General features: G+C 34.8%; 1 protein-coding gene across 3 annotated transcripts; it reads left to right on the forward strand.

The window, feature by feature from the left end:
• The first annotated feature begins 16,639 nt into the window (after nucleotides 1-16,639).
• LOC148941181 (mediator of RNA polymerase II transcription subunit 4-like) lies at nucleotides 16,640-47,601 on the forward strand. Of its 3 annotated transcripts, none has more exons than XM_089104658.1 (6): nucleotides 16,640-16,762; nucleotides 27,126-27,234; nucleotides 33,338-33,457; nucleotides 40,035-40,206; nucleotides 42,362-42,460; nucleotides 46,354-47,601. In XM_089104658.1, exons 1-6 carry the CDS (start codon nucleotides 16,707-16,709, stop codon nucleotides 46,479-46,481), a joined length of 684 nt encoding a protein of 227 aa, XP_088960784.1. In that variant the 5' UTR covers nucleotides 16,640-16,706; the 3' UTR covers nucleotides 46,482-47,601. The 3 variants fall into 3 exon arrangements, with proteins under 3 accessions (XP_088960784.1, XP_088960785.1, XP_088960786.1); XM_089104659.1 differs by having other exon boundaries at nucleotides 16,720-16,801; XM_089104660.1 differs by having other exon boundaries at nucleotides 16,756-16,774.
• The last annotated feature ends 10,960 nt before the right edge of the window (nucleotides 47,602-58,561 follow it).

Here is a 58,561-nt window from a genome sequence, read left to right on the forward strand (position 1 = left end):
TCAAATTAAAAAAAAAACAGTGAACACATGTGAACTATAAATACCAGTAGCAATTTCTTATTAAATTGTTATTGAATCTCAATGATTCAATAATAATATTTAAAAACAAATATTTTTTGCGATTTCTAGATAGGTAAAATAATTAGACAAAATTCAAAAAACAAGTAGCCTATGTGGCAACATAAAACTTAAAACAAACGTGAACTAAATTAAACAAGTAAATTTAAACTTAAATTTAAAAGGAAATTTTGACGATAATTGACACTTTATTGGTTTTTAATGCTGATTCTGAGGTTTTCGGTGTTTACCCCCCCCCCCCCGAAAAAACTGGAAAATACCTCCCTCACAACACACACAAAAATACCTTCCGCAGAAAATACCCCCACGGAAAGTACCTCAGTGGAAAATACCTTCCGCGGAAAGTACCCCCGCATAAATTATCCCCGCAAAATACCCCCTCGGAACATGCATTTTTTTTCATTGTTGGTTTACGCTATGCTTTCCTTACTTTTGGTTACCTCATAATCACCATATAGTCATCGAGTAGGTCCCATCTCTCCCACCAATCCTGCGGCCATCTATGTTCCTTAATATAGTACTAAGATATGATGAGATTTATTCTTCATTAAATATGCATACAATACTACATGTTACTAATCCCCCAAAGGCTCATTGGCCTGTAAAGAAGGGGGAAGAAAAATGAGTTACTTTCTCAGAGATGAGGAGCAAAAGAAAATTTAAAATGATCACTTACTCACAGACAAAAGAGCAAAAGGAGAAGAAAAGAAAATATGAATCAAATAAAATCAATAGAAACAAATATAAATAAACTAAATTAATTAACTAGATTAAATAGACTCCAAAAAATAAAAACACAAATTAAATAACTTTTAAGAAGCCACATGATTTTTAACAGTTTTTTTTAAACGAACAGAATGAGTGCCCCCCTTGAGTTCATTCAGGAAACTTATTCCAAACAATATGACACGCCATTAGAGGATTAAATTTTGACCTTATAGAAGGAGTAAATGGAAATTGAACATGATTTATCATATTGCGAAGATTATAACTATTTTGATCAGAGGTAAAAGATAGCTGAGCGCTTAGAGACCAGGGGAAGTCAGCATAAAGCTGAGAAAAAGTAGAACATGCACATGAAAGAATGTATGGTGACTCAAAATCATGTAATGGGATAACTAATAAACAATTAGTTTCATGATGAGGTTTCTAGCTTAATTGTAAACCTTAGAAAATGGTTTTAACAGTGAAAGAAAGGTTGACATCCACAATATTGGACAGTAAGAAATGTAAGATTGGATCAAGTAATGAAAAAGGGATTTCCAAAATTGATCCAGGAAAATTATGTTTAGGTTTGTTGAAAATACCGAGACTCCTGCATATATCCATTTTAGTAAAATCAATATGACGTTTGAAAGATAAGTTTTCATCAACACGAATGCCCAAAAACAAACATATAGGTCTTTAGATCTATGAATTATTCCATTTGGCTGGTGAATTTCTGAAAACTGATGATAAACCTAAGAAACACACAAAAAGAATAGACTTAGCCACATTTAGGGTAAGATAAGTAGCATCAAGCCACAAAATTAGCCTTTCAAACAAATTTTCCAAATTTATTCGAAGCTCTGATTCGCAATTCCCCAAAGTGCCAAGTAGGCTGTCATCAACAAAACAAACAAGGACATCAGAAGAAGGTAAACTATAGTTGCCACAATGGGCAAGGGAAGGCTTAGAATGACAAAGTCTACAGCAATTAATAAGTTTCTGCTTTTTTACAACATAATAAAGATCATTTACATAAATCAAAAATAGCACAGGCACTAAAACTGATCCCTGGGGAACGCCCAAATTCACTTGTAAGGTTGATCGGAAAAAAAGATCAAGAGAAATTAACCTATCCTTCAAATAAGACTGAAACCAAGAAAATACATTTCCTCTTATGCCAAAATGAGACATCTTCGATAGAAGAGTTTCATAGGTTAAGGAATCGAAAGCCTTACCAATATCCAGGAATATAGCAGTCGGAATTAATCGCGAATCTAACGCAGAATGAATAAAATTCAAAAGGGTTATACAGGCATGTTCAGTGGAGTGCTACATTTGGAAACCAAATCAAAAATCATGAAGAAAATTTTTAGATTTTAGGAAAGTAAGGAGACGAGAAAGCAGAGTATTTTCAAAGATTTTACTAAATACTGATAAAATTGAAATTGGTCGATTAAAATTGAAATTTGCCGGATCATTTCTTGGTCTACCCTTATACAAAACAATAATTCGAGTACACTTGGGAGCATCCAGAAAAATTCCACAATCAAATGAAAGATTAACAAGTTTTGTTAGAGGCAAACTCTTGAAAGAAAAATAGACTTAACTACCTTAGTAGGGATAGAATCTGTTCCAGATTAGGACGAGTTTCTCAAGCCATTAACAATTTTAGTAATTTCATTTATTGTTACTGGCTCTGTAAACATAGACTTAACACAAGACGTCCCAAGGTAAGATCTAAGGTCCTGCTAGGCTGAGACAAAGTAACTGTAGAAGCACTATTCTTGCCAATATTAGCAAATAATGAAGTGAATGCCTCTTGGACATTAAGCTCACCTTCCACAGCTTTATCACCAATGACCAGACTCATAGGTAAAGAGCTAGATTGAGAACCAGGTTTAAATACAGAATTTATTACCTTCCATGTTTTACAAATATCTTTGCCACACGGAACAAAATTATTCAAACAATAGAGAGATTTGGCTTTCCTACACAAGGAATTATATATATTCTGGTAGATCTTGAATTGACAAAGACGAATAGCACTTGCTGAAGGTGTAGCGCATTTATAATCTTTCAAGAGATTATTGTTCCTTCTCCAGTTTTGAGAAGTCCGGATGTCATCCATGGGCTTAGAGGAACAATCCTTTTAGACCTATGATTAGAAGGCTGTACTTTACAAATGCTAGGAATAGCCTCTTTTATGGTTCCAAAAAAGGACTCAAATAAACAAGAAAAATCCTTATCAATATCAAGCAAGCTCCAGGAATTTTCTGCTAATTTAGACCCAAGAAAAGATAACTCTTTCTCACCAAACCTAATAGAATAGGAATCAAACACTTGAGCCCAGTTACTCTTCCCCTATTACAAGCTGAACCAATAATATATTGGAAAATTATCGGATATATCAATAAATAAAATTAAATTTTCCTTCAAACTAAGCGTTGAGAAGATATTGTCAATCAAAGAACCTGTAACATTAATTACTCGTGTGGGGATGGATGTAGATGGTAGAGTTCCTGCGGCAAGCATGGTTGAAAAAAAATCAACTGAAGCCAAAGAGTCTGAAGCCACCAAATTCATATTAAAGTCACCCGTTATGATTAACTGACATGGACGTTTCAGTATTATGTCAAGTATTTCCTCGAGATTCCGCAAAAAATAACGGAACCACACCAATAGGGTAAAGGCACCAATGATTCGACAGTTTTTGTAAAAAAAAAAACAGTTTTTCTACTCCAGAAGTCCAAATCTAAAGACTATCGATTTGAAAAGGTTTTCAGTATGTAGGGAAGACATCTAGGAATCTAATAATTTGATGAGAAGTTTGAAGTTTTATCTGAAAAGGGTACAAAACTCCGATCTTCCGAAATTAGAGCATTTTCACCTACAAATTCGACACAACAAAAAAGTTACCTGTTTTCGACGCAAATCAAAAATCAATTCGACATGTGTCAAAATACTCCGGGAATACGTGCTGCGGAACCTGGTGTATTCTACACGTGTCGAAATACTTGGGGAATACCGATGGGCGGAACCTGGTATATTCGACAGGTATATTCTTGTTTCTTTATTTTTCTTCAACTTCATTTAATGTATAGAAGTATAAAACACTATTCAAAAACAAGAATTAATAAAACTAAAAAAAATTGTTTCAATTGTGTAGTATTTAATATAACAAAATTGCTTAATCATCAGGAGTGTGATATTGTGACCTAGATCATTTAAATTTTTTTTTTCTAAGTGTTGCATATGTGCCACAGGAATGGCATCTCGGAATGTTATCTGGAATGGCCAACTTCCTGTCAGTTTTAACAGCCCAGCAAAGATTTGTTCACTGTTGACAGTGTAAATATCATCAACATTTGGCCATTTCAAAGTGTGATCTGCGATTCTAATCCACTTGAAAAATTGTAGTTTGGACTGTCCTTTGTCCCGAAATTCCAGAAACCTAACGACAAAATATGGCATCTCGCTTTTTTTTGTCGCTAAAGGAAACGGCATAGTATTTCTCAAGCTGCGGTTCAGCTTCCGACCCAAATTTGAGATTTGTTTTTTTTTAGTTTCATTGATAAGTGCTAAGGAAGGGGAAAAATGACTTCTAAGTGAACCTCTGCAATTTTTGTCAGTAGCGGGTACCCATAAATTCGACAGCTATTTTTTCGTATGTGGACCCTGGGATCTCGACACCAATTATTTCTCATTTGTATTACATGTTCAGTGAAGTTTCGACAGTCATCTATATTTCTACAGGGCCTGTTGCCGTCTGTCGAAAATTTTGACAAGGTTACTATAAGATATTCGCAAAAGAAATAAATCAATTTATGAAAGCCATTATCTACGTTTGAATTTTACTAAAGGAACTTAGTGCACCTGGTATCCTACTACTTTTCACAAGAATTTTCGATGCTTGCAACCTAGTTTCGACAATGTAATATTTGCTGCCATTTCAAGAAAAAGCTAATGTTACTAGAATTCAGATAAAATCAGATGTATCTTGATGCATTGGTGCTAATCTCAGTTTTTTTTTTGCAATAAATAACCAAGTAACAGCAATTTGAACATTGCATTCCTGAAAAATTTTCAGTAGCTCCTTCCTTGTCGAAAACAGGAAAATAATTGAATTAAATGTTCTTTTCTTATCTGGGACTGTCGGATATTGTGTCAACAATTCCTATCATTGGAATACAAAAACGGCTTCAAGAGATGGTGTTCCGCATCAAGATTAAGCAGAGTTATCCCGTTTTAAAGGAAAATTTCGACAGGGGTTCCAAAATTGCACTGGCGGATCATCGGTACCTTTACCCTAGGAGAACGATAAATATTGCCTATGGTTAGATCAATAGGCTACCATTAGATCTAATTTCTATAAATTGTGACTCGAAAATACCTTCAAAATTCCTTGGTAAGTCATCACGCAAGCAATGATGCAAATTGCAATATATATATATATATATATATATATATATATATATATATATATATATATATATATATATATAAATAAATATATATATATATATATATATATATATATATATATATATATATATATATATATATATATATATATATATATATATATATATATATATATATATATATATATATATATATATATATATATATATATATATATATATATATATATATATATATATATATATATATAATATATATATATATATATATATATATATATATATATATATATATATATATAAATATACATGGCAAGGCCTCCTTTAGCTGTGGTAAAGTGGGTTTAAGGTTGTAGGGTGAGGTTATGGTTGTTGCCTTATTTCCCTCTTTATAGGGGGGATACTTGTGGTCCTAATGTAAATAAAATTTGGTAGCGTGTCTCGGGCTCTGACCTGATTAATGAGGCGTACTAGCTGGGAATATTCGAGGGTCAAAATTTGGATTGTAGAGAGGTTGGCCATAACGCAATACTTTTATTCAGCTAACATACATCAGTGCAAGTCTGATAACACATAAGCCGCTGGGACTTGTTGTCCCAGGAATTCAAACAAGTATAAGAAATCTACAATAACGTATAACACAATAAGATACTTGAACACTTACAACAATCCAACAATATTCCAAGGTGTTTCTAAAATCAACGGACTAGAGGTCAGTCCGGCATGCAATTAGTATATCGCACCCCGTTCCCATAAAATGTATCTTTTATACATTCCATCAATCACAGCTTATCGGGCCCAATGACGCATATAGCAAGGAAGTGGTTATTTTTCAATTTCCCATTCAATATGCACATACCAGGATGTGTTCCTTATCGTAATGAAAAGAGGTATTTCTAAACTTTGTATTTGGTACCTTTACCCTAGGTACCAAATTGCAATATATATACATGTCAAGGCCTCCTTTAGCTGTGGTAAAGTGGTTTTAGGGAAGGCAAATAAATAAACACAGGTCAATTTAGGGTTCTTCAGAAAAGAAGATAACCAACTAGATTTTTTTAATTTTTAAATTTCATTTTTAAACGATCTTAATAAATCAAGCTTCTTAAAAAGATCCAAAAAATCATTTTAATCGCTCCCTTTCTGTCTAATATTTTAGATTGGCTTGTTCTCAGTCTCGCCTCCTCCAGCTTCAAATTTGCCATCGCTCCTACATTAAGATTTGAGCAATTCCGAGTGACAGAGTTTTTGTTTTGTTTTTATTTTATCGAAAAAAAAATATTTCAATCGTTGTCTTCAGTTCCTATATGAAACAGCAGTCATTTACATAAAATGCCTTTTCCGTTTGTAATTTGAATTGTAAATAGCGACGAAGACCACACTGCCTTTCCATCATAAACAATAAGTAGAACAACAGGGAAATTTTTATACAAGACAGTGGAACGCAACTTTTAAATGAGTATTTCGACCCGATGTCAACCAGTCCTGGATGAACTTTTTTGAAGTAATGCTATTAGGGCTGTTTTGAAAACTTAAAAAAAAAATTCAGTTTTAATGAGGGAATTTTAATGTGAGTTTCTTTTATATTTTTTTTTTCTTCGTGTATTTTACTTAGGGCGGCCCTTGGATATAGGGTCGAAATATTCATTTAAAAGTTGCATTTCACTGTCTTGCATAAAAAATTTCCTGTTGTTCCATTTATTGTTTATAATTTGAATTGTAACTCCAAACCAAAAGAAATCAAGAAATAAAAGAAGAGTTCATACAAATCCACCACAAGCAGGCTAGCCTGAAGCTGTTTTGATGGGTCTCATAATTCCAGGAACGTACAAAGAAATTCTAGGGGAGGGGGTCAAACAATAAAAAAAACTCATTTTTAAATTGAACTAAAAAGTAAAGATTTTTTTTTTCTCAAGAATATATTAATACAAGTTAATGAGAGGGGCCTAAAAAACATTGGGTTTACATAGCATAAACACCAAATTTATCTAGGTTTTGAATGCATAAGCGAAATAAGTCGATTACTTGAGGAAAACAAGTAAAAATTATCAAATTAGGTAAAAACGAATCGTTTTTTTTGTCCCTAATTTTCACTTATATTTATAGATTCTGGAAAAAAAATATTTTCAACTTTTATTTTCCAATTAAAAAAATATTATGTCTCATCCAAGATCACAGCCTAAGTTAACACAGCCTCAGGAAGTATTCATACAGTTGTATTATACTGATAGATATGGGAAGTAACTGAAAATTCGGAAGTGGTTGGAAAATAGTTCAAAAATTAAATAAATTGTGCGACAAAGAAATAAATGGAAGATGTAACAAAATGATCAGTGCGTTAATAAAAACGAACTGGGAATCGTTTAATTAAAAAAATTTAGGGGGGATAGTAAAAAACCCATAATTTAATAAAGAAATTCAGAGAAATTGGAAGAAATTTAAGTTGTCAGGGGGTTGGGGCTCCAACCCATCCTGCGTGGTCCCTATGAATCAGTTTTTAAGTAAACCTCAAACCTATCCTATACAGATTCAAGACTGTTTATCTTCTTCATAAAAATGGGCACTAGTCTAGTTGTCTTTTTCTAAAGCCAAATATTTAGTGATTGTCCATTCTGAAGAAAACATGCTAAACACACAAGCAGTACCATTAAATTCTTTATTTTATCCTATTTTCATATACCATGGCCCCTTTTCTGAAAATACAGATGGGGAGGGGGAGTATCATGTCCAAAAAGTGACCATGGTACTTGGAAAGTGTACCATCAAATCGAAAATTCTGGCTCAACTAACCCTCCTCAGTGATAGATATAGCTTGGTTATAAACAAAAAATTGCTCATTTTTACAGTTTTATATATTTTGTCATTATCCGCTGTTAATAATCCCATATAAAAAAAGCAAGTTTTGTATATAACCTAATATTATGTCCAATAAATCAGAAACGAGAGGGGGGCGAGGTTGTTACCTTCCCCATATCAGTTCAGTATGACTGTTGACTGAACAAGATTCAAACTCATATGATGAAATTGACAGTTGGTAAGGTGACTAACTGACTATTGTCACTAAGCAAATGATAATCTTGTGCTCATGATGTTTTCTTAACTTACAATGCGAGTAAGCGAAGTGGGTATTTTCTCATCCTAATAACTGAGTAATTGTGTGATAAGATTAAATGACCGCGATGTGAAAGAATGTCAATACTAATGTCAGTGTAATTAAAATGGGAACAGCAGATTCTTTTTACGGGGAAAAAAAGATTACTCAGAAAATGTGAAACCTACTTATCATTCAAAAGCGTAACATAATTGTAACACAAATTCAAAAACGTAACAAAAATGTAACGTTTTTAGGACCGCAACGTAAAACGTACCGTTTTATTTAAACATACCAAAAATGGTACGAACGTAACCTCGGTGGCAACCCTGCATGCAGTTCTTCTTCTTCTTCTATTTAACAACAGGCGGGCTTTTCAGTAATACTATTTAGCCCTTATCCTTTTGCTTCACTCTATGGGCTACAGAGCTACTGGCTTGATTGCCTCATATTTATTAAATATTTTCAGTTATCTTTCAGTAGATCTTTCGACTCTAGGAGTTCAATTATGAGATGATAGATGTCGATTTTTATGCTCTGTGTGCAGGTATAGTTGGCTAGGCTCTTGGCTGATAGTGAGATTTTGTGGTGTTAGAAGCATTATTAACAGTTTACAAAGCAAGGTATGTTGTGCAGACGTCATCATATTACATTCAAATAGGCAATGGTCAATTGTTTCATTATTCACATTACAATGCCTGCAAAGAGGGGAGAGGGAAAATTAACCCCTTGAATTAGGAAACTTATGCGAGAATGCAAGAAAATTTAGTCCATTTGTTCCAGAACGAATGCTATGATAAATTTTAGAAAAATACTTATTGGGAAAGGTGGAAAGGATAGGATTATTTTTGATAAAATTAATATCTGTTAGTCTCCATCGGTAAATATCTCTAATCGGGATTGGTCTGCCACTTGGCTGGTCAATATTTATAGCATTTTTTGCTATATCATCAACCTGATGATTACCACTTATGCCAGAGTGGCTGGGAATATACTGAAAATAGGTTCTTATGCCACTTGAAGCAAGATTATCTATAATACTGAAACAATGATAATTGTCAAAGTCCAACTTATACTGAGGAGCTGAGGCCAGCAACTAAAGGCTTGATAAAGAGTCGGAATATACTATAATATTATTTGAATTTACAATCAAAGGTTGGTTTTCCTTAAGATGTTCTAATGCCATGATTATGGCATTTAACTCAGCAGACATTATAGATACATTATTAAATAATCTCTCGCCCATTGCAATTTTCAGGTGAGGAAGGAAAGCACCACTTGCTACCTTCTCAATTATTTTTGACCCATCAACAAATATTTGGAAGTGGTTTTTATAAGTAATTGTATTAAGTTCAGCAAATTTTTTCTGGACAAAAGCAATGGGGGTTAAATCTTTATTCCACTTTGAGAAATCAGTATTTATTATGGGAATTGACCAATTCCATGGAGGGGATTGGGGAAAGTAGGTGCAATAGACTTTGCCGGTACAGGGAACTTCTTCTAAATATTGGCATACTCATCTGCAATGCCTTTATACATGGCTGGATTTCTAAACCAATTATGTAGGGTGTGTGAGCTATTTGATTCAATTTTTGTTAGATGTTTGTCAAGAGAAAGCTTCGTCTCTCCCTTATTGTTGTTAATCCACTCTCTATAAGCAGAAACTTAATGCTTGTGGTTTTCCTAAGACCAAATATGAGACGTATTATATCATTTTGTGTTTGTTTCAATTTTTTGCATCTGGGTCTTTGCACATGCACAATAGACGATGAGCCCAAAGTCAATATGGGGTCTTATATGTGATTTCTAAAACTGGAGTAAGGTTTTCTCCTTACGGCCCCAGGGTGTGGAAAGAAGTCTTTTTAGTATATTTGTTTTTCTATAGCATTTTTTTATTGTGTTTGAAATGTGGAGGTGGAAATTAAGTTTTTGGTCAAGCATGAGACCTAGGCAATTAATATGATTATCTTCTAGAATAGTTGTTCCATTTAGAGTAACTAAAAACACGCTAGTAACTTTCTAATTAGTGGAAGCAAATAAATTGCCAAGTTTGAAATAAGTTAAATTTATATGGAAATAGTTTGATTCTTTAACCAAGGCTGTGCTCGATTTGGAATCTGTGATCCTAGGAACAGTAAGGAAGCATAGTTTTCAATTCTTCTCATATAATTTGTGTTGAAGAATAGATTTATTTAATTGGAGTTGCCTTATAACATTATTACTAATTTATGCTCCTTGCTTGGAAGCAAAACAGCGCCATCTATAATAATTCTTAATAGCGGAATTAAGAGTGCGTTCATATTGCTATTTCGAATGAACTGCTAATCCCCAATCCTCTCGAAGCGGACTTATAATCGAGATTTATCATGGCTAATGTTACGCAAAAATCGTTCGACGAGTTCAGAAAAGTTTTGAGCGGAAAACTGGATTCTATTATTGCTACGCAGACAGAATTAAATAATAAGCTTGACGGAATTACTTCTGAGATCGCGTCGCTGAGAACGGAGGCTTCCGACCGTGATGTGAGGCTTAATAACTTTGAGAAAACTATCGACGAGTATGTCGACAAGTACCAGGCCCTGGAAAAACAGCTACTACTTATCGACGTAAAAGATCGCCGTCTGAACCTTAATGTGCATGGTTTACCGGCAGAAGAGCCTAACAAGAAAGTTGAAGATAGCGTCATTAAATTAGTTAGCGAAAAGCTGGGTGTAACTAGTGACATATCTATTACTAAGTGCTATCGGATTTCTTCACGGGCTGCAAACATCACAAATAGGCGCAGCAAGCAAAATAGCCGACGCAAGGAGTCCCCCGTATTTATTTCACTAAGCTCGGAGAGTGATGTCCAGTCGATCATGAACAATGTTAAAAAGCTAAAAGGTAGTGGGATTATAATCTCTACAGACCTGTCCCGTGCTCTCAACATGATTCGAAACTCCCTACTCTCGAAAGCACAAGAAATGAAAGAGTCGAAACATATCGTTTCATCCAGAGTGCGTCACAAGTGTATTAACTTATGGCTAGAAGTGAAAAAAAGTGATTCTTCTGAATGGGAAAAGATTCATTAGTTTGTTTGTAGTGTATACGCGGACCAGTATTTTTTTTATTTGTTTAATGAAATACGTCCGCGATCGAGAGATGAAACAAGTTCCTTTTGTTGGTGTGTGTCATGATTGGGAAAATGACCACTAGTCAGTGTTGGTTTTTTTCTTTTCGTTGTTTTTTTTCTTTCTTATTGTGTTCAGTGCTCAATGCGACTTCGACTTGTTAAGTCTGCCATGCCAGATTATGCTTCATCGTCGCTATTATTTTTTTATATTTTACATAGGCCTAGAAATCAGGTTGTGTTTTTGCTTCGTGTATTTTTTTCAGTTGAAGTTAAGATATTTCACAAGACGTGCCGTACTCTTCCACATCAAGGTTTGGTTGATGATTTATTGCCGCATCACTACAGACTCCCACCAGACGGTTTGGTAAGTCAAAATGATTATGATTAATTCTACTGGTGATGGGGCATCGAGTAGGTTGAGAGATTTTGAGAGAGACCCATTAGATTTAATAAAAATTTCTGCTGATTTTGGTTTTTCGGATGATGATTATGATATTTCTATTTGATCCCTCCCTATTAACAAATATTTACTCCCTAATGAGATTAATGGACATGTTTCTCCTGGTAGTGTGAGGCTGGCGAGTTTAAACTGTTGCGGGTTGATGAGTAGTTTGGACCATTTATCTTCGTTCCTTCCATGCTACCGAGTTGATGTATTAGCTGTATGTGAGACTTTCTTAAATGAGTCAACTAGTCACCTAGCGAATATTAAAGGTTAAAATTTTATTTCTAAGACTAGGAATGACAGATCGAGAGGAGGCCTTGGTTTTTTTATTCATAATGATATTACTTACAGGATTGTTTCGGATTTTGATTCTATGTATGAAGAAATGTTGTTTGAATTTTTGGTTGTCGAGCTTGATTTTGGTAATGAAAATGTGTTGTGTTGTTTGTTTTACAGACCACCTAGCTCTTCGGTGCAACATTTCATAAGTAAGCTGGAAGCGTTTTCTTCGATCGCAATCGAGCAAAGTCAGAAGATTATATACATTGGGGATTTTAATGTTGATATAAGTAATGCTAGTCATGATCTTTCATCTACACAATATGTGCCTTCGGCTGTTGATTTTCTGACACTTTGTCTTTCGCTGGGGCTTCTCCCAGCTTGTCGTATTCCAACTCGAGTGGTAAGCTCGACAGCAACGGTAATCGACAATATTTTTCTGAATATGGAATTTGATTCGTGTCATGTTATTATCGATGACACGTCAGACCACTTTATGCTTTTGATGGAGATAAAAACTGGGCGACAAACGGCGACTCCGATCAAAACAACTAGAAGGCTTGATGCTACATCTGTTCAGCGGTTGAATGAACTGCTGCTTAAAATTGACCCCTCTCCATGCTTAGACTGCGAGGATGTAAATCAAGCTTCACAGTATTTTGTCAACGAATTTACCACAGCACTTAATGTGGCTTGTCCGATGTCTTCGACCCGTCTAAGACGTTACAACAGATCTAAAAAGCCTTGGGTTACGCGAGGACTACTAAGGTCGATCCAATCAAAGAACAGGCTGTATAAAATATATCTATCGAATCCCGATGAAACAAATCAAGCCTTTTTTAAAGCTTACAGAAATTGCTTATCCAAGGCTCTAAGGTCTGCTAAACAGCTCTACTATTTGAAGGCAGTCAATAGCGCGCATGGATCTCCTAAGAAGGTATGGACATTAATAAACGATTGTATCGGCAAAAAAAAGTTGAATTCTTTTCCGGACGAAATGATGCCCCCAGGTGGTGATCCAGCTGTTAAAGGAAAACTTAACGTCGCCAACATGCTCAACACGCACTTCGCTCAAATAGGTGAAAAGACGTCGGAAGAGGCATCCCAAAAATCAACGCCAAATTCTGCTGATTTCAAAAGTTTTCTACCCTCTTCTACTGACCGATCCATATTCCTCACCCCAGTCTCATCTACTGAATTGATGCTTGTACTTCATCAACTCAAAAATGGACACTCAGAAGGAATCGACGGATCTTCTACGAACTTGCTTAAATCGATTATGCCTAGTATAGTAAATTTTCTTGTGCACATAATTAGTCTTTGTTTCAAGAATGGTATCTTCCCTTCATGTATGAAGTCCGCCCGTGTCATTGCACTACACAAAGGGGGAGATATAAATGATCCGTCCAACTATAGGCCAATATCTATTCTATCTGCTTTTGGAAAAAATTATTGAACGTTGTTTGTACGTGAGGATTGTAAATTTTCTTGACAAGAATAGTTTTTTCAGTAAGTCCCAATTCGGGTTTCGAAAAGGACATTCTACTGAGCATGCTCTTTTGGCAGTAACCCAGTTTATTCATGATGCCTTGGATAATGGTGAAATTCCAGCTTCTATATTCGTGGATATACGGAAAGCATTTGACACTATTTGTCACATGATTTTAAATGAAAAATTGTCTAATTGTGGTATACGTGGTCCGGCTAAATCGATAATATTGTCATATTTAAGCGATAGAGTCCAGTGTATTGATGGGGGCGAAGTTATATCAACGTCTTCAAACCAGTCAAATAAAGTTGGAGTGCCCCAAGGTTCAATTCTTGGCCCTCTGTTGTTTCTAATTTATGTTAACGATATTAGTAATTCAGTTGAGGACCTAGGGCTGACCGTTCTCTTCGCAGATGACACAGCCTGTAGTGTCTCTGGAATCGATGAAGATCGTGTCAAACATAATTTAAGTCTAGTATTTGATAGACTAGTAGCATGGTTTACGGCAAATAGGCTAGCTCTGAATACTTCAAAAACAAAGTTTATGATATTTTCGCGTACGTCACGGGCACTTCCATGTCTGAAGTTGATTGTCATCTGTTCCAGGTATGGATATATCACGTGTTGAAATTATTTGTTACCTTGGTGTGCTGGTTGACTCAAATTTGAGTTGGAAGCCGCATATAAATGGTATAAGATTGAAGCTTGGAAGGAACGTGGGTATTATGCAACATATGAAAATCATTTTGCCGTTCGAAGCTATGCGTTCTATTTATTTCGCTCTTGTTCATTCTTATCTAAATTACTGCCCACTTATTTACTTGAATACTTTCAGATCCCATTTAATTCCGCTTCAGAGGCAACAAAATAAGGCGCTTTGTATTTTAAAAAGTTATCTTCCTTCCCCAGCGTCTTTCCCCAGTAAGTCTTCTACAAATAGTTTATATTGTTTATTGAATATTCTTCCTGTTGAACTTGCAGTTACTTTTAACTCGATTTTATTCAAGGTTAATCATAATCTCCTGTCACTGCCCAGTTATTTCTTTTCTTTTGATTTGTTCCCAGTTGCTCCGCCATCTTCTCATCTAGCTCGCAGCATACGCAAACTACGCCAGCCATTGATAATTTCAGAGAGGTCCCGGTTTTCTCTACGAAATAGTGTGGCTGCCGCGTGGAACCAATATGAATCTATTTTTGATTTTGATGTGTCGATTGGAATTTTAAAAAATAAAATAAAATCATTCCTTTTGGACATTTATTAGTCAATTATTATTTTATTATTAATATATTCTCCTTATAATAATATTCTCTTCTTTTTTTTTTGATCCCTCTCGGATCTTGATATCCTTCTTCTTGTCCCATTGCTGGTTGAGAGTTGTTTATGTATCGTCGGGTGGGTGTCTGCCGTGATGTGGTGAGTAATTAACATTAAATTTATTGATTTATTTATATTTGTTTGTGAAGTCTACCATTTTGAATGAAAATCCGTATATTTCTTTATTGTTTTTCTCTTTTTTTATCTGTGCAAAACGAGCTTGTCTCACTGCCAGATATCTTTATATATTTAGTGTCATTATGTAAGATTGAATAATAAATGAACCTGAACCTTTAGAGTTAGTTTTGCATTAACATGGTTCCGCTTTCGGTGAAATCGGATTATTTTTGACTTGGTAGGTGCAATGGGTAAATCTGAATGTTGAGAGAATTTTTCAAATTGGAAAAGTAACTTTTGCAGATTTTACTGTGCTATCTCAAAGGTATTGCCAGATGACCATAGCACCAGATCGTCACCATATTGTAGATTCGTGTGGGGGAGGTTCATGTCCCAGAGATATAGGGCAAAAAGGAGGCAACTGAGGACCGCTCCCTGAGGTAGGCCTTTGGTTATTGTCCTTTGGGGTGAGGAGGCTGAACCAACACAAACAATGAAACTTTGCAATTCTATGAAAGATTTTATAAGATATACTAGCTTGGGGGGTAGTCCAAGGTTTGCAAGTTTATTTAAAAGGATTTGGTGGTTCACATTGTCATATGCCCCTTCAAAATCTAGGGAAGCTGCAACTAGGACATTATTTTTTGAGAATGATTCATTTATTGCATTTGTTAGTAAAATGAAAGCATCTGTTGACGAGTGGTGTTTCCTGAATCCAGTTTGAGTGTCAGGGATCATATTATTTTTTTCAACAAACCAGAGGAGTCTGTAATAGATCATTTTCTCCATTATTTTACCCATCACAGGAGTAATCATTATGGGCTTATAGGACTCAGGGTTATCTTTGGGTTTATTTTTCTTTAGGATTGGTAGGAGGGACGAACATTTCCATGTAGTGGGGAACATAGAAGATGGCCAAGCGTTATTATAACAGTTTAGCAGTTCCTGTTTGTATGAAGGGGTGAGATTCTTTATCCATATAGGTTGTATATTGTCATAGCTGCCGCTAGTTTTGGTCCTAATATGATGTATTGCATTATTATTGATGTATTGTAGGATTGCATTATCCTGGATTGAAAATGGACTAGTTATATACTCGGATCCTGGGCGTGGTTGGTAACTTGGGTTCATAGGAATTGGGGACATTTTGCTTCGATTATTTGATGTTTGCTTATTAACGAAAAGAGTTGCAAATAGCTTAGCTTTTTAATTATCATTGTCATAATTGGTATTATTATGTATAAGCTCATACAGGAGTGTGTTGGGGGAAGTCTTTTTCCCACAGATGTGGCTTATGACTTTATGTATAATTGGCACATGTGTCTCTCTGGAGAGATTATTCGCAAAATTGTTCCGAAATTTATATTTAGCATCTATTATAGTCCTTTTTAGATTAGGTTCTGCTTATAATTTTCTGCAGTTTTATTTTCAAAATCTCCAGCTCTGTTCCTTCCTCAGCATTAAGCGTTTTCAGCTGAGAAGTTTCAACCCCGTGTTTTCCTCTAGAACCCGCTTTGTGTAAACGCTTGATGCACTACACGAGAAAAACCTGTGTTCGAACCCGCAGAGCCTGAAAACGAGGCTAGAGAAGTCCTTCAAAACTAAAGAGCTAAAACCGAATAGCTAGGCTAGAAGAAGCAGAAGGCAAAAGATGGCAACAAAGTTTCAACTCCTTAGAAGTCTTGATGACTTTGAACTTCTAGTAAAGTAAAGTTTTTAGTATGTAAGCTTATGGATAAAAGGCTGGTAAATTTTTTGTTGTTCATATTATTGACTTACGAATAAAGTAAACATACCACTCAATGCCTTTTTTTATGCTCTTTCCAAATATAATAGCCTAATCATTTTTGTCCAAAGTAAATTTTAACCCCACTCCTATATACACCAATTCTGGGTACATATTTGCACATTAGGGGGATGGGGGCAAATTTAGTAAAATTCTACTTTAGCTAGCCTGCTTTTGACTATCTTGGAAAGGGGTTAGGTTAGGAAAATGGAACTGTCAGGGATGGGTCTACAGGATAAAGTATGTCCTGGCAAGGAATTTTGAAGTACCTACATCCACTCCTCCCTCTAGAGGGTCCTGACCTTTGATGACCTTTAAAAATCTGTGTGTTATAAAACTCAAACCTTGCAAAATAGATCAGTAAATATCTACCAAATCATATTATTGACTTACACATAAAGTAAATATACCACTTGATGCCTTTTTTATGCTGATTACAAATATAATAACCTAATCATTTCTAGTGGAAATGAATTTCAGCCCCCCCCCCCATATATGCCAATTCAGGGTATATATTTCTACATTAGGCAGGTGGGGGTAAATTTTAAACTTACCTCCCATTTATATCAGAAACAAAAGTTGCCCCCCTAATGTAGAAATATATACCCTGAATTGGCATATATAGGGGGGCTGAAATTCATTTCCAATAGAAATGATTATTATATTTGTAATCAGCATAAAAAAAGGCATCAAGCTGTATATTCACTTTATGCATAAGTCAATGATATGATTTGGTAGATATTTACCAATAGATCTTCTGCTTAAATGAAGTAGCCTACAACAAAATTGTTTTCAGCTTCACAACTTTGCTAAGTCCCAATTTATAAGAGCCTCATTTTCAGGCACTGGGTTCAAACACAGGTTGCTATTGAGTTCTGCATCAAGCGTTTTTAGGGTTGCAGGTTCAACAGGAATCTGCTTCTAAGCATTTTCAGCTGCTGGGTTCTCCCTGTGTTTGCACCTGGGTTCCTTGAATCTGGAACCCATTGAAATACCAGGTTCAAACCCAAGTTCTGCACTCATTGGGGGTAAATTCAAAAATGGCTATCCACCCTGAATTCACAGCCCATGAAGTTTGCTCATTGGGATCCCAAACAGTTGATTTTGAATTGAAAATCAAGTATTTTGCAGTAGGCATCAATGCATGGCTAATTGTAGAAAAAAAACAAGACAGATAGTCCAAGTAATTGAGAGGGTAATTCTATTCCTCAGCATCAAGCATTTTCAGCTGTGAAGTTTCAACCCTGTGTTTTCCTTGAGAACCCACTTTGTGAAAAGGCTTGATGCACTAGACAAGAACAACCTGTGTTCAAACCTGCTGAGCCTGAAAATGAGGCTAAGGTTTTAAAGATATGCAAATACATTTCCTGAATTTTGAAAAAAATATGTTAATATGGCTTAAAAACATTAAAATTCTACTCAAATAACAGGAATTGCATTTTCAGAACTAAAGTCAAATAAAAAGAAATGCACAACTGAAAATTAAAGTAAAATATTATTTAGTCAAAATTTCAATAGGTACAGACCTGTCAAGTAGGCAAATTTGAGGACCCACTAGAGGGAGAAGGAGTAGAGGTAGGTACTTCAAAATACCTTCCTGGGACATACTTTAGCGTGTAGACCCATCCCTGAAAGTTTCATTTTCCTAACCAAACTCCTTTCCAAGATAGCCAAAAGTAATTAAAGCAGAATTTTAGGCTACTGCAAATTTTATTTCTGGTGTAAATGAGAGGTAACTTTAAACTTCCCCCACCCCCTAACATGAAAATATATTCACTGAATTGGTACATATAGGGGTGGGGGTAAAATCCATTTTGGACAAAGATGACTACTATATTTGGAAAGAGCATAAAAAAGGCATTGAGTGGTATGTTTATTTTATTCATTAGTCAATAATATGAACAACAAAAAATTTATTAAAATGCTAAACTAAATAAGTCAAAATGGGGCTGTTTGTAAGGAAACATGTTAAGAAAAATCCAAACTTCATTAAATGCAGAATAATTAGCCTATAGGCTATTTTTACTGCAACTCCACATTACTTTACCTCCAACCCCCCCCCCCCCCATAATATGCAAATATAGGTCTATAGCTTAAATTTTATATTTCCTTTGTTATATCTGGGTTTGGGATTATTGGTTCTAGACATTTACCCCCCTGGAAAATACCCCCCTGTGGAAAATAAGGTTTTCCAAATTTGAGAATTATATTTGAGTTTAATTTTTTTTAATTTTGGTAGAGAGAAAGAATTTTGGAACTTGAGTATTATGCACTGCTCACTCAAGTTTGCACTGTGTAAAATTTGAGAACACATAATTTTTTTGTTAATTTCTTTGTTTCTTTAGAAATAAATTTTGGCTATAGATTTGCCCATTACAGGGGGGAGGGGGTAAAATATAGTGTAAAGAAAGAAAAACAAGCAAAAATGGGGTTTTTAAAGGCCAAATGAAAATACTGAAAAAAACAACAAAGCAAATATTTTGGGGGGGACAAATGGCTCTCTTATTCAGCACATAACGAAAAAATATAATCAATGCAAGTGTTAAAGAACAAACCAACAAATAAAATGCAGAACGTCAGGGTTAATGTGAAAAAAAACAAAAAATTGAAAGATAAATAAAAATCAATAAAAGCCAAAAAAATTTTAAGAATTAAAACCAAATACTGAACAACAATAAAAGTGAGTCACTCACCAATATCTGTGATTTGCAAAGATTTTCAAAATTGAACTGCCATTGACAGATACTAGCAAATAACTGAGAAATAAAAGACAAACCTTCATTCACTCAAACCAAAACAAAACAGCATTGAATGAGTTTGAGAGCTATGTCATCTGACTCCTGATTTTAATAATTGCATTCCTTGCAGACACTCTTTGAGACTTAAGGGGTTGTTGAAGTGTCTGATTAAGTGATTGAAAAAGTTTTACAAGGTTTATATCTGGGACTATTAAAGTATCAGCTTCTCTTTTAGAAAACCAAAATATGATTCATTTATTCTTAAATCACCTGAATCCCTGTTCAAAGCTAGACCTAAATGTTGGTATATATAAATTTCAACAGCTTCTCTGTAGTGCTGGACAATACCTTTGTCATGCAAAATTAGGCTAGCTAGATAAAACAAAATAGTATGGTCTGGGTTTTTTAAAATGTGCTCTGTAAAGTCAGAGTCAAAATTTTCTGCTTTTTAAGTGTATTATTAATTGAACTAGAGTGCTGAGTTAATCTATCTGTAAGTTGCTGATCAGTTCTTCCAATATACAAAAGACCACACAAGCAAAGAATTCTGTAGACACCAGAGTTTTCACCTATTGGGATAGGGTCTTTACCTTGATAAATTTGGGAATTGATAGTTTTTCTGGGTCTATAGTAAGTGTAAATGTAATTTTTTTCTTAGTATAGCAGGTCTGCATGCAAAAGGTGTTTGTTACAATTATTCTGCATATTCGATAGATAGATAAATAAGTGTATTTTAAAGCCAAATATATGACCATGAACACAGTAAAATAATGTAGGCCTAAATGAATATGGTGAATGGGGGGTGTTTAACCCTCCCAGAAAATGTCCCTCCTCACAAAAAATATCCTCCCACAGAAAGTAACCCCGTGGAAAATACCCCCTCCTTGGGAAATACCCTTGCAGAAAATACCCTCCACCCCTGTGGAAAATAAGGTTTCTAAGTTTGAAACTTTTATTGGAGTTTTTTTAGTTTGGTTGAAAAGTGCTAAGGAATGGGAAAAAGAGGAATTGAGAAGCATCTTAAAAACTCAGAAAAAAACCCACAAATATATTTGTGTTGAAAAGACTATATTTGCACATAGAGGGGGGAGGGGGGATAGTGTTTGGATAGTTTTAATTCAGAAAACAATTTTTCTAGGTATATGGCCGCTAAAAAATTACAGAAAAATAGTGAGGTATCTGGAAATTTTGTTAAATAAAAAAAATTAAAAATATTCCATTATAAAGTAAATATAATGTTTCATTTAAGTGTTTTTTTCAAGTGTCAAATGTTTTTTTTTTCAGTGACTATTTTTCCAAGTATTGAATACTATTATTAGGTTAATTTAGTATTTCATTTAAGTTTTTTATTATGATCACTGATCAAAGTTTATGTTATTTTTGCCTTTCATTTTTGTTATTTTACTGTGTTCATGGCTGAATATTTGGCTTTAAAATACACTTATCTATCTATCTATGTAATATGCAGAATAATTGTACCAAACACATTTTGCATGCAGACCCACTATACTTTACCCCCCCCCCTAATGTGCAAATCCATAGCCCAAATTTATTTCTAAAGTTACAAAGAAAATAAAAAAAAAAAAACAAAAAAAAAACAGTGTGTTGTTGAGTTTTACACAGCATAAACTTGAGTGAGTGGTGCATAATACACAAGTACCAAATTGCCTTCCCCCTGTGGAAATTAAAAAATAAAACTCAAATAAAATTCGTCAATTTGGAAAGCCTTATTTTCCACAGGGGAATGCTGGCCACCATGGATTATCATAGTCAATTCAATTTATGTTGGTTGATACAAGAGTGATGCATGGCAAAATGGGAAAATTTTTAGGTGGTGCTATAATTTAGCTAGGACGAAAGTGATGGCATCATTCAATGCCTTTTTTTGTGCTCTTTCATGATTTAATAATTGCTTCTGGGGATAATTGCATCTTGAGCCCTAAAAGGGGTCCCAAAAGTATTTTATATGAATTATGAAAGAGCATAAAAAGCATCAAAGGATGTTTTCACAGTAAAATTCTACTTTAGCTACTTTTGGCTATCTTGGAATGGGGTTAGGTTAGGAAAATGAAACTTTTAGGGATGGGTCTACAGGCTAAAGTATGTCCCGGAAGGTATTTTAAAGTACCTACCTCCACTCCTCCCTCTAGAGGGTCCTGAAATTTGTCTACATGACAGGTCTATTACCTATTGAAATTTGTACAAAACAACAATTTATGTTAATTTTCAGTTATTGGTTTCCTTTTCTCTGGCTTTAGTTCTGAAAATGCAATTCCTGTTATTTTTGTATAATTTTAAGCCATATCAATGATTTTTTTTTCAAAATTTAGGAAATGTTTTTGCATATCTTTAAAACCTTAAAAATTGGGCTTGAGCAAAGTTGTGAAGCTGAAAACAATTTTGTTGTACTTCATTTAAGCAGAAGATCTATTTTGCAAGGTTTCACTTTTATAGCCCACAGGTTTTTAAAAGTTATCAAAGGTCAGAACCCTCTAGAGGGAAAAGGAGTAGAGGTAGGTACTTCAAAATACCTTCCTGGGACATACTTTAGCCTGTAGACCCATCCTTGAAAGTTTCATTGTTCTAACCTAGCCCCTTTCCAATATAGCCAATAGTAGCTAAAGTAGAATTTTACCAATTATATGGCCCACTGCAAATTTACCATGAACTTTACCCCCCCCCCCACCCCCCTAATGTGCATATACATACCCTGAATTGTTAATGGCAAAGTTTCTGAATTTCAAAATTCAGTGCTATTTTGGTTAATGGCATTTGGAAAACTTGAAACGGTAGGGAAACAGTTTATATTTGAGTTGCCCAATACATGAAGTTTGAATTGTTATAAATTAGTATTTTTGGAATATATTACTCTTGAGTAACTTATTTATAAACTAGTGATATATTTTTAACCTCTTTTCAATAACTTCGCTAGTGTTGATAACTTCTTTATGTGGTTACAAAAATGAAATACCTTTGGGGTTACTTTAAGGGCTCAAGATGCAACTTGCCCAGAAGTGATTATTCAATTATGAAAGAGCATAAAAAAGGCATCAAATGACGTTTTCACTTTCATTTTAGCTAAATTATAGTGCCACCTAGAAATTTACTGCAAAATGCATAAGTAAAAATCCTGTTTTCTCATGAATTTGTGTTTTTGTACTGGATTAGTTTATTGAATGTTTTCATTTAACTGGATTCAGTTCAGTTTTGAACTTAAAAAACATTAATTAGCCTACCTTTCAAATCAACAAAAGGTTGTTTTTAATGAGGACAGCAGATGAACATAAGTTCAACTTTTACCCTTTTGAAAATGGGCCCTAAGTTATACACACATGTATTTAATTACCTCAAGATAATGCCTTCAAAGGATATAATAGGGACGTTTTTTCACTCATCCATGTGCTAAGATCTTACATCTTTTGCCAGAAAATGCTTAAAAGTGAAATCTTTGAACAAAGTTCTTACATCTTTGGTCGTTTTTGTGCAAACGTCTTTCATCATTCTGTTCCGATCAGAGGTCTGAGAACAGTGATGAGTAGATTATCGAAGTTTTCTCATCTTTTTTCTATCTAGGGGAACGGTGGTGGTCTTCACATTTTTTGCTAACATCTGTGAGGTGCAAGGTCCTGAAAGAAATAAGAGTTAAAAAACAATAGTCTTTGTAAAAAGATGTAAGATCTTAATGCTAAAAAATGGGCCTAATATATTAAACCCCAAATTTGTCCCTGGAAGTTTCATTCACCTATCTCAACTAGCCTACTTTTTTAAATAGCCTCAGCTTTTACCCTGTACTGTAAAAAATGCATTAAGTTCAATACCCTTCAGAGGAGGAAGAATTAGCCCACTTTAGAATAAAGCACCAAATCCTGAAGGTAACTTAAAAAAACAGTTATATCATTCCTAAGGTGCTTCACTTTACTCTACCCCCATCCTCCCCTAATGTACAAATATATACTTCAAAAAAATGTATGCTGACCAATGGTCTGTATTGTGCAGGTACTGATCTCCTAATTTGATGCCTTTGGCTCAGAGTGTAATGCATGGTTGGGGGCAAATCATCTGATGCTTCCTGTGTTTTTCCCCCAGATTTCTCCAAGTACCCATTTACAGCTGGGTCAACTGGGGCTGAGCTTAGAGGGTCACACTATTAACCCCTGTTCCAAACCAAACAACCAACAATGCATAGACTCAACCCCTGATCTGAGGATTTCCAGTCCAGAGTGCTAACCACTTGGCTAGGACTTTTATTGCAATGTACAAACATGTAGCCCAAATTATATATTTACAATTCATTTGTATGTTTCTTGACTTCGTCATTGCTAATTCAGTTAATGGGTATTGTAAAACTCTTTAATTCAATGGTTTAATAAGACCCAAGTATCTATAATAAAATCATAAATAAGCACAATCAAGCAATGTAAGAAAGAGCATACACAAACAAAGCACAAGTAAATACAATAAATGTTGCTACATCTCTCATCTTTACACTTAACAAAGTCTATATATCAAGCCATTTTACTGGCCTAATCACTCTGCCACTGTGGCTCTGGAGAAAGTTTACTGATAGAGAGGGGCATGGTGTAACTTCTGCATGTACATAGGGTGTTTGGAGGCAAGTATTAAATTTGGTCACAAGTTTTGCAAAAGTGATGGCTTTTTTATGCTTAAACTCCTGGTCAAATCCTTGGGATTCTTTCATTGGATAAGAATTAATGTGAGGATTTTCAACATTGGGGGAGGGTGCATGCTGGTAGGCCATATCCTTGTTTTTTTCTTGAGCTGCTGGGGTGACCAGTGGTTTGATTGAAAGGAAACAGCATCAGAAGATATAGTCTAAATTTGTCAGCAGTTTCAGCAACATAGGATCTTGGATTCTTGTGAAGGGAAAGGATTTTGACTTTTGTCCAAGAGCTATTTCCCATTTGTGGAGTGCCCTTGCTTCAGAAACATTCTTGGCTGCTGTCATCACTGTAGCTTCCAGCATTCTTGTTGTGGTTTGCTTACTTATCTCTATATTCTTCCAAGCTTTTTTCAACTATGAGAAAACACCTGGGGCATTGGCTATTCTACTTCTATTATATTTACTCCACCCACCATCTTTGCTAATAATACTACATAGTTAAGTGAAGCTGTCCACTTGATTGATCTTTTTTTATCCAACATTGTCTCTTCACCTTTACTCATTTCTATTCTTTGCAAGTTAGTCTTCTTGACATTAATTTTTAAACCTATTCTTGTACCCTGAACTTGCAACACCTCAAGTTCTTTTGTTTGGCTAACATTTTTGTCTAAGATGGTTTAATCATCAGCATAATATATATATATATATATATATATATATATATATATATATATATATATATATATATATATATATATATATATATATATATATATATATATATATATATATATATATATATATATATATATATATATATATATATATATATATATATATATATATATATATATATATATATATATATATATATATATATAAATGTATAAGACACTATTAAATGTATAAGACACTATTATAAGACACTATTAAATGTATATGAGCAAAAAACTGAAAGATTGTCTGAGGTAGGCTATAGGAACAAAATTGGATAATCATATGGAGTGTAATTGTGTGACCTAGGTCATATGCCTTTTTCCTTTTTTTCACATTTTTGCACATGTGCCACAAGAATAGTATTTCTAAACACTATCTGGAATGGGCCACTTCCTCTCAGCTTTAAAGGTCTAGCAAAGATTTCTTTGTTCTTCACATTGAAAATATTGTCAACATTTAGTCATTTCAAAGTTAATCTGTCATTTTAATCCACTTTAAAAGGTTTAGTTTTGACTATCCTTTGTCTGGAAAGTCCAGAATTGTTGAAACATGCATTATTAGAAATTTGTGACACCAAGGAGTTTAACATGTTTCACTTGCATTTTGGGTGGAATAGGGTCTAGAAAAATGGGAGTAGATTTCAAGAATTTTAAGAAGTTTATTGTTATTATAGTTAACATAGTGGAATTTATGTTTGTATGTAAATTTTTGGCCTTGTCCTAAACACTTTGATTTTGATGGGGCCACTTTTGATATTTCTATGACATACTTTGAGGATCAGCAGGTAATCAATCTACACATTATCACCCTTGGAGAGATTCTCTTACCAATTTCATTAATCAATACTAGATATAAGAGTGGTCCTAATAAGGTTCCTTAAAGAATTCTACACCAAGTAAGGAGGGGATCATAGAGAACATTTTTGTGTTTTACAAATCGGGATCTATTTGAAAGAACATATACCAAATTTACTAAGAGAGGGTCTACTTTAAAGTTATTCAGTGATAAATGAATTAGGATGTTGCAATCAACCAACCCAAAATATGAACGTGGTATGAGGCCAAGTGGTAGTTCCTTAGATGATGGAAAAATCTAGCATCTAGCGTCAAATCAGTAAAATTACGATTTAATAATAACCTTTTTTTATGTTTTTTTTTCATGTGAAATATTATTAGAAAAAAAATCATCAAAATCTCTTGTTGTTGAGAAAGTACCCATAAATTTGACTATTGTTTTTGTCAGAGGACCCTTGAATTTCAACACCAATTGTTTCTCATCTGTTTTACATGTTCAATGAAGTTTGACAGAGTCACCTATGTTTCAACAGGGTCTATTGCTGTCTGTCGAAAATTTCGACAAGGTTACATCAAGATATTCTAAAAAAGAAAATGAATCTCAAGATAGAAGCCAATATTTGCGTTTGAATTTGGCTGAAGGAACATTTTTAGTTGGCCTGGTTTTCCACTACATCAGACAAGAATTTTCAACACTTGGAACATAGTTTTGTCAATATAATATTAGTTACCATTTTAATTTGATTTTATCAAGAAAAAGGCAATGTGGCTACATTTTAGAGAAGATCAGATGTGTCTTGACGGACGCAATGGTGCTGATCCCAACTTTTTTTTGCAAAAAAAACAAGTATTGACAGTTTGAACATTACATAGTTAAAAATCTGTCAGGATCTCATTTTGTGTCAAAAACAGGAAACTGATTGAATATATCTTTTCTTATCTAAGTGTATATAGTGTCCATGTTTTGTATTGTCAAAATATAACAACTGCTTTTAGAGATGGTGTTCCAACTCATGACTAAGCAGAGTTATCATGTTTTGAAGGAAAATTTTGACAGTGGTTCCAAAAGTGCACCGTCGAATCGTTGGTGCCTTTACCATCTATATATATATATATATATATATATATATATATATATATATATATATATATATATATATATATATATATATATATATATATATATGTTAATTTTTAATTAAAATCAAGTAGTTGTGGGCATCAGGCCATGGCTAATTGTAGAAAAAAGCCAAGACAGATAATCCAGGTGAGGGCAAATCTGGCATAAGCCCTTTTGTAGGATTGTATAAAAATGATGTCATTTCACTTGTTGATAGATAAGTCAATGTATATAGAAAATATTTTACTTTTTTCTAATGTTCTTTTATAATTACACCTTGATTTTCTTTTTTAGAGAACTCATAGAAGTTGTGACATCCCAAAGAGCAAACCGAACCCAAAGTATTAAAGAAATTGTTGATACTATGCTTTTTCTTGACAGTAATATGAAACAGCTGCTTGAGGTATGTAAAATTCTTTTATTATTCGTCTTTAAAAAAATTATTTTACTGCTTTCCAAAACCACATGGTTGTTTAGAGTGCTCTGCAAATAATACAGATTTTGGAAATGTTTTTATAAGCGCGAAGAAAAGAAATATGGGAAGCGAACATAAAAAATATACAAAAGTAATAACACAAAACCGTTCCATAAGCAACAAAATACTTCCTTTTAAGCAGTGTTCATACGCATGTCTAGTTCCACATATATCTCTACACACAGGCCTATCTAGACCTCAAGATTCAGACAGTTTTGTTCATATATTAGACTTAGTGTCTGTCCTACAACAAACTAGCCAAGTATGTGTCCTAGGGCCTACCACATTAGCAATCAGTAATCTGGATTAATCCCTACAGGTTCATATAACTCAATCCCAATTTAAGTCTCAATTCAGTCTTTGACTAGTTAACACAACAGTTACATGCTACTTTTTGGATATATTCTCTTGGATATTTGATAAATTTTGCATTGGCTGTATTCAGCTCTGCCTTCCTTTGATCCTATCCACACGTTTTGTCATCAGTCGCTGCTATTGATCTATCTTTCACCATCATACTCAGCTCCCAGCTTTCACAGCTTGGTAAGATTGGACAACAAGAGCACCATAAGGTACCCCAAAAAGGTTTGGTTGTTTCTGCTGAGAGCTTATTTCCATCTATATTCTCGATTCTCTTTATTTATAATTTATTTCCTTTTTTCATTCATTTTTTGTTTTTAACTCCATAATATAATTAAAAATAGCCTTTTACACCATTACTACCTCCATCCTCTATTAGAGTAGCTCTATCAAATATGAACTGCCTGTTATTCAGCTGTTTGATGGTTAGGATAGTAATCTATATTTCACCATCCTACTCAGCTCCCAGCTTGCTAAGATTAGGGAAAAAGAGCACCATCCCTATCATGCTACTGTGATCATGTCACCCAAAAACTACCATAATATTACAGTCATTTATTATCAAATATAAACAAATATTCCCCCAAATTTTATCAGCTTTTAGACCAAATCGAGAAAAAAGTAAGGTAAAACCTCTTTAAGTTATCAAGGTTATTATAGACCCTAGCCAATTTTTTTAAATTCTTCAAAGTGTCTCCATTCCCATTCAACATCACTTTCTTCCATGCTCTCCAGTCACCTGTTGCCATTACTTATTCAGTTTCAGCTCCTCCTGTGAAGAGCGTTATTGCTCTACTAGCTTCAAGACTGTGTGGCGTCTCACCAACTGATAGCCCAAGCTTGATTTACTTTGTCTTTAGGGACCTATAAATGGTTGTATAATCAAGGGGCTCATTTATGAAGGCATCGCCTCTGATTTTCCTTAAAATTTACCTGTATGACAGCAGTAAACAACCTTCCTCTGTAAAACTTAAATAGTCTTGCAAAGATTGCACAGGGTCATATTTTTCATCCTGCATACGGAATAGGGCAAGCGTATTAGATTTTCCCTGTCTCAGGGTTTTCCCAAAGGTATGCTTAAACAACAGACCCTCTCTATCCTGAAAAAAAATTTCTTTACTATTGGTTCGAGCTAAATCTGAGGCTAATCTGAGGCAAATCTGATCTAAATCTGAGGCTAAATCTGAGGCAAAGAATCGCACAATAAATAAAGGCTCTAATCCGTAGGCACCGTAAAACACCTGGATAATCACCTCTTGTTTTAAGCAATAAAGACTTAGACCACAGATGAATTACCAACTTTGTCAGCTTCCAAAAAACAAGGCATTGCTTGTTTTTGAGTAACTGTATGTTGAGCCTGTTGTGCCCTGTTAGCTGTTAAGACTGCCCTCACTTCATAGGATTTTGCTGGATTCCCTGAACCTGATTCTTCTAAACATAAGAGAATTGACTGTCCCTGCTGTCAAGGTCTTTTTACATACGCAATCGGATTGGCGGGTTGCTAAGTCTGGGCAGTCAATACTGTGCAAAATAGTTCTTCCTTTGTCATCTCTCAATATTAAAAAAAAGCAATATTTCTAGGCAAATAAGCTGCAAGCGTTTTATCAATCATTTATCAAATCATTTTGTACCTTGAACCACGCTCAGCCATTAAGCATGCAATGTCAATTCTCAATCGATCTTGAAGGTGCATCCGAATTCAATCTCGAGGATACATAAATAACATTCAACCAAATATTTAAATTTACGACCGATGAAAACAATCCCTTCATTATGATACTAAAGTGCAAATTGTGTTCTGGTCTTCCTGCTTGATTTGAGCTTGACTCAGTTATTTATTGTGATTTTCGGTTTAAGTTTCATTTATTTATTAATGGTGATTTGTTGTTTGAAATCTAACATTATTTCTGCTTATTTTGGTTTAATGCAGCTCTTTACTTTTCTTTGATAAACTTTTTTGTGGAAAAAGTTTTTTAAAATAATTCATCTTTTAGAACCTTTTTTTTGCAGAAATTGTTAAGGCTTTAAAACTGTGGTTTCTTCCCTATACCTCTTATTTTTCTTTGAATTCATTCCTACTATTGCGTATTCCTAGGCTAGAGACTGCATCGAATTAAAGTTTAAGCCCCGCCAGACTTTTTTTTCAAGCTCCCATCTGAAAATAGTGGAATTCTGTATTTTTTGCCAGAAGAATGATCACGGATCTTTATTTTTCGTTATTTTATTTATTTTTTTATTGTTATTTATTTTTTCCCCAGGGGTGATCGTATCGAACTAACAGTCCTAGATTTTCGGTAACGGGCTCATTCAAACGGAAATTAAAAGTTCTAGTGCCCTTTTTAAGTGGACCAAAAAGATTAGGATGCAACTAGCCATCCTCCCACCCCCGTCTCTCCTCAATGTCGACTAATATAAAATTTTTCAAAATTCTGAGATAACCATTTTGTTCAGCATAGTTGAAAAGTCCAGTAATTATGTCTTTGGGCATAACAGGACTTCCTACAGTCCCTGGGGAAAAGCCTGTAAGTCATACATTTTGTCCATTGTTTAGATATAGCATTTGTTATAGGGAAGTATGCAGATACTTTTTTTTTGGGGGGGGGGGAGTGAATTTTCTGCTATGAGGACTTTCCATGGGGAGGGAAATCTTCGGGGGTGAACGTTCCTGGAGAAAATTTACGCTAGAGGAATTTGCAAGAATTCCTATGCGAAACTATTTTTATTTGTCTTACTTTATCTTTGCCGACTTAGTTTTACATGTAGACATGTTAAAGAGAATCGTTCGAGGAAATTTTTTTTACCGGGTTGGAGTTGTCTAGATTATCTCTCCGTAGGGGGGGGGGGGAATTTCCCACGAGATAAATTCTCCATAGGGGAATTTTCTACGGGATAAATTTTCCATTGGAAAGTTTCTGCAGTAGTAACTTTCTACTAGGGACCGGAGGTGGGGCTACTTGCGGGAAAACTTTTCCACAGAGGAGAGGATTTCTGGTATGACTTTCATGCAATCAGAAATTAGTATTTTTCAAACGAAAGTGAGTTACGAAGGAATTTCCCCCCGCAATCGTCTGCATTGAATTTTACGAGTTGAATTTTCAGCTAGAATAGAATTGTCTGGGGGGATTTCCCTGGCGGGGGGTATTTTAAGTGGAAAGAACTTTTTATGAAGGAATTTTCCACGGGGGAAGGAATTTTCCATGTAGAGGGAGCCGGATTTCCTGGCATTATTAAAAACGATCAGAAATTAAATTGAAAAAAAGGTTTTTTGACTAAAAGTAAGGAGCAACATCTAACGTAAAACGAACAGAAATTATTACGTATATGAAAGGGGTTTGCCCCCTCCTCAAGACCTCGCTCTTTACGCTAAAGTTTGACCTTTTTTTGATTCTTTAAGAACGACTCCTGAAACACAAAGGCTGTTTAATTAGAATAATACGATTTTTTTGAAATTCCATCAGCAACTTCAATGTAAAGAATGAGGTCTTGAGGAGGGGGCAACCCGCTCCATATACGCAATAATTTCGGTTCGTTTTAGGTTTGATGCTGCTCCATACTTTCAGTTGAAAAAAACTTGTTTTTTATTTTTATTTAATATCAGAAGAAGACATCCTAGACCAAAAAGACACACATTTTCAGATTGCTGGTTTTGTGCTCATTTTCGTGTTTTTATCCATAATCTCTCTCGAATGGTCTCATGTAGCCCTAGGCTGTGTAGAAAAAAGTAACTTGATAATTGATGAAAGCTGATGCAAAACAAATAAAGATGGGAAAAAAAGGAATGTATGATCCACTGATATTTGTACATATTATAAAGTAAGAATTCCTTAATTTCTTTGGTTATTTTTTCTTAGCCTATGGCTATATGAGACCATTAGAGGAAGGCTGTAGATGAATTGTTAAAACCGCAACAAGACTACAAATATGAGCATAAAGTTAGCAATCTAAAATGTGTCTCTTTTTGTTTTAGAATGTCTCCTTTTGAAGAGCTGCTATTCGCAACCTTTACCAATCGATGTTCTCAAATTGAGTTATTGCTCTAATGATTGTAAATCCTTTTTTTTAATGAATTTTTCTATAAAATAATAGTAAATAATTCTCACTTGGAAGGGACTACTCCCCATAATATTAGTCTTTCCTTTGGCAAAATAGGGGAGACCGACTGTCTTTATGTTAAAGAGGTTTTAATTACAGTGTTTCTGTCTATGAATGTCTGGAATGTCATCAAATAGTTGTAAGCTTGTTTTGTAACTTTATACATTCTTTGAGTTACAAGGAGAATAAAAGTTTTTGTACAACCTTGGTGTTCTAGATTAAAAAATGATGCAGTGGATAGTCCGATCAATGAACTGCTGTGTGTAGAAGGGAAGGGGGGGGTACCAGAGATAGGGAGTGCTTAACATATGTCAATTTATTTTTTAGGAATAGAAAGTAATTTTCTACAAATGATATTGCTTAAGAAATATTGATTGCTTTATATAAGACAATGAAATATTTCATTCTGAGACTACAAAAAATGGATACCACGGTAATGGTTGTAAGCTTGCTTCCTCACTTTACACACTCTTTGCGTCACAAGGAGAATAAAAGCTTATGTGCGAGCTTCTGTTTTAATGTTAAAAATTAAGGAGTGGATAATCCAATCAATGAACTCTGGATCTAGAGGGAAGGAGAGGGTACCACAGAAAGGGAGTGCCTAACACATAGCGTTTCTTTTTTTTGGGGGGGGATCAAATCTCATTTACTATCAAATATATTGCTTAAAAATAAAAATCGCTTATTATGTTATAATAAAAGATCACATTTTGAGAAATAAAATCATAAAATAATAAAGGCTACACAAATTGGATGCAATGGTAAGGGTTGTAAAGCTTGCTTTCCCGCTTTATAAAGTCTTTGAGTGAAAAGGAGAATACAATTTATGTGCAAGCTTTGGTTTTAAGGTTAAAAAATGAAGCAATAGATAGCCCAGTCAATGAACTACTGGATCTAGGAGGGGGAATGAGGGGTGACCAGAGAAAAAGAATGCTTAACATATGCCAATTTAATTGTTTTGAATACAAACTAGTTTTCCACAAAAAATATTGTTTAAGAAACAGTAATTGCTTTGTATGTAACAGTAAAATTCCACCTTGTGAAACTAAAAATAATCCACTATTAGAGGTCACAGAAAACGACAAGAACACGTAAACTGTGAACTGATAAGAGTATGGTCAATTCTCAGCATTGATATAAAAGAAAATTCCTGAAAGTGATAAAAATTTGTTTTTGAAACTGTTTCAGCATAAGTCTGGAAGAAGGTCTGATTTTGAAGGTTTAAAAATCCAAGCTGAATTACACATAGCTGGTCAGGCATGCATTTATTTGAATTTTGGCTTGACTAGGAATTGTAGGCTTCTGGCATCAAAACTAGACACTGGTTGATGATAAGGAAGGGAGAATTTTTGTTCCTAGAAATAAGGACAGCCTAACCTCCCTCCCCCTCATTAAAAATTTCTACAGTTGCTCCCCCTTCCCTAAGATCTGAACATGTGTGCATCAATGCGGATACTCTACTTTTGTCCCACTTCTATTTTTTCTGTGTAGAAAGACTGCAATAAGACTATCTGGTAATATTCTTTCTAGGGCTGAACTCTTTATACCAATGGCTTATTTACTTTTTGTTTTGTTTTAGAAAGCAGAAGAACAAGTTGAGGTCCACCAGAAAGTCCTAGCTTTACAGACTGAGATCAACCAAATGGATAAGCTGACAAATCAACTTCAAAAGCAGCTATCAGATGCAGAACAACTTCTGGTAAATATGTTGAACTTCATTGAAACTTGTCCTGTTACTATTAATATCTGTACACATATTGGTCCGACCTTAAGGTAGAGGGGTGCAAGTTCAAGTTTTTGTGTGCGTATGTGGGGGGGGGGTCACAATGGAAAAGTGTGGGTTCTAGTCCAGCACTGTTCTATTTGTCGGGGCGGGGGGAGGGGTTCTTAAAGCTAATTTCAAGTTCCTGTTGAAGATAGAAGTAAGGTTTTGTTTAGTGATAAAGAAATCTTTTAGGAAACATGGACAGAACAATCTGAAAATATGTTCAGTCATGGTGCAGCTTTAGAAAATAATATGGAAAAGAATGATAACATGTTTTATGATTTGGAGGTGAAAGGAGGAGGATGAGGAGGTAAAACTATTTGAGAGATGATACTGATGGATCCAATATTACTTTAGGCTTGGTTTAAACTTAAAACAAAAAGAAATTACCTCAAATAAGAGTTGGGCTGGCAGCCCCCTTAAATGAAACAAAAAGCTAGAGAACCTAATGCTTAATATGAAAAGTATTTCCGTTTAATTTAACTATCACAAAAAAAGAAAGAAAACTGTTAATCATGTTTCGAGACAAAAATTCAGATAACAAACACAATAGGATAATATATTCAGTTTGGCCATTAAATTGTTTTTCTTTTTTTTGTCACTGATTTGTCGTTTTTATTCCAAGCCAGGTAAAAGTAAAGGAAACTGATAACATGTCATTATATATACATCAGTTGGCTAAATGCCATTTAGCCAGAAACAGCTAAATGTCATTTTATATATGTCAGTTGGCCAAGTTTTGAAACCAAGGCAAGTTTTCTTCCTTATTATAGGGTATTTTTGACTGCTTGTGAGTTTAATTAAAATTTTTACGCCTCTCTTTAGGGATTTTTTTTTCGTGTAATTTGGACTTTTAAGGTCCATGTGCATTCATTTGGCTCCATAATTATTCAGAAGAAATTTTTGTGTATTCAGATGGATTAGTTCAACATATTTTGTCCTTTTTCTTTATTTAATGCAGACTTTAAGTAAGGTGTGCTATTTTTATTTTAAACAATTCTTTTCCCGTTTTCACTCAGAATTGATGACTAGAATATTTAGCGGTTTTTAGGGGAAACTTTTGACGGGCGTTTTTGGGCTGAAACCTTTTCCTAGCTAATTTATCTACTAAGGGATGCCTCCCATAGTAGCATAATATTTGTAGACATGAATATATAATGAGTCAGAGATAATAGGCGTGAGACTGTCTGTGCATGATTTTGACTCTTGTTGATGGAAGAGCATCGCCAAGTGCTGAAAACCACGTTGTCGCCAAGATAGGCCCAGGATTGCACAAAACCTCTATTCATACTGGAGGTTCTAGGGACTTCTAGCTGTCTTGTTCTAAGCTGGCTTTAGCGCTTCGGTGTAGACTCGAGAAGATATATGATCCCCGTCCTGCACTGGTATCCGGGATCATTTCTTTTGCTGAGGCTAAATAATTTCAATGATTTAAAGAACATGAAAATTGGAACTCGGATTGTTACGACGTTACAAAATGACTCGTATCAACATTTTGACTAACGAATTCAGACAATTCGAATTGGACTTATAAGGAGTTTCAGAAATTCATATCCCAGGGGTCTGGAAGCATGAAATTAGGTGATATAGAATTTATTTACTCAGGCAGGAAGGATGGGGTACATAGACAGGGAATAGGGCTCATGATTAATAAGGGAGCTGGTAAGTCTTGTTTAGGCTGGGAAGGTATTAATAATAGAATACTTATTGCTCATTTTATGACTAAAAAGTTCAGTGTGTGTAGGTATGTATGATAAGTTACAAGATGTTGAGACTGAATCGACTAAGACGAATGCGAAAATAACTAGACCTTCAGTGCTACTTTTTTTCAAATTTATTTGTTTTAGTAATTAAATTTTTTGTTTAGATAAAAATGTGAAGAGTGGTTTTGCTCTTTCGAATGGGTGATTACAGTGGATGAAATAAGAAAGGTGATAAGAGTGATTGTGGTAATTATCGAGCCATTAGTCTGGTCTCTGTAGGTAGTAAATTACTTAGTAATATGATACTTTTTAGAATGAGAGATGCTGTACACAAAGTTTTTAGAGAAGAACAGTGCGGTTTTAGAAAAGGTAGAGGATATGTCGACCTAATTTTCACTCTTAGGTTAATAATTGAGAAGTGCCTGAGTCGTCAAATACCTTTGGTCCTCAGTTTTATAGATTATGAGCAAGCGTTCGATTCTGTTGATAGAAGAGTTTTAGCAAAGGGGTTATCCTTGTATGGTTTACCAGACAAATACATTAAAGTGATTAGTGCAATGTACGAGAATAACACTGCTTCGATTAAGGTAGGAAATGAGGTTAGTAGCTGGTTTTGTATTAAATAAGAAGTTAAGCAGGGTTGTGTTCTATCCTTCTTTATATGGATTATTTTGACGGACTTTGTCTTAAAAAGCACATGAAAGTCAATGGGAGACCACGGAATCAAATGGGGAGGAAAAACTCTCCTGGGCTTAGGATAATGCTTATGACTTAAGCACCCTAGATGAAAGTGTGAGCAAAATGAATGAACTTTTAGTGGTTTTGCGAGTAAGGGTGCTAGAATAGGTTTGAAAATTAATGTTAAGAAGACTAAGTCACTAAGGCTCTGAATAAGTGAAGATGAAAAGGTGACGTTGGGTAACGGAAAGATTGATCAGGTGGGCAGCTTCACTTACCTTGGTAGTATTATTAGCAAAGACGGCAGAGACGTTAAAAGTAGAATAGCCAAGGCCTAGGGTGTTTTTTCACGGTTAAATAAAGTTTGCAAGAATAGGAAGATAAGTCTGTAAACCAAGATTAGAATATTAGAAGCTACAGTGATTACAGTGGTCAAATCTCTGAAGCATGGACGCTCCGGAAAGCGGATGAAGATTTGTTAGATATTTTCAGAGAAAATGCCTACGGATTGTTCTGGGTACCCGGCTGACTGGGTGTATCTCAAACAGTAGGCTCTACGAAAAAAGTGGTTCAATCCTGCTTTCTAGGGCTATAATGAAAAAAAGGTTGAGGTGGCTAGTGCACATTGTGCGGATGAAGGATGACAGGTTGCCAAAGATTGTTCTTTTCGAACAACCGTCTAGGGCTTAAAGGAAAGCAGGTCGTCCTCGTCTGGGATGGGAGGACTTCATAAAGAAAAATTTAATGGAAATGGGAACTTCCTGGGAGGTTGTAAAAAGGGAGGCTTTGAATAGATTGGGACGGAGGAGGAGCGTGCGTTGCTGTGTTGGCCTCTGGTGGCTTGGTTCTGCGGTGAGTTGTTATTAGTAGAAGAAATAGGAGGATTTAGCATAAAAATTTGCCCTCTTGGAAAAGTTGAGAAGCTTGTTTTACAAACAAGTGTAACAAAAATAAGTAACAATATGTTACAGGAAATAGTAAAGAGAGAGAGAGAGAAATTCAAACAAAGACACTGAAAAACTGAGAGTCAAAGATAAAAACGAATAAAAGCCAAATATTTGGTGGCGGATCCTGTGGAACTGAACCTTCGTCTAACGGAATCCCCTGCAACTCTACCCATTTAACTGAACCTTCTCCCAACTTAATCTCTGTTTAATTGAACCTCGTTGAAAACAATCCTCACCGAACTAAACCATCATGCAACTTAATCCCCGTTTAACTCAACCCTATCAACTCAACCTCCTTATAATTCAAGCTTTAGGATAGGTTGAGTTGGCTGGGAGTAGAGTTAAATAAGGGTTGAATTACGCAGACGTTGAGTTAAATGGTATTTGAGTTGAATGGGGTTGAGTCAAGCGGGTTTCAGTTCAACAAATGTTCAGTTAAATGGGTTCAGTGCAACCAGTTTCTCTTAAACAGGGGTTTTGTTACAGGTACACGATTAGGAGACACATAAACGTATAAAAGAATATTTTAAAGAAATGTTTGTTTTTTTCATGATTTTTTTTTACAACCTGAAAGAACTTTTGCCTTTAGTATAAAATATTATCTTTTTAATATTCCGCTTCAGAAACAGAATTTGTCTCCACATAACTCCTCCTGTTGATGATTATTTAGTGATCTCCATAATGTGATCTCCACGTCGATCTCCATAATGTGTTCTTTCCTGGTTACACTGTGATTCCAAAGTATTTTTTTTTCTTCAATGAAACAAATTCTTTCCTCCTCTCCACCTGAAAAAAACCGTGGAAAGGTTTTTCATGGGTGCTCACACGCAACAAGAAAATTTACTACACTCAAACACTCACCAGTTTTTGTAAAGATGTAACTACGCCACTTGTTTATTGTGGTTTAAGTGGTTTAACCATAATATAATACTGTTTTCTAAGCCCCCGTTGAATGCAATTTTCTGCTGTATATTGTAAATATGCTCTTGTGTATTTTCAAAAATATCTTTAGAACATCTTCTTGTAAAATAATTAATAAATTACCTAGGAATTCACAATAAAACATTTTTTGCCCATATTCTACATGAAAACTGTGATTTTCTAATGTTTTTTTTTAAGCCTAAGTTTCTTGAGTGGTATCATGTTAAGGTCAATGTTGCCACGTTGAACTACATAGTTTCCTGTTGAGTACTGTATAGTTTTATGTTATGTATTATAGATAAGTTCTTTTGTATTCTAATAACGGATATACCGTATATCTTCATGTGTAATACTTATTCATTGTTTAAAATACCAAGTATATCAAAATAAAAACAGTGTTGTCAGGCTAAACAGTGAAAATAAATAAGCAAAACGAATTCTTGAAATTTCGCAACGCTTTCGTTTATAAAAATTAAACATTAACAATCTGTTTATGCTCAAAGACACATACACCTTTAATAGAAAGTTACTCAGTGCTGTTTGAAGCCGTATGTTTTTAGCTTATTTTCGCGATGTTTTATCTACGTTTGTTTCTTTAAGCTGGGTACCCTTAGTGGCAAAAACTGAAATACTGAAGTATTTTCAATAAAAATTGAATTCCAATTTTCTTTTGAATTCAATTTTTTTATTTTTGGAATTTTGAACCATCAGATTTAATTATGACTCACATTGGCATTTAATAAAGCTAGCTTGTAAAATATTAAAGTTTTCTTATGGAACCTAATTGTTTTTTAATAGATATTGTTTTTTTTTATAGAATCCCCAAAACTATTTTGTATTATTGAGTTTCTCTAAACATATGTTCAACGTTAAACTGAATGTTACTACATCCTAAACATCTTGTTACACTGTAAATTATTTATTCGACTCTAAACCAAAGTAATTTTTGATATCAAACAGTTCGTGGTAACGAACTGTAAGTAAGGAGTGACCCGCCTCAATAGTAACCGAAACTCTAAAAAAAAAGAATTTTTATACCAATAGATTTATCAAAAGAATCGCCTTAAAAAGCTGATTTCAAATCTATAAGTTAATTTATGTTCAAATATATAAGTTTAGTCTTACCCATTAAAAGCTACGAGCCTGAGAAATTTGCCTGATTTTTGAAAAAAGAGGGTAGCACTCCATAAAAGTCATAGAATAGTAATGAAAACCATACCATCAGATTCAGCCTATCAGAAACCCTACCGTAGAGGTTTCAAGCTTCTATCTGTGAAAACGTAGAATTTTGTATTTTTTGCCAGAAGAAAGATATGTTTTGTTTTGTTTTTTTTTTCAGGGGTTATCATATCGACCCAGTGGTCTTAAAACTTCGTGAGAGAGCTCTTTCTAACTGAAATTAAAAGTCCTCGTGCCCTTTTTAAGTAACCAAAAAGATTGAAGCGCAACTAGGTCCCCTCCCCCGCCCCTTTTTTCCCAAAATCTTTTGATCAAAATTTTGAGAATTCTTCATCATAATTGAAAGGCTCAGTTACTATGCCTTTGGATATAACGTGACCCCCCCCCCCAACACACACAACCCCAGGGGAAAGGGGGTGTAGTTGTCATTGTTTATGCATAGTATTTGTTATTGGGAAATATGTATAATTTTCGCGTGGGAAGGGAGGCGAATTTTCTGCAGATGGTTTTCTTACGGGGGAATTTTCTGTGGGGAGGGAAGTTTTCAGGGGATGAACTTGTCAGGAAAAGTTATACACTGGGGGAATTTGCCAGAATTGCTAAACAAAATTCTTTTTATATGTCTTGCTTTCTCTTTTCCGTCTCAATTTTACGCGTGGAGCTGTCAAGGATAATTGTCAAGGGTAGATTTTCACCGGGATTGAAATGTCTAGAGAAAACTTCCGTGGAGAGGGGGATTTTTCTGTGGAGGTAGGGCCAGATTTCCTGGTATTATTTAAAAAACGATCAGAAATTAAATAGAAAAACAAGTTTTTTCAACTGAAGGTAAGGAGCAACATCAAAACTTAAAACGAACTGAAATTCTTTCGTAGCCTATGTGAAGGGGATTGTCCCCTCCTCAACACCTAGCTCTTTACGCTAAAGTTTACGTAAAAGTTTACGCTAAAGTTTACGTAAAAATTTCTGTTTGTTTTAAGTTTTAATGTTGCTCCTTACTTTCAGTTGAAAAACTTGTTTAGTTTTTTTAATTTGACTTAAAGACCAGTTTTGTATAAAGTTATTTTACCACAAATTATTTTCTAGGCCACTGTTGTTTACCAAGCGAAACAGAAGTTGGAGTCCATCAACAAAGCAGACAAGAAACCAGTTTCCTCTGAGGATTTAGTTAAACTAGCACATAGAATCTCCGCTTCAAATGGTGTATGTGCCCCTCTTGCATGGAAACAAGGGGATTTACGACGACCTTACCCAACTGGTAAAATAATCTTAGTGAAGTTTTAGTAGGTAAAATCACTGTTTGAACTCCTGGTTAACGTAATGTCTTCTCGATACATGTCTAATTTACATTTTTGATCAACTATTCGCCCCAGGGGGATTCAGCGCTACGAGCGGATTAGTTGGGATGCGCTGCCCCATTTTGCCAATAATCAAGAATTGCAAATTACTTAAAATGAATGTTATTCTTTACTGGTTCTTCTTCTTAAACCCAGACGGTCATGAAAGCCAATTGAGAGTTCTTTCACCGGCCTAATACTACCTTTGAAATTAGGAATAAAGTCAATGAGACAAAATATCCCAACCTATGCTATTATCAATAAGAACTTTGTCTTGAGTTTATTAAATTAACGGTTTTTGAAGGTTTCGAATAAGGTTATATATATATATATATATATATATATATATATATATATATATATATATATATATATATATATATATATGTATATATATATATATATATATATATATATTTATTTTTGTGTGTGTGTTACCGTGAATGTCTTTTGCGAATTCTCTTGAGCCATGGTTGTGCCTGTTTTCTTCCCTTTAGATAAAAAAAATAAGTTCCGCTTAGAATATTTTACCCTTGATTGACGGTCGTTCATTGATTTTAGCTTGATTTTTTGTGCCGAGTTTTGATCCTTTGATGACTGTTTTTCGCAGAATCTTATCAAGCCGTTTTGGTAGATCAAGAGTGGAGTTAAGGGCTTGTCGACATTTTTCGGAGCTCATATTCGGGCTTTAAACCATTCTTGAAAGATCCACTTTCCCAGCAATAAATTATTCAGGGTCATGAGAAGTCACTGTTCTTAAGGGAATAATTGGTAGAGATGGAAAGTTTGTAAATCTCCCCAGGCCCTAATCTGGATCGTAGATATGCAATTGAAAGTTTCATTCACCTAGCACTGTAGTTTTCCAAGTTAAAGAAGATTTGGCTTTCTGCCTTATTATCGAAGCAAATTGTAGAAAGGTGTAATCCCGCAAAATATTTATGAAATTAGGTTAAAAAATCTATTTTCTTTCTAATACTTGGTAGCCTAGCGTTTGTGACCGTGACCAAGTGAAAAAAAGAAATGATTTAATAGAAGTCAATAGGTAGAAACACCGTTCCCCAGTCCGGGTCTCAGTCTCAGTCACTGATAAAAATAAAGGAAACACTTTTAGAACTAATCATTAAAACGATTTGAAGAAATCAACTGCTGAATTTTATCAACAAAGGTTGAATTAATTTATGCATATATTGATGATTAACTGATGAAGTCATGCGATTGGACTAAGATATGAGTTCGGGAGCAATCAGAAGTTCATTAAACAAAAAAACTTACCACTACTAACCATTCGTTGCTGCACCAAGGCGCCTGAAGTCAACACAGCTGTGCACTTACCAATGGAAAAAATAGACTTACCGATAGGTAAGATTACTTTAATTCAAATGGGGTCTTTTTACTCTTTCATTCAGAGTTACAAGCTTTCATTTTAATTTTAATTTTTTCTGACTGTTTTATAAAAAGATTTGTCATTTTTGATCCTTAGGGAGAAAGGTCACAATATTTTTGATTGTTTCTTTTGCAAATAATTGCAAACATCAAACAAATATCCTTTCTCACAGACAACAGTGGAGAAAAAATAGTGAAGTATGAATACCTTGCCAACACAAGTCCACATAGGTTCGTTCTTTGGAACAGAGGGTAGATTTCAGTTCAGTTGTCTTTGGAGGGAGGGAGATCAAATCAAGAAAAGTGAATTTTCAGGCATTTAGTCTTCAATTTGTCCTGGGAGGAGGTCGCTTTTATCAAACGTATGAATGACTCCATCTATCCTACCCCACAATACATGTAGGTATTTATGATAAGTTACAAGATGTCAGTTGTCTGTGGAGGGAGGGGGATCAAAATAAGAAAAGTGAATTTTTAGACTTTTGCTCTTCAATTTTTTCTGGGAGGAGGTCGCTTTTATCAAACGTAGGAATGACTCCATCTATCCTCCCCCACAGTGTGTGTATTTATGTATGATAAGTTACAAGATGTTGAGACTGAATCCACTAAGACGAAAGCGGAAAAAACTAGACCTCCATTGCTACTTTTTTTCAATCGAATTTATTTGTTTTAGTAATGAAATTATTTTTTTAGATAAAGATATGAAGAGTGGTTTGCTCTTTCGAATGGGAGATTACAGTGGAAACTCTAGCCAAGGAGTGACGGAATCTGTGAGAAATGACTCAGCTATAGGTATGATATCTGATGTTTCTTATTTGACTCACCCTCTTTTGCTACTATTCTCTATTTTCTTTTTTTTATTGATTTCCATTTGCAGCTCTTTGAGAATTCTCTGTCTGAAATCTTTAGAAATGAGTCTGCAGTAAGTATATCACTTGAGGTTTCTTATTTCAATCCCTGTTTCTTGTCGTAAAGAGAAGTTTGTGAACAGTCAGTTTAGTCTCACTTTTATAGATTATGTACAGGCATTTGATTCAGCTAATAACTAAGCTAAGGGTGTGATATTTAAGGAGTCCTATTTAACTCTATATCCCTTATTTGTTACATCATTCTCTGTTGTGTTATTTTACTTTTTACTTTGAATTAATCCTCATATCTAACTTTATGAGAAAATGGAGCAACTAAGTTCATGAGAAATGAATCAGTTTCAAGGCCATACCCAGAGGGGGGGGTTGACCCCCCCCCCCGAAATGTTTGTCCGACTCGTAAAAATGTAAAAAAATGGATATAAACAATTTTTTTTGTGTAACCCCCCCCCCCCCCCGAATTTTTTTTTAGTAAAACCCCCTCCGAAAAAAAAGTCCTGGGTACGGCCTTGGTCAGTTGTAGGCACAGCACTTGAGGTTTCTTATTTCAACCACTGTTTTTTATCGCATGGATCGTATAATTGAGAAGTGTGAATCATCAGTTTTGTCCTGACTTATTGATCGTGTACATTTATTTATTCAGCCGATAGAAAAGCCTTATTGGTGGTCAAATCCATGTATTGTATATCTGATAAATATATTAAATTGATTAATACTATGCATGAGACCAATCCTCAAGCGGATTGAATCTGAAGTTACGTAGGGCTGTGTTCTATCCCTATTCATATGGATTATTTTTATTGAATTCGTCCTAAGGACCATGGCTAAGGGCACGTCGTTTGTAAACGATAAGAAGTCTGTTACACTTAGATTATTTAAATAAACTGAGTATCCTAGATAAAAGTTTTTGCAAAATGGATGCACATCTGGAGGTTTTGAGAGTTTGGGTGCAAGAGTAGGTTTGAAAATTAATGCGGACTAAAAATAAATTAAGGCTAAGGGGTGATGTTGAATAACTAGAAGATTGATCAAGTGGATGGCTTCACCTGCCTTGGTAGTATTATTAGTAAAGACGGTGGGAGTAGTGAAGATGTAAAAAGAAGAATAGCCAAGGCCCTGGGTGTTTAATTCACAGTCCTGAAAAACTTTGAAAACAGGAAGATCAGTGTGCAAACTGAGATTAAAATATTGGGAACTACGGAAATGACATTGGTCAATTACGGGTCTGAAACATAAAAATTCAAGATTTGTTAAAAGGTTTTTAGAGGAACTGTCTACGTATAGTTTTAGGTTCCTGTTTGCCTAACCTAATGTCAAAGGACAAGCTGAACTAAAACAGGGCTCAATGGCACTTTCTATGGTTGTAATGAAATAAAGGTTGAGATGGCTAAAATACGCTTTACGGATGAGGAATAACAGATTGCCAAAGATTGGGCTTCTGTGGCCATCCATTTCTGCTAAAAGAAAAGCTGGTCGTCCACGAATGGGATAGAACAGATCATAAGGATGGATTCGAAGGAAATGGGAGATTGTGGGAAGGGATAAAGAGTGACGTTTTGGATAGATTGGGATAAAGGAGGATGATGCGCAGCTGTGATGGCCTCGAGGGCTTGGTGCTGCAGTCACTTGTTATGATTAGTAGTAGTATTCTCTAATTTCTTATATACAGTTTTTACTTCCAATCAGTTTTGACTCTTAGGTTACTTCTAATTTACAAGTAAATACAAAACATAAAAATATCGAACAATAATAATAATAATACATTTCAACCCTCTTCCGGGTTTTTGTCATTCGACCTTGTGTCTCCGGCGTTTACCGTTTATTTATGTCTATTTCGTACAGATATTTTAAAATTAAACCTTGAACCTTACAAGTATGGAATGCACTTAGAGGAGTACAGAAATACAGGAAAATAAAATGAAAATGAAAGCGCTAACAAGAAAATTTTGTCTAGAAAAAATAAAATCTCGGCTATTTAAACAATGCAATTAATCTATATATTTCAGTGCAAAGTCGACAATATCTTCTCGACGCTTACGGAACCTGTCCACGAGCTGGTCTATTTTTGAAGAAATATAAAAAACGCCATATCCACTCGAAATGCACCGGTTGCGAAATGTACCACGGATTACTATTTTAATTAAGACAGTGAACTAAATAAGAAAATGTAAAATAAACAATAACCACAAAAATTTTATAAATTATAGTAATATATAAATAATAAAATAAAAAGTAAAGCTCCTAATATTTCGGTTTTAGATTTGTAAACTTAATAAATAGAAAGGAAAAAACTAGTAAAGCAACTAAAAAAAAAAAATAAAGCACAGAATGAATAAAGCTTACTGCATCAGTAAGCTTTGCCTCTCACAGAGACTATCTGGCTTGGTGATACTGTAATTAGCCATGGCTTCCAAGTTTTTCATCATTTCCACGAAGTTGGTTTTGATTCATAAATCAACTTGTTGGAAGTGATGAAAAACTTGAGAGCCATGGCTAATTAGAGTAAAGCCAGGGCAGATAGTCTCTGTGAGGGGCAAAGCTTGTATAACGTTTTTAGAATTGTATAAATTGTTCAGTAGTTCTAGCTAACATCCGTAAAAGTTTTGGGATACAACTTTGCTTGTGTCAGACTCGTGTATTTATTGTTTATATGTACTTGTGTATTCAGCTTGATTAAGTATTAAATAAATTGGCACTATTCCTATAAAAGTTTTCAAATATGATGTTTTTGGACTTTATTTATGTATTAAGGCATTTGGTTTTTAATATTGTTTTCTCATTGGTTTCAGTTCTTTTCTTCAAATGAAATCTGACGCCGTCTCCCTTCGCTCAGTAAAGTCGACAAATTGGGCCTTTGGCTCTTGAACGCTTGTTATGATGACGTCACATTTCTGTTCTTTACATATATAATAATTTAATTATAGAACTCCCATATTTTTGGTTTTACGTCTAGAAACCCTGTCAACAAAAGAGAACCCTAGTTTTTTTCAACTACACTAGACATACAAGAAAGCAAAAAAAAAATATGAAGGAAAAATCTGAAGAGAAAAGTCTACATTTGAAAGACTTTTAAAGTTGTGAGCCATAAGTGTCAAATACTCTTTCCGTCTTCCGTCTTTCGTTCTTCCGGTTTTCCGGATTTAGAAAAAAGGTTTTGGTCTTGATTTTTTTTTTTTTTTTTTTTTTTTTTTTTTTTTTGCTACGATATTTTTACTCTCTCTTCTATGCATATAAATCAAATATGCGCGAATGTGTGTCTTTATGTATATACTAAAGCATAAGCTACACTAGCCTGGCTACGAAATTAGCCTGGTTGAATAATTTTGGAACCATGGGAAGGCTATAGACCAAATTTATAGCTTAAAAAAAAAAAAAAAGAAATTTGGCGTTATGATAACACATATCTTGGGTTAAAATGCCCAAGGTGCGGATTTCAGTGAAAGGAGAGAGATGGCTACAGATGTCACCTCTGAAAACATTGATAAATAAAACAAAACTAAACGAAATAAAAAGAAGAGAAGATAAACCTGAAAACCCCTATATGCATATAAGATCGGAAAGAAAACTTGCATCTGAAATTTTATAACGCTATCAAAAACGCTGAACACTATTTTTAATTGAATACGCTTGTATACACAAAAACAGTTCATAACGATTTGCCAATCAAGCTGAATCCATACGAATCTGCTGAGAGAGAAAAAATGCAAATTATAGGTAATCATAAACCTTTAATGTTAATTAGTCAAGAAGTTCAGTTTTTTCTTACTAAGTAAAGTAAATATCCAGATAATTGTTTTAACTGAATTTTTTCTCCTATAGAAGCTGGGACCTATAGCTGGTTTAGTTCTACCCCTCATATTGTGGGAGGAAGCTCAAATGTCATGCAAAGGCAAGAGGATGGGGAATCTTCTGATTCATCTTCTTCGTCCGATTCAGATTCTCCTTAGTTTCCTGCCCAAAGTTTTCTATACAACTGAAAAATATTTGCTTGTGATTTTGTATTTGAGGCGTGTATTTCGTCACTGTTGTAGGAAGAATGGAGCCATCAATTGTTAATGGAGTCCAGAATCTAAAAAATAAAGTGGAAATGTTGTTGTCTTTGATTTACCTCGTGATTACATGGTCATCTCTTCGTCCCAAATGGACATTTTTGCGATTTACGTCATATTTTATCCGTTTTTGTCGTAATAAAATGCGTTAGCTGCAATGAGATAATCTAACGATGCTGTCGAAAAATGGTTCGACTAGTAGATATCAATTGTCCCTTAAATTCAGCGAATAATGTCACGGGGGAGGGGGTGAAAATAGTATATATAATCTTAAAAAAAAAGATTAAAAAAAACGTAAATTTGATGTTACGATAACAAGTTTGCTCACATTTTGTCTGAAAAAAAGGAGAAGAAAAATTGCATAAGTCAGAGAGAAACATAAAACAGCCGCAAATGTAAAACAAAGCAATGTAATTAGATTTAAAAATGTTTTTTTTAGTAATGGTTTCGATTTCACGGGGAAAATAATCACAAAGTATCTGGGGTGTGGCCTATGTGAAGTTTTGCACCTTTATGGTTCAGAGCATGGATGCACACAGGAAAAGGGATAGTATTTAATGTATATTTAATGCCAGTAAAGATTGTTCCAAATAACTCCTTTTCCTATGGTAATTTAAAAAATTAGGTCCTAAAAATGCACTTATTTAGACCTCTTCACCTGTGTATATTGACTGCTTACTATTCTTGAACCTTTTTTCCATATTTTTATTCATATTTATTCTTGAAGGTGTGTATTGTAATGTGCAATTTAGTTCTGCTAGAAATTTAAATTCCTCATTGCAAATGAATATGTTTTTATTAGAAATAAAGGTCTAACCGACATCTTGGTGGATCATACCCATTTTCTCGCTTGGTTAAATTTTTAGTAAGAAAGTGATAGTTGGTTTAAAGGTTTACGGGTTGTTAACGAATATGTTTCATCTTCTTCCTCCTTCTGCAGTGATGTATAGTTAAATTTTTTCTCTTTTTGTTCTCATTACCTTGTTTATGGAATAAATTCAATCCTTTTCAGTTTTTATTTGCTTTTTTGTTCTTTGTTGCAGTGTCTACTCATGATAACAATTAAAGAAAAATGTTCATGTAACTTGACTTGGTAGATATTGAACACATTCTTTGACGCCTATTTTATGCTTATTCTAAATTCAATAATCGCTTCTGTGGCAAATTTTTTCGAGGCCTTAAAGGGGCTAAAAGGGCTCAAAAGAGTCATTTGTAACCAAAATTTTAAAAACATATTTCTAAAAAAAAAAACGTTCACTGAGAAAAATGTCATTTTTGACTGTTTTAGGAATGGCAATTACTATTTTCATTAATCTTAATAGATTTGAATGTTGAGAAAATTGTTGCTAGAATTTTAAAAAGAGCCAGAAACCCCTCCCAAATAGCGTCACAGAATATCTGTGGCCACTTTCTATTAAATAATTCACGTTTTGATTGACAAGAAAAATCAATCCAGACCGCTAAACAAGTTTCCAGCTTTCCTTGAATGATTTTCCAAATGATGAAAATCTTAACGCCAAATAGCTAATTTTGCGGTTTTTATAATCTAGAAAATATGTATCTAAACTACTTTCTAATTAGGCCAATTTTTATTTGCTTTTCTAAGCCAAATTAAATTTTTTTGCTCAGTTGTTTGAAACTAATCTGACATGGCAGCACTGCCGAAGAGTTTCATACATGTACATGCATTGGCAAATGGAAGTGTAACCGAGTAAGTTTTTCATCTGCTTTAGTGCAAGTACGACTGCAGTTATCCTTCTTATGGTTCTTTACTCAATGTTCCGAAAAAAATCCTCGAGAAAGTACAACCTGACATGTTACATGAGTCTGTACTCCCCCATTTCCCAATATTCGGAAAATTGATGACTAGTCCTCTAATTTTTGCCGAAAGGTATGTTGGTCTTGGGCTCTTTAGAACCCATGAATACATACTTCTTGGTGAGAATTACGTGACCACAAATATTTGAAATCAGCATAAAAATTTGATTCTTTTGATGTATCTATTGGTATCAAACTTCCTTTTTTTAGAGTTTCGGTTACTACTTAGCCGGTTCGCTCCTTGCTTACAGTACGTTACCACGAACTGTTTGAAGAAACCGACAAGATATGAAATATTTTTTTTTTTCATTAAAAAGACTATGTCAACAGAAACAAACAGAAATTAATTTAAAAATTCTTTTCCCACAAAACATCTATATAAAAAAAAGTAATGAGCTCTACTAAGCCAAAAATGAGCAGCGATAAAGTCAAATAGCCTTCCAAAACAAAACTACCACAAATCACCATCAATAAATAAATGAATTTCAAAACGAACAGGAGTTACAATAAATAACAATCAAATAAGTTACAATCAATAAGTCAAATAAATAACAATCAATAGCAATAAAATAGCAATCAAAAATAAAATAGCAATCAATCAAATAAATAACAATTACAATAAGTTACAATCAAAATCAAAACGAGCCAAAATTAACATGAGTAGGGCTGACAACTCGCAAACCTTCTCAAGACCAGAACATAATTTGCATTTTACAGGAAACAAAACGCATTTTAAATATTTTTTCTTTTTTGACTTTCATAAATAAAGAAGTATAAAGACTATAAAGAATAAAATTGGAATATATATATTAAACTGACAATACACAGTTATTTGTTGTGCTTTAAGTAAAGTGCAAATTATGTTCTGAGATTTGGTATTGAGAAGACTGAGGGGTTGTCAGCCCTACTCCTTTTAATTTTTGCTCGTTCTGAGTTTGACTAGGTTATCAATTGTAATTTCTGTTCGTTTCGGGTTTAATTTATTTATTAATGGCGATTTGTGGTAGTCTTACACTTGGAAGAAATTAAAAACAAACTAGTAGAATTTGACAAGCTTTAGTCCATAAAAACTTAAACAATAAAAATTTGTTGGTTCCCAAAAACAACTATGCTTTTAAAGGAAAGCTAAACCTTCTTAAACTTTTTGGTGCCATATTCTTTTAGCTTAATTATGATGATTGTTTGCCTACATTTTTTTCATATGGAAGTGTTTTCAAATTCATATTTCAGTCTTTTCAACAAAAATGAATCTGCGGTTTTTTTTTCTAAGTTTTTAAGATACTTATGGCGCATTAATTCATCGTTTTCGTTTTCCTTAGCACTTTTCAACGAAAATAAAAAAAAATCTAATAAAATACTCAAATTTGAAATATTATTTTCTAGGGAAGGGGGAAGTATTTTCTGAGGGAAATTTCCCGGGGGGGTCATTTTACGTGTTTTCGGGGTATTTTCAGGGGGATATTTTCTGAGGAAGGGTAAACTCAAAGAACCCAGGAATACTACTCTAGAACCTATTTCGTCAAATTTCTGATCTAACTCTGCGGATCTAAGTCCTGCTGGAGCCTGAAAATAAAGCTTAAATATATTTGGGATTTTAGCAATGATATTCCATTTCGAATTTTCCCCCGAAAAAATTCTTAAAATTTGAAGATTTGTCCTAATGTTAAGAATCAAAACTAGAAGCTCTGTATCCAGGTTGCATGAGAAAATGTGTCTCCGAATGATGACAATCAGCAGCAGCAAAAAAAAAAAGATAGAATAAAAAATTTAGAATCTAAGAACTGTAAACTATTCAAATAAAAATATGGCCCAGATTCCAGCTAAGCCAATAAGCTAGCCTTCATAATTTAGAAAAAAAGTTTCAAATTTATTAGCATTAAATTATATTTATATGAAAATTATTTGTCTGTAAAATGCTGTATACAAAAATAAAAATCCTTTGCAACCTTCGTCTGGCCTAATCTCAAATTTCTTCATAACTGCCAAACTCCCACGGCCTAGGATTGACAACCCCCATGCCTTCTCAAGACGCCTTCTCATGGCATAAATTGCACTTTACTGTAAACAAAACACATATATAAGATTTACACTTTTATTTTAATAAATTAAAAATTTAAGGAATAAATATCAATACGTATATGAAACTGACAATCTACGGACAAATTTTTTTCAGGACAGTTTTTTTCTGATTTTGAGAAGGATGGGGTTTTTCACTCCTATTCATATTAAGTTTTGCTCATGTTGAGTTTGAATCCGTAATTTATTGTAATTTATGTTCGTTTTGAGTTTCATTTATTTATTAATTGTGATTTGCGGTAGTTTTGCGCATAGTATTATAGGTTATTTGCCTCTTTTTCTGCTTATTTTTGGCTTAGTACTTTTCTAATACTTAATACTTTTCTGTGAAATCTTGCGTGTTATTAACAAAATCTTGTCTGATATTATCAAACATCTTGCTTTGCCTTATCAACCATCTTGCTTTGCATTATCAAAATTTTGCTTGGTACTACCAAATCTTGTCTAATATTTTCAAAATATTGTCTGATGCTATGACTTGACTTGCTTTATTTACTACTAATTACAAAATAAACTATATACAAGCAACCGCCCGGGGAAGACATTAATAAAAATAATGACAATAATAATAAATTACCTCCCCTCTCCCAATAAATGATTTTTTATTTTTACTTTAAACGACCCAATGTGTTCAGCTTCCCGAACGCCAGCTGGGATATCATTCCAATAGCCGGAGCCAAATACCGAATTTCGAAACCTGCACGTGTGGTGTCTCGATACTCAACCGTAAAATTTTCCGCCTCTCTAGTCGCATACCTGTGGAGTGAACTATTTACGCGAAAATAATTTGTAAGAACTGGAGGACATACATAATTCCAACATCTATAGGCAAAAATAGCAGCTTGGTAATCGCGAATCTGACCAATGTTAAGCACTCTTAATTTTTTAAAACATGAGGTGGTATCATTCACATTTTCTGTATAATTCCCAAGAAGACGTAGCCTACTGTTTTATTTTGTAAAATCTGCACTCTTTTGAAATTTGCATAAAAATTGCTAGACCAAATGATACAACCATAAGAAATATAAGGCGCAACCATACTATGATACAATAATAAAAGAACCGATAATGGTAAAAAAAGCTTCAAATGACGCAAAATTCCTAGACCTCTAGCAACTTTAGCTGCAACAAGATGACTATGGTGCTTCCAAGACAAATTACAATCTAGCTGGAAGCCCAAATAACGCACCTCATGCACCTGTGACAAAGGCTTACCGTTAAAAAATATCTCTCCATCAACACTCGGAGGCTTACCAACTCTCCTAAAAATCATAAAATTAGTTTTTTTAACATTCACTGACAAAAGGCTGAAACTTGTAAATACATAAAATGACTTTAAAACCCTATTTACATTCAAAAATAGATCATCAATCATTAGACTAGACATAGTCAAAGCAGTATCATCCATAAAAGTCGTGATAAAACACTCCGGTAAGTAAAAACGCGTTGAATCAACATACACAAGGTACAAACGTGGTCCCAAGATAGATCACTGAGGCACACCACACTTCACTTGATAGGGAGAAGAAAATGAATCATTTAAAACAACTTGAATAGATCTTCCGCTTAAAAAACTATCAAACCCTTTCAGATAATTACCACGAACTCCAAGGGACTGTAGACGTTTGAGTAAAATTTTAAAATCCACTGTATCAAACGCCTTTCTAAAATCAATAAAAACAGTCAAAGGGATTTCACCACGTTCAAAGCATCTATTTACAATATCACAGAGAGAATGCACGGCGTCCGACGTCGAGTAACCTTTCCTAAAGCCGAACTGAGTTTCACTTAACATCCCTGTTTTCGTAAGGTAATCATATAGCCTTTTATGCACAATTTTTTCAAATATTTTTGAAAACAGGGGAAGGATTGATATAGGTCTATAATTTTCGATATCTAGTTTAGACCCACCTTTATGGAGAGGGATGACTTTTGCCCATTTAAGCGCATCGGGGAATACCCCAGTTTCCAGGGAAAGATTGATTATGTGGGCGAGACATGGTATTAAATAACACATCACTGATTTAAAAGCCTTCAAATTAATTCTATCTGTCCCTGCTGAATTAGATTTGATTGTTTTCACAACCTTCAGAATTTCATCTCCAGTACACGGTTGAAATTCAATTTCATTTCCCATTCCTCTATCATCCAAAAATTCGTCCTCCAAGGAATCATTATTAAAATTCACTAACCCTTCTGCCTGCACATTTTGACCAATACTTGAAAAGAATTCAGCAAATTTATTAGTAATAATCGTTTCATCACTCACTGCTTCTCCTTGAATCAGCAGCGAATTGGGTGGAGCTTCTTTCTTCTTTCCCAATAGGTCATTTATAACCTTCCAAGTTCCTCTCGCATTATCCTTATTTACACTCAGTTGGTTAGCAAAATATTCTTTTTTAGCTTTCCTTCTCATTGAGTTCACTTTATTGCGTATTATTTTAAACTCTTCCAATTTCTTGACACACTTACTATTTAAATAATCTGCATACACTTGATTTCTTAAATCTGACGCTTCAAGAATTTCTGTAGTTATCCAAGGCTTCCTGGGTTGATCCTTATGCGGTTTCACAAATTTAACTGGGCAAGTCTTGTCATAAATTGGCTGTATGATCCCCATCATGCAATCAAAGCGTCATCTTTTATCTCCAAAATCTCGCTAAGATCAGTGCTGCTTAACTCATCACCAAACCTCTGTAAGTTCTCCTTTTTTAACGATCGAGTCTTCACTTTTTTCTTGCATTTCCTTTTATGCGGACACAAGGTACCGTTCCGAGAACTGGAAAATGGTCCGAACAAGGGTACAGAACCACATCAGCATAACTACGGTCCAGATACTTCGAACCAACAAAAATATTGTCAATGAGAGTAGCTGAATGACTCGTAACCCGTGTTGGAATATTAGCTAGGGGAAGAAGATCATTAGCAACCATCAAATTAAAAAAATCAAGATTCACTCCATTCAGCGATAGCAGATCAAAGTTAAAATCACCCATACAAATAAAATCTAAACCTGTCCGAGACACCGCAAGCGTAAGTTGGTCAAACCCATGCTCAAAATCTTCCCAGCTTGCGCTCGGTGGCTCATACACAATACTAATCAATAATTTACTACTAACCAAATTTAAATCTATGCTCAAACGTTGAAACTTACCCTCTATCCAAACATCAATATCATTTCTTATTTGGTATATCAATGACTTTGAAATCAAACACGCAATTCCCCCTCTGTGAAGTGACGTCCGGTTTTTAGCCTCCAAATTATAATCTGGAAAAGAATACAGCGAGAAAGAGTGTTCATGGCTAAAAAAAACTTCCAGATATACCAATAAAACTAATTTTTCCTTGAGAATCAGAAAGAAATTGCAACACATCCTCATAACCAGTAGTGAGGTGACAATTCCAGGCGCATAAACGCAACGAATCGGCTTCCCCGGGGTCTAACTTCGATCTTTGGACATAAGCACTACTTTTTAACGGTTGAAATCTAACTTGGTTCATACACGGTTCTGCATCTCTTGCTATTGGTGCCGATAAAACTTCTTCTAGACGAAAAGGTCGGCTCATTAAATCATCAAGTGAAGAACCAACGAAAGTAAATAAATAAACATATAACATATCTCTCTAAATTAAAAAAAAGAAAAAAAAGTAAGAAATAAAAAATAGGAGACCAAGACATTTTTTTTTGCAAATAATAATAGAAAGACTAAAACCAAAAACGAAACAAAACGGATCCTTCAAAAGAAAAGGAAAAGCAAGAATAAAATAAACGGGAGACCAAAACAGTTTATGCGAATAATAATAAGAATGGAAAAATCGCGAAAAAGAAAGAGAAATAAAAAAGGCAACAAAGCTGTACACAGAAGAAAAAACGACAAAACAACACAAATACGAATTCAAACGCATTCAGCAAGGGATCTGATTTTCTGGGCAGACGGTTCACCAGGTAGCTTCACTAGTATGTTACCCCGGTTGGTCCATACATTTTTAACACCAAAGCGATCCCTTGCGGCATTTAGCAGGTCGCGACGTCGCTTTGTAAGGGATTCCGACACAAAGATTCCAGACCCAGCTAGTTTAGACTTCTGTAAGAACACTTTTCGAGCAACTTCTTTACTAACAAATCGTACTAAAACTGGGGCAACTTTGTCACTGGTGGTATGAGGCCCATTCATTCTAAACCGGAAAACACTTGATAATTCACCAGAAGATATACCAGTAACACCCATCCGTGTCGAAAGGACACTGAGCATAGTCGTTTTAAGGTCAACTCCTGGTTTTTGCTTCAGACCGTTGAAAACAAGACTGTCCAACATATTTTCTTGATCAATATCGTCTAGCTTGACTTCGATTTTTTCAATTCGATCCTCCAGATTACGGGTTTGCATTCTACGCATTTTCAACTCACGCTCGATACGGTCTAATATGGGGTTGAACTCTAGTGACACAGATTTATATAACTCGCTAATTATAGTCTCAGCTGTATCTTTAAGACCAGATTTTGCATTCGAGCCACACTTGGTAGAAACCTAACGAGTTATCTCTGTAACTATAGATTCTCTAGTTTTTTCTAGCTCATGTTCTGTAACGTAAATTAGTGCAAATAAAACAGACTGTGAACCGGGCAGCGCGGCAGCTTGATCCGGCACTTTTAGTGCCGCAAACACTTTTGAAATAGACCTGTAAATGCCAGGAAAACGCTCAAGTTCCTCAAAAGCGTGTTTCACATTCTTCGCAGTTTTAGTAGAAGACTCTTGAATATTATCCTTGTACGAGACAAGATTATTCTCAGAAACAATTTGCTCTTTATGATCCCCGTAACAAAAGATCAAATAGTTAGTTCGCTTTCCATCATTTTTCGTAATCTTCAGAATTCGTACAGGCCACAATGGATAGCCTGCAAATTTCACCAGTGCAAGATCGAATCGCTTGAAAGACGTCATGATTAGTGTGAGAAGGAAAAACCAAAATTAAAAATGAAAAGCCAAAATAAGACTTATCTTATAGTGGGTAGGCCCACGGATGGCGTTGGCAATCACCGCTCTTGCAGGGTGGCCCAGTGGACCGTGGAGGCCTGCGGCGTTTTTTTCCACCGTTTCCTTACATCCAAAACAGCATAGAATCCAATTATTAACAATATAACTAAGCCACAGCAAGTCCTTTTTCTTTTCACAAAACGTGAATGCAGCGAAACGAATTAATTCACTTATTGCGAAACTGTCCACTGTAATTTATTCTAAATTTAATCCGGCCTAAAAACAAAACAGATGTTTACAGGTCAGATGTTTACAGCCTTTTTGGTATTATGAAAAAATTACATGGTACTATCAAAATCATGGCGCGTTACTAGTAGACTATGCACTAAGTAATGACCTTGTCGTTGCCGGAATTTTTTTTTCGACCACAAAACAGTGCATAAGTGCACATGAAAGTCACCAGACGGCTCAACTAGGGATCAGATAGACCATTGTCTAATCTCCCGCAGGTGGCGCACAAGCCTTTTAGATGTACGTGGGTACAGAGGAGCTGACGTACAGTTCGATCATACGCTTATGGTCACTCGCGTGCAGATCAAACTTCGTGCCCCTGAGAAACCCAGTTCAAACCTAAAGAAGCCTTACGATACGGATAAACTGCATGACCATAAGGTTCACAGAGAGTTTTGTAAAGCTCTACAAAATAAGTTTGGTGCTCTATCAGTGGAAGCTATCGTACCAGAAAGCATTAAAATGAAGTGGGACATCATAAAAAGTGTATACACTACGGTCGCTGAAGAAAAGCTGGGGTTCAGAAAGAAACCAAAGGAAAGTTGGATCTCTGACACCACCTGAAAGTAGATTGATGAGCGTAAGGTACTTAAGCAGTCCTTACTGACTGCTGCCAAACGGCGTGTAATTTCAGCTTTACAGCTTCTCTACAAGAAGAAGGACGAAGAAATGAAAAAGAGAGCTAGGAAGGATAAAAGACTTTTCCTCGAAAATAAAACTGCGCTAGCAGAGGAAGCTGCTAAAAAGGGTGATTCTAAAACTGTTTACCGGCTGACTAATGAGATGGTCGGGAAATAGAGCAGCAGAATCACCCTGGTTAAAGACGAGAATGGAGTGATTTTATCAGATCCTGACAAAATTGACGAAAGGTGGGCTAACCACTTCGAGAAATTATTAAATAGACTGAGACCCAGTGACCGAGAAAATGTATCTGGTACTCCCTTTTTACAACTTGACATAAATAAAGACCTACCAAGCTCTGCCAAGGTACCGTATGCAGCAAAAAAAGCTGAAAAACGGACGAGATCCTGGCATAGACGGAATCCCAGCAGAAATGCTAAAGTATTAAATAAGAACGCGCCTCTCTGTGTGGATCACCCTTTTCAACAACATATGGAATATAGGGAAGGTTCCACGTGAATGGACCCAGGGGATACTGGTGAAGATTTTCAAAAAGGTAGACACAATGGTGTGCGATAATTGGAGAGGTATCAACCTTCTGCCATTACCGCGCAAACTATTGGCTTCCATTATATTGTACCGGATACGAGAGGCACTAGATACACATCTGCGAGAAGAGCAGCATGGTTTTAGAACCGGAAGATCGTGCTCTGACGTGATGTTTGTACTGAGAATGTTTGTCAAGGAATCAAACGAGTGCAGCAACAAGTTATATCTACTATTTATTGATTTTGAATAGACATTTGACTCAGCTGACTAAGAATGTTAATTGACAGTCCTCAACTACTATGAGACGCCCGTAGGACTAGTGAGCATGATAATTTCCGTGTACGAAGAGACCGTGTGTTGCGTTAAGACCGAGGATGGCACAACGAGATTTTTCAAAATAATTTCTGGTGTGCGTCAGGGATGCGTACTTTCCCCACTTCTCTTTGTAATTATAGTGGATTACATATGTTGTTTGAACCTCTATGGTTCAAATGTTGAAAGAACAACATTTCTTTTTATGTTGTTGAACCTCTTACCCATATTTTAAATCTATCTATTTCAAAAGGTATATACCCTGATTCGTTTAAAATTGCAAAAGTACTCCCTCTTTTTAAGAAGGGTGACACCAGCTTAGTGTCAAATTATAGACCTATATCAATTCTTCCAATTTTCTCGAAATTACTAGAAAAAGTTGTGCATAAGAGGCGTTTTTCATTCCTGTCTACTGGTGCTTCAATTGGAAGCGGTTCTGTTCTGTCTGATCACCAGTATGGCTTCTGACCTAAACTCTCTACTGCATGTGCTCTAGTTGACGTTACAGAATTCGTGCTTGTTAACATAGACAAGGGTCGTTGTATTCTAGGACTATTTCTTGATTTTTATAAAGTTTTCGACATGGTAGATCATTTTGTCTTATTGGGAAAACTCTCTCTACTTGGAGTTCGGGGAATTGCCTTTGAACGGTTTAAATCTTACCTGTCTAATAGATATCAGTTTATGTGTTACGATGGGAAATATTCTGATCTAGCTTCGGTTTCCAAAGGGGTACCTCAACGCTCAGTTTTGGGACCACTTTTCTTTCTTATTTGTATTAATGACCTTCCTCCATCTCCCAACCTTGATACCCACACTGTTTTGTTTGCAGACGATAGTAATTGTTTTATGGTTTCTAATGATCTGCCCTCTTCTGTTGCTAAGGCTCAGCTTCTGCTCAACCATGTGCGTGATTGGTGTGAGCTGAACAGGATGCTGTTGAATAGTTCTAAGAGTAGCATTATTCATTTTCGAACCCCATACCACATGTCTGAACCTTCCCCAATAATCTTTGTTTTTTATGGTACTGATATAATTCCCCTGTGCTCTTGTGTTAAACTTCTTGGTGTGCACGTTGATTGTTTTCTTTCTTTCAAAACTCATATTTCCTATGCGCATTCTATAATTTCTCGTCAAGTGTCTATGCTTCATCGTGCCAATCAATTTCTTCCTCCCGATGTAATGCTTTCTCTTTACTATTCATTTGTCCTTCCTTATCTTTCTTATTGCTGCACTGTATGGGGCAATACTAACTATTCTTCCCTTCGGCAACTCCGAACAGCACAGAAAAGAGCGGTGAAGGCAACTTTTCGCCTTCCCCGACTCTATCCTACG

This window comes from Artemia sp. Qi Xiang Cuo, chromosome 18, assembly GCF_049724085.1.
Source record: "Artemia sp. Qi Xiang Cuo chromosome 18, ASM4972408v1, whole genome shotgun sequence".
Lineage (NCBI taxonomy): Eukaryota > Metazoa > Arthropoda > Branchiopoda > Anostraca > Artemiidae > Artemia > Artemia sp. Qi Xiang Cuo.

Coding starts and splice junctions, on each gene's coding strand:
- LOC148941181 (XM_089104658.1), top strand. CDS start 16,707: ATGGCAACAAAGTTTCAACTCCTTAGAAGTCTTGATGACTTTGAACTT. Junction 16,763..27,125: donor GACTTTGAACTTCTAGTAAA/GTAAAGTTTTTA, acceptor TTTCTTTTTTAG/AGAACTCATAGAAGTTGTGA. Junction 33,458..40,034: donor CAGATGCAGAACAACTTCTG/GTAAATATGTTG, acceptor ATTATTTTCTAG/GCCACTGTTGTTTACCAAGC.